Genomic DNA, 72,089 nt, shown 5'->3' with positions numbered 1-72,089 from the left:
ACCAAAGCTATTTCTAGGTGTTAGCAAAGCTGTCCTCTGTAATTAACTCTTATTTCTCAACAATTGAGGACAACTGCTTTACTGAGTGTCACTAGTTATGGAGGTGGCAATGGCCGCTTAAAAGAAAAAGGACAGCCCACAGAGTCAACTAAGCAGGGCCCATAAGGACTCACAGAGACTAAAGCAGCAATCATGGAGTCTGCATGGGTCTGAGCTAGTTCTTCTGCATACATGTTAGGGTTGTGTAGCTTGATGGTCTTGTGGGACTCCTAACAGTGGGAGCAGAGGCTGTCCCTTATTCTTCTGCTAGCTTTGGGATCCTTTTCCTCTTACTGTGTTGCCTTGTCCAGCCTTGATGTAAGGTATGTACCTTGTCTTATTATAACTTGTTATGCCATATCTGGTTAATACCCCTGGGAGGCTGCTCTTTGCTGAAGCGAAACAGAGGAGGAGTGAATCTGAGGGAGAGCAGAGATGGGGGTGTGACTGGGAGGACTGAGGGATGGGAAACTGTGGTCAAGATGTGTTGTATGAGAGGAGACTAAACAAAAAGAAAAAAGATAGAGTTAATAAATTAAGGCATTAAGCAATGGTCAAAAGTACACAATACACAGTTCTCTTCAGTTCTTACTTTTTTTTTTTTTTTTTTTTTTTTTTTGGTTTTTCAAGACAGGGTTTCTCCATGTAGTTTTGTTGCCTATCCTGGATCTCGCTGTGTAGACCAGGCTGGCCTCGAACTCACAGAGATCCACCCTGCCTCCAGAGTGCTGGGATTAAAGGCATGTGCCACTGCTGCCTGGCCAGTTCTTACTTTTAATTATGGTAAATTCTTCAACTGTAGCAAGCACTAGGTGACAAAGGTCAACTTGGGGATAATTTACATCATTGGAGAGTTCTCCCTATGTAAAAAGTAAAGAGGTGGGCAGCCTGGACTGAAAATTGAAAGACAGAGACCCACAACTAGTGTTTGTAAAGAAAATAAGGGACTGAGGAGCACTCAGCTCTAAACTACAGACCTATATCACACCCCTTCCCCCAAGGCTCAGGGATCATCACAGAATAGGGTTAGAAGTAGTGGATGTCTGAAGTGAAACAGCATTTGCTGATCATGGCAGGGCCACTGTACACATGAACTCCCAGTGGCTGTAATTTTGTGCATTAGATCTGCACAAGATCAAATCAGCTAAAATCCCAGCACAGAGTGGGAAAAGGCTCGGGAAGCCCCAGTCCTATGTGAGGAACTATTTAGTAATTGACGGCTGCTGCCCTGTAAGATTCAGGATTTGGGAGGGGAGGGATTGGGAGGTAGAGTCTATTGAAACACATTATATTTATGTTTGAAATTTTCAAACAATAAAAAATGTAGTTTGGCCGGGCGGTGGTGGCACACGCCTTTAATCCCAGCACTCGGGAGGCAGAGCCAGGCGGATCTCTGTGAGTTCGAGGCCAGCCTGGGCTACCAAGTGAGTTCCAGGAAAGGCGCAAAGCTACACAGAGAAACCCTGTCTCGAAAAACAAAAAAACAAAAAACAAAAAAAATGTAGTTTGAAAGAAATTAACAATAAATAAAATCATTACACCATCATTTTCCTTCTCTCCATCATGCAATGAAGGAATTTAGCCATACAGAGCTCAGGGTCACAGGTAGTAGGTGATGGAGGCCACTGAACATCTCACCTCATAGTCTTCTGCTGCCAGACAAAATCTGAAAGGTGAACACTGACTACTCAGACAAAGATGGAAAAAATAATGCATTTAGCTTATACCGCGGTTTGAATGAGAATGGCCCCCACAAGCTCATATGTTTGAATACTTGGCTCTCAGTTGGTAGAACTGTTTGGGAAGGATTAGGAGTGCCCTTGGGGGTGTCACTGGGTACGGGCTTTAAAATTCCAAAAGACTCACATCATTCCCAGTGTCTCTTACTCTTCATCATGGCAGTTTCCCAAGAAGTAAGCTGTCAGCCACTGCTCTAACACCATACCTGACAGCTTTCACCCTCCCCACTACAATGGTCATGGACTCTAATGCTCTGAAACTGTAAACCCCAAATAAACACTGTCTTTTAAAAAGTTGCATTGCTCATGTCTCATCACAGCAATAGAAAAATAACTAAGACGGTCCAATAGTTTCTTTCTTCTTTAAAAAAAAAAGAGTTTTGAATAAATTGAAATCAACATTTCAATTTCAAGTTTATAGAATTCTGAAAATATCCGAAAGAAATAGAAAATGACTGTTTTGTTACTCCCAGGAAGGAGTATTTTGTGATTTCCATCCTGGGAGATCAGAGGCCTCTGTGCTCTCACTCTGCACAATATCATGAGCCAATGCCCAGCATGAATCTCCTCGTATGCATCAGTACATGCTCTATTGCCTGTGCCTTTCTGGAGAACTCTAGCATGGAACTCTCAGGCATCCAGATGACCAGAGGAAACACTGACATGAAACCAGGGCGGGCAGTGGACTCTATCGTCACAGGACTTGAACCTCCTGGAGAAAGAGATGGGTCAGGCACTTTGGAACTCCCTCATCCCTTGTCTTAAAAACAAAATCCTGAAACAAACAAACAAACAGCCACCTTCTCAAAAGTGTAGACTATTGCATGAAAATGAAGAGCATAGTGAATATCTAAGAGATGGTAAACTCCAATTGTGGATGTACCTAAGGAGAAACACTGAAGCATTTTTTTAAATACAAAGATTTTCTGAAAGTCTACTAAATCTTTACCTAGAGGCACTAACGGATGAAAGGGCATGAGGTTGGAAAAATATAAAGGTGTTAAGAAATTATCTGAGTCTAGCAAAAGGAAAATTATATATATATAGATATAGATATAGATATAGATAAAGTATACATTGTATCTATTATATTTGAGATATAACCATTTGCTAGGGATGATGGCTCATGCTTGTAATATGAGAAGTCTAGGAGGCAGAGACACAAGAATTGCTGTGAGTTCAAGGAGAGCCTGAGTTATACAGTGAGATCGTGCATCCCAAAATAACAACTTTAATGCTTTTTTCTTCCAAATCTGTTCTTTGGCCTTCTATAAACTTAGTACTCTCAAGGCCAAGTATTTTTCTGTGCTTGTTACAGTGAAGTTGAGTGCTGGATGTCCTGGTCTCACTGAGCACAATGAATTCCTTACTAGAGCAAAACCACAATGACCTACTAATATAGTATAGAATACTTTTTCCTTTGAGTCCCTTCCATCTCCTGAAGGGGATCATAGGATATTCCCTTTGTTTCCCCAACCACTAAATTTCCATGATCTTCTCTGCACATAAATTCTGCAATGTGTTATTCTCTCCTTCATTTCTATAACATTGTTTCTTTTCAAAATTATTGAAAAAGAGTTTTCAATGTATGATCATCTTTTCCCCCTTTCCCAATTCCTCCCAAATCCTCCCCACCTCCCTACCTAACCTCATGTTCCTAGCTCAGGAATATACTATTAAGTTTGTCTTGCATTAGTCTACTATTCCTGGGCAAATGGCCTGCTCTGAAGAAGGGTTAGTATATTTAGCAAGACACCATCAGAGAAAACTGACTTTTTCCTTTGCAAGCAAACATCGGTCCCATATAAGCTTCTTGGTTAGGCACTGAACCATTTATTGGAGCACACCTAGGTTTCCTAGTGGCTTTACCCAGCAAGACTGCATAAGAGGATGACTAGACCACGGGCCTAAGTACCAGGTGTTTGAAAATCTACACTTGGCTGTACCTAGCAAGGGGGAGGTCCTTTGCCCCTTCACTTGGCATTGTTATAAAAAGCCCTTTGGAATAAAGTTCTTGGCTGGTGTGTTTGGAACCAGGCCATCTCCAGGCTATCCTGTGTTTCTGTCTTTCTTCTTGTTATCTAGGTATCTCTTTCTGTCTAATATTTCTCCATTCTCCCTACTCAAGAGTACCCTAGATCATAAAAGTGGGGCCTGGTCCACCACAACCATGTGTCTATTTCTCTCGCTTAGTGATGAGATCTCATCTGGTTTGAACCTATGCAAGTCTTGTGGGTGCTGCCTCAGTCTCTGGAGTTCACATGTGCTTCAGTCCTTTTGTGTCTGGAAGACACTGTTTCCATGGAGTCATCCATCTTTTCTTGATCTTGGAATCTTTTAACTTCCTCTTCCTCATAAATTCCTGAGCCTTGAGGGAAGAAGTTTCATGAAGACATCCCATTTAGTACTGAGTATTCCAAAGTTTCTCACTCTCTGCCCATTGTCCAGCTGTGGGTCTCTATGTTAGTCACTAATGCAAGAGGAACTTCTCTGATGTCGATTAAGTGAGGTATTCATCTATAGATACAGATTCCTGTACCAGCCTCTAGAAGCTCTCAGGTACCTTTTCTACAGAGTTTAACTTTTATTTCTTTAGCTTAAACATTTATTAGAGAGTTTGGCTTTAGATTAGATGCTATAGCTTCACAGCTAGAATTTTGGACCCCCAGTTATACTTGAAACTCATATTAACAATGGAAAATGTCTTTAGTATAAGTGGGTCCCAAATATTGCATGATCATGTTTTATATAAATCTATTTCATTTTAAAAATTCTTTTGAAAGTTCTTTTATATTTTGAGATTATAATACAATTGCATCATTTATCCCTTCCCTTTCCTCCTTCCAAACTCTTCCATATACCCTTCTTTTCTCTCTTTCAAATTCATGGCTCATTTTTCATTAATTGTTATTACATATACATGTACTCAGACATATATATATATATATATACATATATATATATATAACGTGTGTGTATGTGTGTGTGTGTGTGTGTGTGTGAGTGTGTAGACATATGTATTCTGAACACATCAATACAACCTGCTTAGTCTGTACATTATTACTTACTTGTGTGTTTTGGAGGATGAACACTTGATACTGGGGTACTTTTCTCTGAGGAAGACTATTTCTCTAGCTCTCAACATTCCTTAGTTGCCTGTAGTTCTTCGTGTAGGTTTGAGGCTTCCTGGACTTCTCTTGCCCACATTTTACCTATTGTCATTCTTGTTCAGCTCATATTTAGACAGCCATGTTGATAAGACTTTATGGCTGTAGCTTCTGACTCTCCTTGGAGTCACAATCTCATAATATTCTTTCTGCCCTTCTTCAGAAATGATCCATGAACCTTACGTGAGGGAGTTGTTTTTATGTATATCCATTAGGACTGGGCCCCCAAAATCTATATTTTTCATTGTTTATGGTTTTCAATAATGGTCTATGTCTGTTGCATAGAGATGCTTCCTTGATAAGGGGTGAGGAAATAGACTTCTCTGTGGGTATAAGGACAAGGATTTAGTAAGTTGTTAGGGATTATGCTGGTTTAGTGCAATGGTGGTTGTTGATTCTCCTCCAGTAACTGTGACATCACTAGCACTGTGTAGTTAGCTAGATTTCCATTATTGGACATGGTTTCCCTCTTGAGCAATAAGGGCTTACCTTATATCTCTGGAGGGCAAGCAAGGGCCATGGCAATAGCTTATAATGTTTTAGGAAACATATACATAGTTTAAATGAAAATTTCTCATCTGATTATATCACAAGAGCCAAAGACCAGCGCCAGTCATGAAAAGCCCTCAAAACATTACAGACTGTTGTTTTTGCCTTTGGTTGCCCCCTAGAGGTGTATGGTCAGTCTCTATCGTTGAAGACACTATGCACTTCATACACTGGGCTCAGAGGTCCTTGATCCAGAACTGACTTGCAAACCTCCTTAAGGACTAGCTTTCACAATACCAGAAGGCACCATGCAAGCTTCCAAAGGAAGGAAGCAATCAGTTCTACCCAGCCTACACCTATTTCTTATTTGTCTGAAATTACATTCTATCTTGAGCAGCTTGTATTTTAGCTGCCAACTCTAGACCAAAAACTGCATTTAAATGGCCTATGTTTTTGTCCTAAATTATTGTCTCTTAAGAAAGAACTTATCCCTCAAGTGCCATGTTCCTGCACATTCACTCTCAAGATATTTGTCTTTGCTAAGCAGCTTTCAGCCCCTGTCAATCAGTCATCCTGCATGGAAACAGAATCTCCAATTGCCCCTTCCTGTTGCCTTTTCAGATATATGCACCTGCATTTTAGTTTAATAAAACTAACGCTCTTAGTCTGGAATTACTGATAACTAAATAACCGTGACTTATAAATATAGTGACATTTTATCTAAATGCAGTAACATGAAGCAACGTAATTTATTTTAGGCCAGGTGTGTTGTATCCTAACCATCACATAATCCTAACACTCTGAAGACTGAAGTAGGGAGATTGCTAGATCAAGGCCAGCCTATAGTCTGTCTTGATAAAACAATAATCATCATTATCATAATTCTAAGAGAACTTTTTTTTATCAAATTCTTATTTTAATATACATTTTTATAGCCACACCTTGGTCATCTCTGCAGGGATTGAAATTATGAGTAGAGGGTTCCCAAAGCTTGTGCCTCAGAAATGACTCTCTATAAGGAAGTGAACAAGTGGTTAATGCACAAGTTTATGATGAATTTACACTGGCCAAATTAGCAAACAGAAAAATAATCCTTTCATACACTTCTACATATTTGGTTAACTTGATGAAAGTGATTATTTTATCAAATGTGTTAAAAATTAAGACAGTTTGTGGTAGGAATCTTGGAGTCAAGCTAATACACTAAGTACGTACATCACATCTACTATTACTCTCTCTAAATAGCTTCAGCAATAAAGTCAAGGGATTTTTTTCAAAAGACATAAATCTACAGGGTAACAGTGTGAAAAACCAGGAGAGACAAAAACAACTAAATATTGGAAAACAGAGACAGGTGGCAATGATCCTGCAGAGTTGCAAAAAATCCACAGCAGAGAAACTGAGCACTAACATGACTTATACTCAAGAGTTCTCAAATGGCTCTGGCATGTCTTATTTTATATGCCAATTAGATTAGACTAAAGGTTCCCAAATAGCTGGTAAAACAAAACAAAACAAACAAACAAACAAAAGCCCCACTCTAGATGAGTCTGAAGGAGACTAGAATTTGAATCAATACACTGAGTAAAGTAGATTTTTCCTCATCAGTGTGAGTAAGCCAAGATGGCACAAAAATGGTGGAAGAGATGATTCACTGGCTTCTGGAGTTGTGATTTCCATCTTTGTCTGCTGTTGAACACATGAGCTCTGGTTTTCACACCTTTTAAATTTAGGATTTGTATCAGTTGACTTCCACCAAATTCTGTGTCCCCACATCCTTGGATTAGATTCAAGCTTTCACACAGCAGATCACAACACTCAAGTCCCAGGCTCCATAGGTTTGTGAATTCATTTTGGAAAACTCCTCTTACGGATAAATCATACTGATTCCATTTCTCCAGAGAACTCTAACACTGACTTTGATTTTGTCAATTCCAGATAGACAGAAAAGATGAGAGGGAACATTTAAATAGGAAAGACTAGATTAAAGAATAATTACAGTCTTGAAATCCCATCATCAGGCCTTTGCATAGAGAAACTGTCCTCTGTCAGTAGAAGTATCCATGTGTGTGGAGACAGAACAGAGTGAAGGATATATATATATATATATATATATATATATATATATATATATATATATATACTTGAGACTCAAAGACTGAGTGCTTTACCCAAAATAAGGCAGTGATTCAATGTACATTGACTATGAATGTTGAAGACCCAAATCCCATCCTTTTGTTTCAATTATTTCCTAGAACACTCCAGCTTTTCATTTATGTACAGGATTAGAAAAAAAAAATCCCTCACTGGTACCAATAAAAGGAACAGGTCTAAAGATCCAGCATCACATGGTTTCACAGAAACAGCCCACACTGACAACAATGAGGCCATTCTCCCAGTCAGGAGGCCTTGTATTTTATAGTTACCTTTCTTATCCCCTACATCTATAGTAAACAGATCCAAAATGACAAAACATTTCTCTACATGAAAGACAAAGGACAAGACGGAACACACATCAGCAGATCTGTGAGATCCACAGTCAGGGGAAAATGTAATAGGACCAAAGCACAGGGGAATTTTGGAGGACTATGGGAACTCGCTATATCTTGATCATGATATGGGTAACATAAAACTATACATTTGTGAAAACTCATTTAAATTTAATAGTATACCTAAATCAGTGTATTTTATTACATATAAATTATGCTTCCATAAAGTTGATGTTTAATCCCTCTTATTAACACCTAATTGTTAAAAATCATTGCAATTATAAAACAGAAACAAATTACCGCATAGAACTGGAAAAATTCCGAAGTAAAACCTTCATGTAAAATTTAAAAAGTTGGAATGTCAAACATAAAGTTGAAGTCTTCCAAAAAGAAAGCAAGAAATCACAAAATAGGAAATGCCCAGAAAAGGCTCAAATTTTGCCATGGAAGAGAGGTAGAAAGATTGTAAGAGCCAGAGGCAGCAGGGGACTAAAATAAAACAGTATTTTCCAGTCATGATGGGTCGGTTATCCATAACAACTCACAGCAGGTGTGAGAGCATGCACGGGATTGTAGAAGCTCAAGACAGACAAAAATCTCAGAGTGGATGAATGAGGAGGGTACAAAGTCCTGCCCTTAGCTGAGGACATACTGGCAACTGGCTACTAGGAGGAGAGCATTTTTTTCAGGGTATAGTCCCAGTGGATAATTGCACACCCATGAGTATGTGGGCAGCATAAATTGTATGTTGGTCTTAAAAAAAGTTGACAACACAAAGTTGGGTAGGTAGAAAAAAGAGTGAATATGATCAAAATACATTGCATAAAATCCTCAAAAAATTATTAAAAGTGAATTTACACAAAAATAGGGCTGACTATTTGGTACTGGATAACAAACGTTATATAGACTAGGGGTATATTATGTATTTAAGAATATATATGTATATACATATGCATTATATGTGACAATAATTAATGAAAAGAGGCCTAAATTTGAAAGAGAGCAAGGAGTATATGGGAGGGTTTAGAGGGAAGAAAGGGGAGGCCCAAATGATATAATTATATTGATTATTAAGAGAGAATAAGAGGGAAAATACAGGGCTGGAGAGATGGCTCAGAGGTTAAGAGCACTGGCTCTTCTTCTGGAGGTCCTGAGTTCAATTCCCAGCATCCACATGATAGCTCACAACCACGTATAATCTGGTGCCCTCTTCTGGCCTGCATTTATACATGCAGGTGAAACACTATATATACATAACAAATAAATAAATCTTTTTTTAAAGGGATAATATGGGTTGGACCTTTTTATTTCAAAATAATAGCTAAAAAAGAAAGAGAAAATATGACAAATATCTTAGACCAGAAAGTTATATTAATAGTTTGAACGGGTCTACCATGTACTCTAAGCAATAGAATTTTATAAATCTGAATGAAACTTGATTCATATCAAAGACTACTAACTTTCAGAATGATGGGAGAAAAGAAAGAAAATTCTAGAAGCAGAAAAAGAAATCCATGTTCGCATGAAATTTTCAGGCAAGTGGATGGAACTAGAAAATATCATCCTGAGTGAGGTAACCCAGACAAATATGGTATGTACTCATTCATAAGTGGATACTAGATCTAAAGCAAAGGATAATCAGACTACAACCCACAGTTCCAGAGAAGCTAGGAAACAAGGAGGACCCTAAGAAGGACACACAGATCAACTTGGGAAGAGGAAACAGAGGAGATCTCTATGAGTAAACTGAAGATGAGGGGGAGGCAATAGAGGGGAGAAGATGGGGGATGGGAACATGAGGGAATGAAATGGTTGAGCTGGGTGAGGGAGGGACGGAGTGGGAGAGCAATGAAAGAGATATCTTGATAGAGGGAGACATGGGGTAAGGGAGAAACCTGGTGCAAGGGAAATTCCCAGGAATCCACAAGGACAACCTCAGATTAGACTCCTAGCAATAGTGGTGGGGGTGCCTGAACTCGCCTACTCTGGTAATCAGACTTTTGAATACCCTAACTGTCGTCAAAGAGCCTTCATTCAGTAATTGATGGAAGCTGATGCAGAGACTCACAACCAAGCACCAGGCCGATCCCTGGGAGTCTAGTCAAAGAGAGGGAAGAGGGGTTATATGAGCAAGAGGGGTCAAGATCACGATGGGGAAATATACAGAGACAACTGAACCAAGCTCATGGGAACATACAAACTTTAGACTGACAGCTGTGGAACCTGCATGGGACCAGACTAGACCCTCTACATATAGGAGACAGTTGTGTAGCTGTGTCTGTTTGAAGGGTCCCTGGCAGTGTGATCAGGATCTATCCCTGGTACGTGAGCTGGATTTCTGGATCCCATTACTTAGGGTCCAACACCTTGCTCACCCTTGAGGCAGGGGGGAGGGGTTGGTCCTGCCTCAACTGAACGTACCAGGTTTTGCTGTCCCTCCATGGGAGAAATTACTCTTTTGGAGGAGGGGATGAGATGGGGATTAGATAGGGTTGGGAGAGCAGGAGGAGGGATGAAAGGGGGATCTGTGGTTGGTATGAAAATGAATAAAAAAATTTAAGTAAAAAAAGAATTATTTTACTAATTGAAATTCTTATTAAAATCATCAGATAAATGCACCCAAAAAAAATCATGTTTTCAAACCTAAAGATCTGGAATAAAACTAACTTTAAATGAAGTCTTAGGATTTCCTTTGTGGTGATAAAACACCATGACCAAAAAGGAAGATGGGGAGAAAGTATCTATTTGGCTTACACTTCCATATTGCTTTTCATTATTGAAGGAAGTCAGGACAGGAACTCAAGCAGGGCAGGATCCTGGAGGCAGGAACCTGGAAGCAGGAACTAATGCAGAAGCCACAGAGGGGTGCTGCTTACTGGCTTGCTTCCTCTGGCTTGTTCAGCCTGCTTTCTTGTAGAACCCAGGACCAGCAGCTCAGGTATGACACCACCCACTATGGGCTGGGCCTTCTCCCATTGATCACTAGTTGAGAAAATGTCTTACAGCTGAATCTCATGGAGGCGTTTCCTCAACCGAGATTCCTTCTTCTCTGATGTCTCTAGCTTGTGTCAAGTTGACAAAAACAAAAAAACAAACCACCACCACCACCACCACCAACAACAACAACAACAACAACAGCCAGTACAGATGCCCCAGAAACACAAAAGGCAAAGAAATGGTGCAACAGACTACCTCTAAAATGTGCTAAGTAATGTATTCTAACCTAAGCTTTGCTCCAGCCAGATATAACATAAGAAGAGATGGCTAATATTTTCAAACACATAAGAACCAGTTGACCAGTTAAAGCTCTCACCAACAATTTCTCAAGAAACTGTTAGAGAACAACTGTTTCTAAATAAGGACAACAACAAACAATGGGAAAGCAAAGGAAACGGGATATTTAATACAATTTCAAGGAGATGCATTAGTGAAGGCCCAGAGTTCTCAGCAGACAACAGAGGTCCATAAGGGTCCGCTCAGGACCATTGTGAACACCCCAATCACAAAGCATCTCCTTTTTCTCCTACCCTGAGGACAGAATGCCAGGGACCCCTGACCACAGTGTCGTCTATACCTGCCTTCGTTTGAAGTGTTCACTGCTCCCTGATTGCCTTGCTGCCATGTGTACTGGACCTTCTCATCATGTCCAAGGACTTGGACTTGAAATTCTCCAGGGTGACATAGGTGTGCTCAAAAAAAAAAAAAAATGCAGCGTGGTTTGTGGTTTATGCTCTTTGACTTGACTCTGCTCTGTCCTGAAGCCTGGGTCACACCCCAGCCCTGCAAGGTACCCACTACAGGACCTCTGTGTTGCCTAGCACTCAGCTGAGACTTGGTCACTAGCTCACTCAGAAGAACGTTTTGTCAACTGTGAGAGAAATAGAAACCAGACTCCAAGAACTTCTCTTTTTCTAGAAGCTTTCTTCTGATAGGGTAATATTGTGATGTTTCCTATACAATACTAAACTAAATTTAAGTCTTCTACTCAGTGTCTCAAAACTAAACAGCTCAGTGGTTATGGATTATAAAAGTGATAGAATTACAAAAAAATAATAACTTGGAGTAGTGAATGACAGAACTGTTATGCTGGTGACAATGCATGCTGGGATGAGAACACCACGGCAAGAGAATACTTAGAAGCCTGTAAGACCAGTAATATTATTGCTTAATCTCTATGGAACATATATAATAGTTTTATAATATGTATTATTTAATCATCATACATTTTTTTTTGTCATATTATAACCTCTCCAGTTAAGCACATATCCTGTGACAAATATCTTATGTTCTGGGAACAGAGATAGTGTTCAACTCTACTTCTCATATTTTAGGTACACTATGGACTCCTAGAGGACTGAAATTCAGTTTCTTAGAATCTCCACTAACTATCTTTCAGACAAATACATTGAATTACAATATTTTAGAAGTCGCTGGAGGCTATGGCTGATTTCAAATGATACTCAATAAAACTTTTACTTCTTTTTCAAATGCTGTAAGACTTCTTGTGCCTATAAACAATGCAGTCATTTTATTTTAATTGATCAAGCTACCTTTTACTTCAGAAGACAAAGCCCCCACTGGTAACTTCCAACCACACTTTCTTCGAAAAGCATTAATTGCTTCCTTAGACTCAGACATATCTCAAATAAATTAATATTCCCATTTCCCAAAGCTGGGGGTCTGAAAGAGAGGGACCTTGAGACTGTGAGAGAACTTGGATTAAATTGGCAACTGATGAAATTGGAGGGACACATGAGAGGTTAGTAAATGATTAAGTCAAATATCAAAGGGCTACTGCAGCCAGTGAAACAGTTAGAAGATGGAATTCCAAATCCTGATGAGAAAAATCAGGACTTACTGGTCTGTTACTGAGTTCATTGAAGTTCCATAATTGGTAAATTTAGGGAAAAATTCTCATAAGGTTTCAAAAGTTCTCCAAGGTTAGCCACTATAAAAATTTTGCACATTTCTCTGTTGTTTAAGTTGTCATCCTGTGCTATATAGAGGAATACTCCCTTTGTAGAGAAAAGGCCTAACAATGGGCTGGTTTTTTCTATTTCACCAAGTGGGGCAAGGATAACTTAAGCAAAGTGTTATATGGGAAAAATTTATCCTAATATGAGTGTTCATTTTTGACTTCTTGCTTCAAAAGATATTGTTTAAATGATAGTAATAGTAAAATTATTTGAAAGCTCATCTCAATTCCTGCATAGAAATTATATAGTGAAATCTCATCAGGAAGGTGACGGCACTTCATCTAAATGAAGGTAATAGGTAATATGTCTTAGATTTCTACTAAGGTGTAAGTTCCTACTCCAGGCTGACTTGTACCAAAGAGGACCAAGAGCATAAGTAGCCTCCTCCCTACCTACATTTGAAAATATTTCTGCATATATCTTTGGATGGAATATTTATTTTGAAAAGAAATTAAAAATAGCACAACACACACACACACACACACACACACACACACACACACACACACACACACACAAATACTGTGGACTAATTTCCTCCCACAATGCCCATTCTTACTGAGCAGACAAAATGAGCTCCAGCTAATTATCAAGCCAAAAGAATACACTTTTATTACTTCTTCAGACAATTAGGCTTCATGCATCTACTATTCAGTTTGTTAGAATTTTTTGTGAGTCCTTTCCCAATTTTATGGTAGCATCATATCAAAAATTGTTGAGTCAAAGAAATAGAGCTTTCTCAACAGTTGCCTGAATAAGACCTTTGGTCTTCCTATAAGGTCAAGGGCATTCTCTGGATGAACCTAAGTTCAGCTTCTGCTTGACTATACTTGGATTTGAAGGGAAATAGGTCTGTTGGCAATACTTTCATATTCCATTATTGATGATTTTCTTCCTGCACATGATCTTTAATTCCCAGACTTACAACTGAGCACCATATGGACAAAAACATCTTTTGCCTATAGTGGTGTTCAGTTAAGCTGCCGAAAAGATAAAATAAAATGATAAACACTGCTGTAAATTTTACCTGGTTTAAATAAATATCTGAGTAATTTAAGTGTCTTTACCCTTTCTATATTACCTCCTTTCCTCCCCATCTTAAGAGACAACTACTCTCAATCATACCCTTGCAATTATTTATAGTCTTCTCATCAATGACCCAATACAAGTATTTCACAAAGATTAACCATTTGTATAATGCTCTATATACTTGAGCAGTTTGCATTTCATAAGGCATGATTTTGATGTTCATGTGTATCAATATGTGTGACATGCATTGTATTTTTTAGTATATGAGTATTTCACAAATTCCATTTCCTGTGATGATTCTGCTCTCTTGTGACTTTCTGCAGCACAAACAATACTGGGTAAACATTTTTGCATGTGTTTCTTGACTCGCCCATAAGACATTGGGACAGGTACCTAACACTAGCCACTGGAATGAGTATCTTCTCCACTATTAGAAAAAATGACCACGTTTTTCACAGCATTTGTGGCAACATATACTTTTAGGCCCATGAACTAAAAATTCTTTCTCAGCAACCATAACATGTTTACTGTAAATCTTTGTAAACCTCCCCAATCTGATAGTTAATCAACAGTATTTTGGGCTCTTACATTTTTCAAAGTATGTCTGTCTAGTGTGATATCCATTTAGTCATAATTTTAGCATGTTGGTAATCTATCATACATTGTTCTCTGACTATAATTTACCAGTATTCTTTGGCATAGTTAGGACTTTATCTCTCTAATCCCAGTGACAAGTAAGAATATGTCTATCATCTTTGCTACTGGCTGCATCCATATATTCTTAGCCTCAACCTTGGGAACAGTGGTAGACGTTTGGTGATATCATAGTGGAACTATTTATCTGTCCATTCCTACTATGTGTAGAAGGATGCAGACATATACTGGAGTATTAAATTAGATATTTTCTTTGGAAGACTGAGAGATGGGCTATAAATAGGATTTCCTACAATTGCTGTCACCATGGCAACCATAAATATGAGTGTAGTTTCTTTTTTAGATGGAATTAGACATGTTAAAATACCATCTTGTTAACTTGATCATTCACTCATTCTTTTCTAAAAAATACATCCAAACTACTGATGATGTTCCCAACCTAATAAGAGAAAGAAAGATACAAAAAGTACAACAAACCATTATAAAGAAGACAGATAATGTGCTTTTTTTGAAAGTACAAGAGAGACAAGGAAATGGAAAACCAAAACATTGACTGATTTATAAAACATTTCCTTTTCATACTCAAATAAAGGATGAAGAAAATAAAGACTGAATTTGTTTAGCAGGTACATCTTTTTGTTTGGTTTTGCTTTTGAGATTATGTCTCACTGTGTAGCTCTGGCTGGGCTGGAACTCACTGAGTAGACTAGATTGGCCTGGGACTCACAAAGATCCACCTGCCTCTGCCTTTCTAATGTTGGGCTTAAAGCTGTTCACCACTATGCCTTGTCTCAGCAGATATATATATTATATGTAACTCGGTGTCTGATTTTCTCAGTACCACTAGTTACTAGGTATATATCCTTAAATAAAATAAGTATATTCTAAGCCTTGGTTTTCTTACCAACTAAATAGGAAAACATTTCAAAGCGAGTATACTTCTTTTAAGATTGTTGCCTTGAGTAGTGAAATTAGTATATACAAAATGCTTATTGATTGTTGCTGGTATTTAAGAATCAGTACATGTTAGTCATTCGGGGGTCACTTGGGAACATGATGTGGGGCACAAAGGAGTTCCATTCACACTCAGTGTGATGACTTAGCTCTCTGTGTCTTAATGTCATCTGGATAATAGAGAAAGAAATTAACACATATAAAATCATAGGGTTTCATCACTTTCAGACCCCTTGCTTTGCTATATTTATTTAAGATTTCAACTTCAGCGGCATGTTTGAATCAGACCTCAAAGCCACATTAAACTTCGAATTGTGTTCCTTTTATAGGATGTCAGAAGATTTGTCCACTGTGCATCACCAGCCCTTTAATCGCTGTTCCACTTTCTCAGTCTTTTATATCTCGTTCGGCCTCTGGGAATGGCATTATCTCTCTCTTTGCCTTTAGATATCACCGTAGAAGCTTTGTGTCTAACTGTTCTAAAAACTTAATATGTTCACGCAGGCTCCTTTGGTTTTGAATGCTATTATTGGGGGTGGGGTGATAAATATAGAACCCCTATTTATTTTTCATATGGAAGTCTTGAGAGCCTCACCCTTGTCACACTTGCCAGCAGTAGGCTTTTTGCAAAGCTTGCTTTCTGCTTTTATCAAACTCAGCCCTGGCTGGCTTGGGAGCCTAATAGCCACAGGCTGAGCTTCAACGCCAGCTTTCTGTAATCCTGCCGGCTCTCCTCTTCCTCAGCATACACATAATCACCCCATCTCAGTGGGGTACTAGGCAAGATAAAAGAAAGGAGGAATAATCAGAACTGTGAAACGGGAAGACAGGAAGATGGCTACACAGGGGGGGGGTGGGAGAGGAAACAGGAGCGATGAGAATGAATCAAGAAATCAGCATTTATCCGGGATTCACTGTGTGCCTGGCACAGTGCTGCCTGCTTTTTGTGTATGATGAGTCTATGGCATCCTTACAGGCCAAATAAGGGTACCATTATTCCTCTTCAGTGAATGTTGACATCCAGTATTACAGGTATCCAGCCAACAACTTGATATCGTGCAGTTACCGAGTGATGGGAATCTAAGTTTATGTGCTCCTTGTTCTATTTATCTTCCACCTAAAGGAAGGGTTCATGGGTGTATTTGAATGTTGTAGGGAACTGAAATGGGAAAAAATCTTACTTTCTTTTTTCCTTCCTTCCTTTCTTTCTTTCCAGTAAGCTCTACCAATATATTTACAATTGTAACATGAACAGTGATACAAATGTCTTTACATTAATATTAGGAACACAAAGTCCCATAGTTGAGATGAACAAAAGTATGAATTTTTAGGACATTTCAAAGGGTTGAAAAATGTATCAAATGTTGCTGAGTTTTAGTGTGAGAATTCCTTTATCAAAAGCTTTATTGATTTATTCTGTAAAGCAAATGGACATTTTGTAGGTAGGGGAAAGTAACTCACATTCACAGATATTTTATAAAGTTATTTCTCATTTGTTGGCAGGGAATAGCTAATAAAATCTTTGAACCCCCAAGTGCTTGTTTTTACATAATTAATTGGTAATACCAAGTATTTACACTTATTTCTGTTCTAACCACAGTCAAATGAGAGGTTGAGAATTATCTGTTCCCACTAATTCTTTGTCAGTCTCTGCAATACTTCAGTGAGCACCCCTTGTGTGCTTACTACATAGACAATTTTATAAGTACACATGCTTACAATATACACAAGTTGCAAAATCCATTGTACCAGCCCTGAATTCTATACTTCTAACAATAAAATTTACTATGTAATCTAGAAAATGCAAAACTGAGTAAATGAAATTTGATCTGGGCATTGACAAAACACAATGGTAGATTATAGATAGTACTAAGAAGAAAAGAAATATGTTATAGGTAGAGGAAAATAAAACCCCAATAGCAGGATTACTGAAGCATGCTTTGAAGAGGCAAGTTTAAAAACATGTGAAAAGAGTGATTGTGTGTTGAAAGTGTACCAAATTGCTGGATATGGTGACTTGTAACTGTAATTACACTACTTGGGAGGGTGGTGCATGAGAACTGAGATTCTGAGAACTGGGATATATAGTTAGTTCATAGTGAGTCAAACTCCATAACAAAAATCTATCTTAAAAACACAAGAGTTGGAGGGTTATCTCAGTGCTAGAGTATTTTCCTTTTATTCCCAAGGCTCAGAGTTTAAAACCCATCACAGGACAAAAAAGTATCATTTCCCAGATACATCATTTTTTTTTCCAAATGTAAATAGGTGATAGCAAATCTAGTATATATGACAGCTTTCATTTGCTATTCATGGAAAAAATATTGCTCTGTATCAGCAGTTCTCCACCTTTCTAATGCTGCAACCCTTTAATACAGTTCCTCACGTTGTAATGACCACCAACCATAGAATAAGTTCATTGCTACTTTGTAACTGTAATTTTGCTATTTTTATGAATCTTAATGTAAATACATGATATGCAGAGTATCTGATATGAAACTCCATGGGGATCACGACCCATAGGTTGAGAAACATTGCTCCAAAGAGCAGCTGTGAGTGATGTCTCACACTGTGTGCTCCGTGTGAGGAAGGCTGATTGCTAACCTGTCAGTCACACGACCCAGGACGCACTATTGGAAGACAGAGGCTGAGGTGTTTCTGCTCCTGCCTGATGACTCTACAAGGAAATTAAACCAGGAGCCCCAGAGTTGCCTTCCTGGGTATTTTAGTTTCCTTTTCATTTCATTTCAATTTCTTGAATCTTCAAACTGATCCTTAAATGAGCAAAGGAACTCTGTGCCTATGGCTGAAAGGCATTCTTATGCTATTCATTAATATTCCTTTGAGACACATAGTCAGAGAGGCTTCTAAAACATAATTATACTCCAAGGAGACTCAATTATATTTTTGAAAAATTCTAATGGAGAGAGGTTACTTTTCATATCAAATACAGCAATCGGCACCTGTTCAGAATTAAGGGTGAGACCTTTCCTTTACGAATACAAATGTCACTGTGTAGGGACAATTCATTATAAACAGGCAACTTGGTTGGTATCTTAGCAAGTGGAGGTTTCTGTGTCATTTGTACACATACTAGCAAGAGACTCCACCTTAGCATGTGCAGAGGAGGAAAGACGACGAGATGAGAGTTCCAGCTGGACTCTGTTTTATGCTGTCCTCGGCCCTTTCGTCACTTCATTGAGCCACCATTTTCCATCTATCCTTGGGGAGAATGCTTCGTCACAGCATGAGGCTTGGAAGCGTCTTGTGTGAAAATGCTGAGAACTATTCATGGCAAGGAAACTGGAGTTTAATGTACTTGTGGTTATAAGAGATTCATATAAACTGTATGTGCATCAGCACTGAAGACAACTGAAAATGTAGAATTATAACATCTTTAGTCTCCATTTGATGGACAAACTGCTGAAGGCTGAATATTAAAAACAGAAGGTTTGAAAACTGTGAATGAATTTTACTGCCTTATAGAAGTTTTATAATATAATTGTTAGAGGAATTAATTGGTTTGAGAACCATTTCAGTTATTGGAATGAACTGTTTTCTATTGGTGGTTAATATCACTCATATATTATATATATTTATATTATATATACACCCTGGGCTATACCAAAGTGAAGTGTCACGCAAGCACCAATGTGAGTAGATACATGCAAAAATAAATAGCAGTTACATAAGAGTTTGTGCCATCTATCACTGCGTTAAACATGTAAATGATAAGAATCACATTCTATGGAATTCCCATTTCTTCATAGGAAAATGAATAACAGGAAAGATAATGAAAAGATTACAATATTTTGGGGTGTAGATTACTGTTTTCCTGCTGTTATGTGTGAGAGGAGCAGTAATCCTTCTCAAGAACCCTCACAGCCTTCAGTTCAGCTCTTACATGTTGCATTGACTCATTCTGAGGAATTGCTAAGAATTTTAAACATTTTAAATGCCCAGTTTCCATAGGAAATAACTGTATGTTAACCTCTTAGAACAGAGACTAAGACAACCTTCTCTTGACTCTAGGCGGACATTGTAAAAGTTTGTCATGTATATACATGCATTGCTTTATGTAGTACTTATACTGTTTTGTAATTAATTTTATATCAAGTGCTAAAGAATACATACCATTTCAACAAGATCCACTTCATCTTAAATCTGCTGATTATCATCTGATTTGTTAAGAATACATTCTTATTGAATTAAATAAATACATTGTTAAGAATGTTTCCACAGCAAGAGCAAAATTATTTCTTAAATTTCCTGTGTGTCAATTTAAATGAAGGCTAATGCATTTGGAGTTAGTGTTGTATTTCTTTCCCTTCTCAGACTTTGTGGGTGATAAGCCTTTTTGTCTGCCATCTAAACGCATTTCAGTTTTTCTGTTTTCTGACTGCAGCTTGGATGTCCTCACTGTCACTCTCGGCTGCAGTATTTGCCTAAGAGCAGCGTGCACTCAGTCATGTTGGAGAGGCAGCACAGGCCTAACTTCTGTGTCTGGTGGTGGCCTGGCTTGTCCAGAGAGCATCATGAAGTATGTGCTCTACTTCGGGGGCTATTATTCATTTTTCTGTCTAATAAATAAATGCACTATATGCCTAGCATGCATTTATTTATTTACTAATTATAGAGATCTCTATTGTTTATTCTTTTCCTCATATTTGCATGTCAGGGGTTATCAACTTTGTGATGAAGAATACTAAAGAACTGTGAGAATCTAGACACCCTTCAGGGATTTTTCCATCTTTCACCACAATCACAGATCTGGAGAGAGAATCACACCTTTGCTGTTTCTGAGAGTCCTTATAGTTGGCCACCACTGGTTGTCTTGGATTTTTTTCATACTTGCATAAAATCAGCCCCTTTCTTGGACTTAGATGAATGATAATGCAGGAGTGATATCCTTGGCAAGAGCTCTTTCCGAATTTTGTTTTGAATTAATTTTACTACATAGCTTTTGGGATGGTGAGATGGAATTTACTATGTAGGCTAGGCTTGTCTTGAATTTGGAATAATCCTCCTGCCTCTGGGTCCAAATTCCAGTATTATAGATGTGTATCACTGTGCCTGGTCCTTTAAAAACGTTTGAGACATAGAAAATGATTCTGCAGTGAAGTCATACAGTGGATAAAGGTTGAACCATTCATTTTAAGTCCCTTCCCTCTTAGATACTATCTTCTCTTATTTAACAGACATTTTTCTGACGTCTTAGCCTAGGTTTCCTGCAAGAAGCACTGACTAAGATAAGGGTTCTGATAGGCATGTAGCTTATTTGGGGAGTGATTCCAGAGAACTGGAATGTGGGTATGCATGGGTAGCATCCAAGAGGGAATTTGTTGATGCTGTGTTTTTTATCCTCTTAGAACCCTGTAAGGAGTTGGGGGAGAATATGTCTCAGAATCAAACATATAAAGGATGAATCTATAGCATATGTGTGCTGGCATGCTCTCCAAGATATCTCAAGAATACCGTGATTCTCAAAATAACTAGGAGCATCTTGAGAGAAACAATAAATCCTAGAATTCGGTCTTGAAACTGCAGTCTCAAGTTCCTTCATCAGAAGTAGAAATGAGTTTCCTTCCACAGTTTACTGCACGTACCACATCCTATTCTAGTCCTGTTGTTATTAATGTGACTGGTACTAGAATTCATTCCTTTCTAGAATATATCTTGGATATCTAATTCTGTTCTTCTAGTTTTCAACTGAGAAAACAGGGACTCAGAAAGGTCACTTGAGTTTTAAAATCACACAGAAATTCAGAGGAAGCCTATTTTTATCCTAAAGGGATTTCATGATCCTTTGTTTAAGCCCTGTCTGCCACAATTCACTGTCTTCAAAATATGCAAAAAGCATGTGAAATCAGGTTCTATTTCAGTCACATAAGAATCTTAAATCCCATCACCCTCTGAGGTGAGATAGTCAGCCTCAATATAATACAGTGAAGATGCTTGCAAGAAGTCTCCTTTTGGTAAAAATCACTCTTCATCAGCATCTGTCAACTTCCAGATCAACGTGGGATTCTGATTTATGGCAGTCCCATGTAACTAATTTTAATGAATACAGTCAGAAGGGAGGTAATGTCTATGTCTTCTGGGTCAAAGCATTTGCTTTCTTAGTTTCTAATTATAAGAGATCCCAAACTCATTTGGAGAGAAAAGCAAGTCATTCTATATTTCTTGAGTTTTCTATCTGTTTCATTGATTGGTGACCCCATTCATGTAAAATCTAGTTTTGTGATGATTGATGCATATTGGCAAAATTGTCTAGCAACTGACCCAGATATCAGGAATGGCTTTCCTCCCTGTGGTATCCTGTATGCTGTACATTGCATATGGACCTCCACCTTCAGGGAATCCAATTAACTATGCCACACCTACATTCCAAAATCTATCTTTGTGTTCATTCAGAGACCACAATTCCCACAAGCATTCCCCAAATCTGTGGTCAGCTATGGTAGGGGTAATAAAATACAATTCCCTCTAAATACTTTAGTCTTCCTTGACAGCTAACTTTGGCTCAAACACTTCTTAATGACCTTACCATAAGTGTTCTGGACGGTATATTTTTCTAAGACCCTTGCATGTATCTCTCCTTGCCTCTTTTTTATTAGAGCTTGGGATTATTGCACTTTGAGCACTCCCCCAGCTTTCTCATTCCTTCACTATTTTTCTCTTGCACAGACATTTTTGTCTAAAGCACTTTTAACCCCCAAGTTGCCATTTGCTTTGGAAAACTCAGATTGATGCACTCTTCATGTTAAGACTAAGACTTTCCCAAAATATACATTCTTTCAGGGTGTGTTTATTTAGTAATAAGAATGATTATCCTAGAATTATTCATTTCAGTTAGTTTAGAAAGCCAAAAAGGGTGCTTAGATACTGACCTGAAATTTCTCAAGATGTAGAGCAATAGCTTCAGAATCAGTTGTGCTTATTTTAAATGGTCTCAGAACTGCTAAATTGAGTTGCCAAGAATGCACCTCAAAATCCAAATTTTAAACTGGCTCTAATTTTTACTGTACATGCCACAGAGTGGGTAATCAAGTTCACAGAACTAAAATCCAGCAGAAAATTATTCAACTGATCAAAGTAATGGTTCAGTTTAAAATACAGAAGCCCTGATTCCAGAGTCAACACATTATTTACAAAGAGCACTATATTATATCACAAGTGTCTTGAAGCTGAAGAAGTTCTTATCCTCACAGTAATTGATGAGTTTAGTAACAATGAGGACTTATGGGAAACATGTTTTATCTCATTAATACACATGGTGCCTGCCATTGCCTTGAAAAATCTGACCGTGATCTCTGGTCATTTTCACAGGACTTGGTAAGATGGTGGCTAACAAACAATAATAGGAGAGAAATGAATGACCATGTTTACTGGAGCCTCTAAAAACTTCCTGGGTAGTGTGATCTTATTTAAACAGGTTAAAAATGACATCTGGAAGACTATTTTGGGATAGACTTCTGAGTGATTAGTTGATGTTTATTTTGAACATTGAAATAATGAAGTCATAGAAATGTTGATCTAGTTATGGGCAATTTAGTAACTACATTAGATTTTTTAACACATTTCTAGTTAATACAATAAAAGCAACTGATGTTTTAGTTGGTGTAATTTAGTTACATTTATGTGTACTGTCAAAAATAGAATGTAGTTTTGTATGAAAGGAAAGGAAAGAAAAGTTAGTACCCTCCTTGAACAGCATAGAAGAAGTACTTAGGTCTAACAACATGCACATGGTAAAGGTACTGTCACCTACTTTTTGGCATCTAACCACTGTTTTTTGTTTTAGCTTTATTATTATTATTAAAAGGTGAAAAATATGATGTAAAAATAAAGGTAATTTTGACAATTGATGAAACGGCTCATTAAAATAAAACACAGATGGAGGCCAGGGAGACTAGTGGGTAAAGTGTTTGCTTTGTAAAGACCTGAGTTTAGCTCTCCAGAACACACGTAAAAAGTTGGATATGGGTATATGCACTTATAATGCCAGCACTGGGAGGCAGAGACAGGAAAAACCTATGTTCAATGGCCAGCCATTCTACACAATCAGCGAGCTATGGTTCAGTGAGTGATCTTGACTGACAAAGTGAGATGGAGGACAATACAGGAAAGCATCTGACATGGACCTCGGGCATCCATACATACATGCACAGGTATACATACCTGTACACACATGCATGCACCACACATTCACACCAAAAATTAAATAAAAATAAAATGACTTGAAATAAGAGCAAAGAGCTGAATTTGGATTGACACTTGAGTGGGAACATTACCATGAAGGCAAAAATCTGCCTAAAAAGGAAAGCAAATGTGTACAGTGAATGAGTATAAAAGAAGTAAACATGGCTGTAAACCACAGTTGAGACAGAAGTTAATATTTCACAGTCAGCATCAGAGCATGCTGAATTCTATATTCCTCAGCTGTTTTCAGCTTGGAAAGGAATAGTGAAAGCATGGGGTGTTACGGAAGACACAAAGGAAGAAAAGAGGGATCCAAAGAAAATGTAGGTGCCCTGGTTTTGTTCTTTCCCCAAAGCATGATCTTTCCTTTCCATGAAAATATTCCTTCCAATGGATAATCTGGGGCACTTAAAGAGAAGGATTTAAATCAAAGAAACATTGGCTTGTTCAGGGGAGTGGAAGACAGAATGTTAAGAAAGCCTGTCAGCTCCACCACAAGAGAAATCATATCAGTTCTGTTTATTACAGAAGGTTCCACATCTGGAGTGGGACCTGCCACAAGCAAGTAAACATCCCATGAAGGAATGAACAGACCTATGTTTTATTTTTAGAAACCTTAGGTAAGTGTTAATACTGACAAGATGGAGACATTAAAATAAAACTAGGTTCAAGTTCTGTGGTATACAATTGGTCTTTATAGCTAGGACTGATAGATATGTTCAATGTTATTGTTAAAATCACTTACTTTACTAGGTATGGTTAGCAGGTGAGATAGGATGCAGAAGCAGGCTAGTGTAGAACAATTTCATTCATGTGAGAAAGGGCATTTGTAGATTTAGAAAATGTTAATTACTGCACAAAGGTATTGCAATAACAACAGCTGGAGTAGATGAATAGCCTATCATTTTACTAGACATTTTTAATGATACTTTATTAACAATCCTCTTGTCTCATTCAATTTTATCACATAGGCTATCTGATAAGATAACTGCAGAAGGGGTAGATTCAAAGTGCATCTAAAGATGAATCCTTTCTTTTTGTACAACCATGGTTTAAATGTTAACCTTCATCCATAGCATAGATAGTTCTATATGTACATACCACCATCTTCCTTCCCTTATCCACCCTAAACAACTTCCTGAGGCTTAGCAGACATTTATAAATACTTGTGTTTCCTGAATGGAAAATCTAGTATAAAATAACCTTTTTGTGGGTCTGGTGATATATAGCTCAGTGGCAGAACACTTGCTTGGCATGTACAAAAAGGTTCTACATTCAATCTTTGGAATCAATGAATAGATAAACAAACCAATAACCCTTTTGCAGAATAGAAATTCATATTATCTAAATATATTACCTTGTAAGAGTTGTATGTTTGAAGAATGTGTTCTTGGAGTTTCTGCACTTCACCCCTACCTTATACTATCAGGGGAATTAACACAGCAGATGTAACTTGGCCCTGAGAACAAGTGAGAATCACCACAGACCCAGGATGTCCAGGCATGAAGTTCTGACTCAACAAAAGAAGACACTGTGTAGCTTCTCTAAGAGGATACCTTTCTCCACTTTATGCTTTCCTGGCAGCATAAACTTCCTTTTAATTGACCTTGAGGTAGTCTTCTTCCATATCACTCTATCCTCCTCACACTAACACGGCATCCTGAGCTTCCAGGAAGCAAACATTGGGATTGACTTTAAGTGAATTGCATTTCTAAATACATTGTGACTCAGAACACGGAAAGCTGTAAGGAACAATTTAGCAAACTAAATTTCATTTTTAATTTGTCTCAGATTTTAAAATGTAAAGTCGGTGGTGGAAAGAAAATATTTTATTCAACATGCTATCATTCAACCAATTCTAAAATTCATATTATGTACAGAGTTACATTTAGAGTAATCTCTTTAGAACTAAATTGGGGTTGTCTAATAACCAGGAAATAAAGATATAAATTTGCCTTTCAAATTCATAGGAGCTGAATAATAAATAATTTGCTAACATGAGTCTCCAAATATATTCCCCAACTTTCTTTAAAGAAGATCAAAATTACAGTATGTTCAATAAATAAACACACTTTGTGTGTAATCTAGTCATCCTGAGGTTTTCTTGCATCCACATAGTGTCTTCTACTGATGTTTTAAAGCAACCGTACTGATTCTCATTGTACCTTGTTTTGCCTTTGTACTACTGTGTACTTGCCATGTGTGGGCTTTTCAACTTCTAATATTATTCTTCAATGTGAATATTTTCTCTGCAGTTTACTTAGAATCATGGACTTGATATTTTACATTAATAAATTTCAGCTTTATGTCCCCACGTTATTTTTTCTTTAAGCATTATGTTTTTGATTCCTATCCTGCATCAGAATTGTTACTTAACAGCAACTGATAGAAATAGCAGCAACAGCAGAGTTGGATATTGGATAAAAGATACAGTAGGTACTTATTAAATCTGCTTTCTTATCTGAAGCCCACAAACAGGGATGTGTGTGTCCCACAAGTATGAAAGTCTATGTCAATTTCAGCTATAAGATCACATAACTATTGCAATTAAATCAATAAATAGAGGCACTAGCAGTTTGTTGTTTGTGTCATATTTATGCTTCCCACAAATACACTATTTGGAAGAATCCTGTTTCTGTGGAAGTGCATGTTTCCATGGGTTCCAAATCTCCAAAGGAAAGTAAAGACGTTTTGGACACAATCCAAACATAATGGATGTACAAATATAAAAGAGAAATTAAAAAACCCATCTATACACATTTGAATGGTGAATACTGGTGTGTGCTATCGATTTGAGGAAAATCTATCATATTCAAAATTACTTAGAAGCAATTTTAGTTGTTTCTATTTTCTTTCTTTCCTTCTTTCTAGTAAATGATTTTTAAAAGAGCAAAAATATTTTATGTGTATTACACATTTTCTTTTATTAGAAGTTGCTTTTAAATCTAATAACTATTAAGAACATAGAAAAGTTATGATATGCTTATTGTTTCCTGGGTAAAATATGAATCTACTTAGAAAATAATTAAATTATGTAAAGTAAAATATTTCACATTTCCAAAGGAATGCTTAGAATTAAATTATAGAAATTATAACTTTTTTTTCTTGATTTGCTCTCCTATGAATTGGTAATTCTTGCTTCAGAGAACGAGCTTTCAGAAGACAGATGTACTTATGCTATATGGAATTTGACATACTTGGTTAAATATTTAAGTTGGTTTAACATTTAATCAAGACTTGTTACCCCCAAAACAAATTGTATCATCAGATTTTTTTATTTTAGCTTGATATTCTTATGAGCTTTCATTTAAAATCTAGTATTAAAATAAGAGATATTAAACAGCTATTTCATTCTGACATCATAAAATAAACTGAACTTTATTTTAGAAGATGTATTTAACAACCACATAATTAGAAGCATTTTATTATACCAGCACGATGTAGTGAGTAGCAGTTCTCGCAGCGAGGATGTGTCTGTCGCATAACAGGCTGGAATTTCTAATTCACAGTGATGAAACAATACAGTTATACATTATTTTGCTCAATATAAGCCCCATAAGAGGTGAAATCAAAAGTGGGTTTTAATTTTTTAAGAAGCCTCCATTTCATCTTATAATATATTGTTTCATACAGAAAAATACAAATAACATTTAGAGTTTTACACATGCTGCTTCCATTTCTGCATTCCTGATGATTTTACTCACAGTAGTCTACTTTCTGGGATCTTTGCCACCTGAGTACTGATATTAACTCAGTAGGAAGATTTCAGAGGTGAATTTTTGGATATATTAATTAATATGACTCAAAACTTTCAGCTTCTTCCTCAAACATAATTCACTTTCTTATTCAAAAGTGTAGTCTTTGAAAATTAGAGTAAAATTAACACAAATCAACACAATCATTCTTTATGTAAGGCTGTATTTTTGTTTTAACACCCTTTAAAATAAACACCCTGTTCCTGGTATCTTTATTCTAATTAAAATATTTCCTTTTATTAAATTTTAGTTATGGATAAAATAAATGAAAATTATTTGATATTCAGCTTCCTATGAGAATGATTTTTTCCTGAGATTTACAGTTTCATATTTTGCTATAAAACTGCAAAAAAAAAAAAAAAAACAAACAAAAAAAAGGACATAGAAAGCAACCAACAGAATCTCAGTCAACTTCAAACAATGACTCCTCGCTACCTCTAAGATAACCATCCCAGGAGCTCTCAAAATAAAAATCGAGTGGCCTTTCAGGCGGAGAATATGATGGGAGCCTTTAAATTCCACAGATTAAATGATCCTAAGAGCTTAATGTTTCCAGGGCTTACTGAAACTCCTTCCATCTGGCTTCTGTAACCAGTGCGCTGTTTCTTGGGTACCAGCAGAGGGCGCTCTGGCATTGTTGACATCAGATAACTCTGTTCGCTGGGCTAGCATCTTGTTCCCTGGAAGGAAAGAAGCTATTTCCCAAGAGGGTTGTCCCTGAGCATCTCAACGGGTCAAGCTGTTCCTAAATTATTCCGAGAAGCTCTAATTTCAGACCACTAGATGAAAGTTGTGATTGCTGAAGGACTCCCATGGTCCTCTGTACTAAAGCTCTCTAATTGTCCACCTGGGTTGTTTTGCTGGAAAACTGCTGAGCACAGAATTTCATAGCAGGAAAATTTTGTAATGGACATTAGGCTGGATGCCTATTTTTTTTTAAAAGAAATTGAAAATAAATAGTTTTAAAAGTATAGAAACACTATGAATCAGAAACCACGCTGGATTTAATCTTGGTGACCAGATGACTTAATCATGTATTTGTTCCCGTGCTTTTGTAGTTCTCTCGTATGACACATTTTGTTTCTATTTAGAAAATATATTTTTTAACTGATTAAACTTTCTGGAACCAGCGTTTAGGACGATTGTAAACAAATAGGATTAGGTTGGGGAGTATTAGTGTGTTCTTATTATGTAATATGAATTGCAACAATGCAAACAGGACTGTTTTGAAGCCTTAGACCCTTTTTACTTTGTGAAATACTCAAGGGACTATGGGTAGAGTTCATCAGTACAACTGGATGAATACTGGGAGGATATAGGATCCTCTGTGACAGCCTGCAAGGCTTCAGACCCGTTTCCAATTCTGGTGATTGTTTTTCACTGACACAAGAAGAACATCTTAAAGCCGTTTTCTTTGTATTTGAGATAGCTCTTTTCCCAACAGTTTTGCAAATTCCATTCCCCCTTCCCCGTATTGTGTGAAATCAATACAGAACTGAAATTTGTGCATATGAAAGTGGTAATTTACAGAGTTTTAAAATCAGAAGACAAATAAAATCCACCTTTCAGGACGGAGTGAGGAGGAATTAGACCACCAAGGATATTGTTTCTGAACTCTTTTATTTCCTAAGTCAGTGGATACATTTCCGTCATTCAGGTTTAAGAGAATAAATGTTATAAAAACATATCTTTTAGGCCATTGTCCATATATAGCCCATTTCTAGGCCTGCGTAAAAATTGCTATCACTGTCTCTCTTGTACAACCTGGTTCAGTTTATCTATGGCCGATGTTTGACAGCATTTATGATGTGAATCTATAAAGATACTCAAACATGGAATATTTTCTTTCTTGGGCCTAGGCGGGATGCAAATCAATTTATTGCCTATTTCTCTTTCCATTGCAAATATGATTAACTATAGAACTTAATATTTTATTGTTTATATATATTCTCGATGTTTAAGTTAAAATGTTGAAATATTTTAAATCAGCATTTTAAATATATATTGGATGCATTAATTCAGACCCATCTGACCCACAAGTCCTAAGGCAAATCTTAATTATATGTAATTTGGTAATCTGCCCTGCCTCTGGAGGTCCGGTCCAGAGTAGCTATGAGGAGGAGAGTTCTGCAGTCTGATTTCTCCCGCAATGCGGGATTCAGGCCTCTGGGCCTTCAGTTCCTCCTTGAGAAGTGGTGCTCAGTATCAGCTCCTGAACACCAGAGAGCCGGTTCTTCTGTGGGTCTTGGCTTCAGAACTCATTTAGGAAGACCGCCCTATTCGGATCCCCGCTGAGAGCCTAGACAGTGGTTTCAGGCTGCTTTACTCCTGCCTGCCCTGGTCAGCTAATCACTCCAGTATTATCCTCTTTAATATATCTTGAGGCACACTCTGGGGTCCTTTGAAAGGTACCTTTGGTGACCACATCTGCGCTAAGATCCTCAGCTGAGAACCTCGTGTCTCTGTTTTCAGGGTTGTGGTTTAAGAAAAACAAAACAAAATTTTCTTCTATTTCATGCCTTTCTTTCAGGTTTTGTCCACTACTCGGATTCGGGTTTCAACCCAAAGCAACTGATTGTTATAATAGAGTGGACGGTTTCAGTAAAATACTGTTTAGCTGTTTACAGTCTTCCCATTTCAAATTTTTATTTGTAAATTACTTAATATCCTGTATGTTTTATAGTAGGGAAGAAGCGATTTTATTGCCTTACTTGCGGGTTTATATGGAGGAGGAAGAAGAGGAGGAGGAGAAGGTGGAAGAGGGTCCTGTCAGCACCACGGACAGCGCAAGGCGCGGAGGGCGCGGCCACTTTGGTTCATCCTCGCCCAGCCTCCCCTTTGTTCCCAGGCCAGGCAGGCCACATCAGAACAAAGACTTGCGTCAAAGCTCATTCTCAGCCTTGGTTTTCTTAGGCTCCAAGGTTGTGGAGTGGACCTACCTTAACTAAGTCTACCTCATGGTCTTCCAAATAGAATAATTTACCAAGTCTCAGTTTCTGTCTTGGTCTTTCCCGTGATTCGACAACTTTGACTGATTTGGGTATTGCGACTTTGCCTTGGTCTTTTAAAGCTAGACAAGGCCGCCATGAGACTGGGTAGAGAATGGGAGAAGTCAAGGGCTATGGGGGACCGGATGTTCCTATTTCCACAGATGACTGAGTCATTTGAGTTTTCTTGTGCAATGAGGTCTGGGCGCTATTTAATGCTAGACTCCCTCTCCTATTTTGTTTTCCCAATTCAGGCCAGGATTGAGAACAACCTCATTCTGTTTTGAAAAGGCCAGCGCTTCCGAATGCGGACTCTCTAGACCATTTGCTCTCCTGACAGCTGTCAATGAAACCTCTAATATTCCCCTTGGGGATATGCATGCGGGGTTCCCGGACTCTGGCTGAAAAACATATGACTCTTGCATTCTAAAGATTCTGAATCAATGCAAGGAGTCCTTATGCTGCACAGGATGGGTTCATTCTAGCTCCCTTCCGTGACGCCTGCAATTGTTTCTCCCCACCCTTTCCGACCCTGAGTCTCTCTGATGTCCTTCAAGTGCAGTCGTAGGCTCCGCTCTTGGCATTCACCGCGTGCCTTAATTGTATGACATTAAATCAAGGTCCGCTGTGAACACGGAGGGCAGAGTCTCTGATCTTGATCCAGAAGCAACTGACTCACTGCAACTATCACACTTTCCTCTCTGCCCTTCAGCCTCCCCTGGAGTTCCGGCTTGGAGTCCCTACCCCCAGGGTCGTAACTCAGAGCAGTGCTCCATCTCAGCTCTCCTCCTGTCACATCTGCTAGAGTTGCCTTTAATTAGTCTGCGTGGTGGAAGAGAAGATGGGGCATGAGCTTGCGTATACTTATGCATACATCTGCATGCCATTTACAGCGCACCTAAAATCCATACATACGTCTATAAATCTAGTTTTCAAATGATGGCACGGATCGAAGTTAATTACCCCTCTGGTACAGATCTAATTTCGTAATCGTGTTATTTTACTGAAGGCAATTAACTGAGCTGGTTTGCCCTGAATCCCTTCCTAAGACATCTGTAAGGAAAGGCAAGTCTTTAAGGACCACACCATGCGTGTTCTGCTGAAGAAACCTTTGTCAGTCATCTCCTGCCATCGGAGAAGAAATCTAGCAGATAAAACGAACATAAACATGCATGTTTGTATGTCCGACAAATACACGGATATGCCTCTGATACCCCAATTTTGGTTGGGAAATTTGGGGGAAAGATCAGAATCCCAGGGCGGGCTGGGTCATCCTTCTTTGTATGGCGGAAAAATTAACTCAACAGCACCTGCCGAGTCCCTGGAGAGCTGGGGCGCATCTGGTCTGGCTATGGTTTTACTGCAGGGAGAAAAGGCTGCTTGTTCTGGCTTCCTCCGGCTCTGGAGAACAGAGATCTGGTCTGAGTCTGCTCCCGGCGCAGGTTAAGGGCAGCGCAGCAGATATGCACTCTCTGCGGCAAAAGTCGGGAGGAGACCCGAGTCAGGGGCTCGGCGGAGGGAGGGCGAACTGGAAAGAGGAAGAGTGAGGGGAGTTGACCTCTATGGGCGGAGCCCTCCGGACAGCGGGGCCGGAGGCGGTGGGCAGCGGCTCTTTTCACAGCGTCCCTTGCGGCTGGGTGGGCCAGGGGGAAGGACGGGCTCCAGCTCTCTCGGAGGAAGCCGAAGAGCTCAAAAGCAGGTTTTGTGCAGAGACCCCAGAACGCTCCCCTGAAAAAGAGAATCAAAGGGCAGAATTAGAGCAGGAGGCAGAGGGAGGAGGGGGAAGCTGGAGAGGAGGGACGGGAGGCGGGAGGAAGAACTCAAGGGAGCCGAGGTGACCCTGCTGACCGGACCTAGTGATTTGAGCCGGGGGGCTCTCCTCAATGGGCCGGGCGACAAGGGAGCTGCGAACTCAGCCCCGGCTTCGGAAGCTGAGAGGATGCAGTCAGGACCAAAGAAGTGGTTTCCGGAGATGGAGTCCTGAAAGCGAGTCCTCAGATTGTCCTCTGTGCAGTCCCAGCGATTCGCGCATCCCGCGCGCCCTTACCGGTCTAACCCCTCCCTCAGACCACACGCCAGAACCGCATTCTCCAATCTCCACCCCTTCTTGGTTTAAGATCCTGCAAACTGCAAGACTGAAGAGTCCCGACAAGAAAATCGAAACGATCGATGAAATAAAGAATTGCATATACATATAGCCCTAGAAATCCGAAGGAGAAAGAGCTGCTAGCTCTGCTCAAACCTTCAGAGGACCAAAGCGTTTTCAGGCGCTGCTCGACGTGTTCTAGGAGGAAAGAGGAGGCTGATCGGCTTCCACGGTATAAGGTGCTTTAGGGTGGGCGGTGGGGGCAGGGAGTGGGTGGATCGTAGCGGTCCGGTCTTTCCCCCTCGCTTGCTGATCCAGAATTAGGGATTAATGGCTCGCTCCAGCCAAACAAATAAGGCATCTGCCTTCAGCACAAGAGGATTACACGGGCTGCTGACGTCACCAGTCAGACAGATGTTGGCTCCCAAAGTCCTGAACAGCTCGCAGTGTCCTTGAAACCAAAGAGCCGCAGAAGGCGCGCAGCCCCCAGGAGCCGCGCCTGGGCAATGCAAAGGGCAACCGCCTTGCCCTTGCCTACACTCTCCTGGGCTCCAACACACTGGCCGCAAGACAACTCCCTAAAATGTAGCTGCTCACCCCCCCCCACCGCCCCCGTCCCCCGCTCCTCCCCATAGCACTCCCCAGACCCCTGTCAAGGTCCAGGCTGGCTCAAGGCAAATCCAAGTCAACACACTTAGTTTCCTTTCACTAAAATGTAGACAGTGAACTACTCTCTCCTTCCTCACCTAGGATCTGGCACCCCAGGGCTTAGGCATGAACAATAAGCACCTCCCTCCGGCTGCACACAGCCATACTTCAGATGAGGGACCACCTCTTAATTCTATGGCCAAGGCTTATCTGCACCTTCTCAACCCCACGATCGTCCTTTCCCCAGGCCAAGGTCTAAAATTATCCTTAATCTTATGAATGCAGCCCCGATGGAGTGCCTTCCTAAACAATGACTCCCTTCCAAACTATCTCTGCTTTCAGGGAGCCCTGGGCCACCATTACAAGAACCACAAAATCCCATCATGGAAAGGATCAGGATACCATCAAATGCCATTGAGTTTTCTCCTCAAATGCTTTGAAGATGTTGCTTTGTTTGTTTGTTTTTAAATACGGGTGTCTAAAATATCTCTATCATCTACTCTAAGAAACGAGGACATTTTAAAGAATTGCACTTTCATTCTTTGCTCAAGTGTGATGGCTAAAGATCAATAATTCATTTTCTTGCAATTAATTTAATTTTAAATTTAAATATAAATTGTTTTATTTTTCTAATTTGTGTATTATTTGTGATTTATATGAACTTCTAGGCCTTTACCGGTCACAAAGAAGACATCTTACAAAACAAGTCAGATGTCGCAGGGTTGAAGGTGGAAATTTAAATGAGCAGTTTTCAGTGTATTACATAATACAAAGCAAAATAATTTTGATGGAGCTCATTTCTGAAAAGGTTAAGGTAATGAAACCCATGGACAAAACAACGTGGATATTTGACACAGAGCCAAAGAGAGCCAATCCTGTGCTCTAAACTGGATCAGTATGTAGGAGAAAGTCTGTTACTTTCTTGAGAAAAAAATAAATGTTTGTCTAACTATTGTACTGTTAGTGTTGTGCTACCGTGCCTACCCAGGAGGAAATGGGGTAGCAGCATCATATCTCCATTCATACTATTCCTGTCGATCAAAGTGGCATTTAATTTTTCCAATTCTGTGCATTTAGAGTCCCAGTCACTGATAAAAATCTATTAATTTGCTACAATGTTGTCCAGCTAATCCCAGGCAAAACAGTAAATTTTCTCCTTCTCTACTCCCTTTGAATCATACAAGGAACAGCGCATAACAAAATTTGTGCGTTTAAAATTGTTATTTATGAGTAGCAGAAGATAGAAATGACCTTTAGTTGAGTAGAGAAGTTATAATACCTGTGAGAAAGGGCAAAAAAATGGACATATAAATTATCATTTCTTTAAAATTTGGCAGAAATGTGTATACAGTGTGACTTAAATTTAAAATCTAATTTTAGTTTAAATTCAAAATTTAATTCAAATTGTTATAAAATATAGTAAGAATTGTTTTTCCTCCAACAGATACTACAAAGGTAAACTTCCCTTCCACACTCAAACAATTTTGCTGGATTCTGTTTGCTAAATAATTAGTTCGCTGTCCATGGTTTTGATTCATATGAAAGAACAAGCTCTGGGCGTTTTGGGGAAATGTAAAGTCGAGGTGTTTCTGCAGTCATTTGACTTCCTAACGGATGGAGATTGTGTAAAAGGAGGAAAGGGGTATACAGGCCTTACATCCTCCTCTTCAGTCCAGTCATTTCATTTTTTCCCTGTATCTGTCACCAAAAAGAGTACCAGAAAAAGTGTGTGTGTGTGGGGGGGTACATTTCATTTTTCTTGAACTGACAAATGATTGCTCTATGTATGGACCCAAAGATCTGTAATAAGTAGGATATAAAATTTGTCTATCAGCCCTCCTCTTTCCCCCTCTTCCTCTTTGGTTAAGAAAAATAACACAGATATTCTTTAGTTTTGTAGAGTCCACTTTGTCTGCTTTTGAATATGGTTTAAACTAGAGCAAGAAATTTTTATAAAAATAATACACAAAGGGAGAGAGAGAGAGAGAGAGAGAGAGAGAGAGAGAGAGAGAGAGAGAATACTCGTCTGGGACATCTCACTGTCTTTATTTTATGTTCATACAGCGGTGGACAGTGTAGATAGCTATCGCACACCTGCGATGAGCCAATTAAAAAGAATCCCTCCTGTAAACCCATACTTTCTAAGGTAGTAAGGAAGGCACGATGATGTAGTGGCTAAGTAGTTTCTCTGTCCCAATAGCAAACAGCATTCTGTCTTACGTTTTCAAACAATCTAAAGACTGACAGAGTCGAGTAACAATAACTTTGTCCTGGGATTCCTCCAGGGTATGAAAAGAGAAAGGAAAAATAAAATCATACTCACCACCACTACCACCATCACCACCACCACTACCACCACCACCACCACCACCACCCCACCACCCCGCATCCAAATAGTTGGGTCCCCCCCCCATTCTGCCCTTTTCTCCTTCAAGATTACCAGGACGGGGTGTTATTTTCATATGTGTGTATAACACGGCACTTATTATCCAAAACCCCAAGAACTCCTATGGCCCCATATAGGGCACAGACCAGCACAAATTGTTCGAATACAAGCATCTGAGAAACAAGAAAACAGACTCTTGGTTTCAAAGCAAGGTCCATACCCACCAGGCCAAGGGGCCCAGCCTTAGCCTTAGCGCTTCTTCAGGTATGGGAGGGCTGCTCCTTGCTTTTACCCCTCAAAGTATTGAAAACTTGAGAAATCCTTATACCGGAAGAAAATGGCCTAAACACAATAGGACTCGCCATTTTCTACTTGCGCAACACAAAGAGCTTGGCGCTGCCCGCCACACAAAGAAAGCGTGGGCCGTAGAATTCTTGCACATTTTCAAGAGGCAAGAAAATGTCTTCCCCGAATGGCAGTTTATATTGTCTGGGCACTGTCAGACACACACACACACACACACACACACACACACACACACACACACACACACACACACACAGAGGCACCCTTCCTTAGCCATGCATGGTCTATAGAAGATCCTAGCTTTGAGATTTAGATAAAAGACGCACCAAAGGCTCAGTGCTAGCAGCGCGCTGGTCGCAGTCACTCTAAGTCTCCCCAGACAAGGGGTCCTAGCTGTGGGCTGCGGAGGGCTCCATGCTAGGTGTATTGCGGGGGTGGAAGCGCATCCTCCCCCGGTCTAAGATCCCTCCTGATTCCATCGCTCCTTGAGATAGCCCCGGAGCTCTGAAATCTCCCTGACCCATTTCCTTGGAGCGCTGGGAACCAACCTTGCAGCCTGGATGCTGAGAGGGCAGCAGCTCTTAAGGATGTTCAGTGCGCGGGAAGCCCTGATCTGTGCGCCTCCCCTGCCCCCAGCCCGGGGCTCCAAGCCACCACTTACTATCCAAACCCTAAGCGAAATGCTGCCGCTCAGGTGCAGAAAAAACAATCCGGGGAGTCCCTATTAATAAAAACATCCAGACACAGGCAGCAAGGCTGCTCACAAAGGGAACACTCTCAGTTCACAGCGCGACGCAGAGCTCAAAAACCCAGGAAAAGACAGTACTTACAGCAGGTGCGCGTTTGGGTAATCCGCGGTCAGCTCATTTGGTTTGCTAGTCTGTGCTTTAAAGAATGAATGCGCATCTCTGTATATTTGATTTTACATGGCTTCCATCGTTGAGAAGGAAAGAAACAAAAATCTTGTAGGCTAGAGCATGGGGGAGGGGGATGGAGATTTTCATTGTCTACGCTCTGCACACGCAGCCCAAGAAAAGACGAATATTGCTGTGTGGGGCTCCTTCTACTTTCTGCTTGAAATTCAGAAGCTTTCAACGCAGCAAAGAGGGGGTTTGGTCTCCCTCCCTCTGCGTGTTCCACTCCTCTCCTCTCCTCTCCTCTCCTCTCCTCTCCTCTCCTCTCCTCTCCTCTCCTCTCCTCTCCTCTCCTCTTCTTCCCTTCTCTGTCACTCACCCTCCTGCTCTTCTATAGCTAGTGTTCTCTCTCTCTCTCTCTCTCTCTCTCTCTCTCTCTCTCTCTCTCTCTCTCTCTCACTTTTTTTTTTCAAAAGAGGGCAGGTCGCTTCCTGCATCCCAATGAGTTAAATCAGTCCCTTCTTCTCATGCATCAGCAGCCTCTTTAACAATCCGAGGGCTGCAGGCACAAAAGAGCATTTAGCTGCCTCCAATTTGTGTAGAAGGCCTGCCCTTAATTTGTTTTAGGAGTATAATTAAATCATGAATTTCACGAAATATAAAAATACCAAATTCCCAACTTCAGCGAGTGAGCCGCTAATGGTAACCTTTGAAAATAAATCCCTCCTCTTCTTGGTGTTCTTAGCCAGGGCCTAGAAAGTCCCAGATACTTAGAGGACAAGGGTCTGGACCCAAACCTACATGCCCCTCCCCCATTCATATGTCAAGGTCACACAGATAACATCCCTCATTGCTCTAAATTAGAGCCTTTCTTTTTTTCCTTTTTAAATTTTTTTCTTTTAATTCCTTTTTAAAAATTAACCCTTCACTTGGGAAGGAAATTAAGCTGTTTGGGAAGATCTGAAGTATTAAATAAATAAATACATTCTTAATATGAAATAGAATCAGAATTTATTGTTATCAGATAGTAGGGTGGTGGTGGTGGGGAGACCCAATGGGCCTTGCTGGGGGCAGGGGAGGTGTCCAGCTCTTCCCCGCTCTGCCTCTAGTGAAGTCTGAGGTTGCTGGATTTTGATCAGGTTTCTTCCTGCCACAGAGTGGGCCTTTTGGAACATGGGGCAAGCGCCTATCTTGCTTGCAGAGTCTCAGAGGAATCCTCAAATGGTAGACACCGCCCAGTGCTGAGGGGTGCGGGTTTAGCTCCCACTCCTCGGAGCAGGTTGGGGCCCAGAGAGCAACTCTGCATTCCTGCAGTTTCTCTTTCCAAAGAACCCAGGCCAGCCATTGTTGTGCCTCAAAGAAGAAAGAAGGTGGCTGAGGGTGGTAAATCCACCACCCCTCTTCCTCTCTCTGTCTCTCTCTGTCTCTCTCTCTCTCTCTCTCTCTCTCTCTCTCTCTCTCTCTCTCTCTCTCACCTACTCACTCACCCCACACAAGGCCATGACTAGGGACTATTTAGACTCCTGTCTTCTGGGAAATTGTAGACTCTAATACCGCTAGATCTTTGTGTTTTTTTTTTTCCAGCAATTTGCTGTTAAGTCTACTGTCAGCCCCTACGCCATTTCCTAGTTTTAACAACGCTAGTGAAGAAGCATTGCATGAGAACGTCAGAGAAGTTAGGATAGCAGAGAACCACATCCCATTCCACCCAATGGGAACAAAACAGAACAATCACTCCTTCCTGACTGTGAATTTTCTCTTTGATACCCTAAGTCACCTCGGGCTTTTGAGTTAGGCCGCGTTTCACCTTGAACATAGGGCAAAGTGAACTGGGCTAAAACTGCAATGTTCGGAAGATGCACAGCCGGCTAGCCACCTGACATGTGCTTGAAATATTCCGCAAACCTTTCTATGGAGTCCTTTGGAAAAGTAAAAAACAAAATATGAGAGAAAAAAATTCTAAACAAATGATACACTCTTGTGTGTTTGTATAACATAGTTACAAAGTGCTTTGTTTGGGGGCTGGAATTGCCTGAAACAAAATACCGTTTCTGAGGCTGAGCCTGGACAAAACGCAGGCCTCGGGGTCGATGTTTTTATTGGAGCAAAGGACATTGTTTTGGGGAGGCACCAGGTACATCCTCCTCGTATCTTTTCACTGAGGATATTCATTCTATCCGTTTTCAGTTTATTGACCTGGGATGTGGGATTGTTAAAGATCCTTAAGGACTTGCGTAACCTGTGGAGGGGCAAGGTCACCGGAGTGTGCAGTGCATCCCGCTGCGGGGAAGACGCTGTGCTGAGGTCTGGTTAGCCACGAGGGTTGGCTTGGTGGGGTGGCGACTTCAGACCACCCAGGGTGGGCACTTTACCTAGCATTCTCTCTCTGTCGCGGGCTCCTGCAACTTTCAGGGTTTGGGGGAGACCTTAAGAGGGTAAGCAAGCTATCCTTGCGTTTCCTAGATATGGGCCTCTCCTGAATACTTCGTTGTCTTAAACTAAGCCCTCCAAGAAAAACCTCAAGAATCAAAGGCTAGCGCTGGAACATTCGCTCAAGGTTTTCACTTCCCATCCACCCAAGTAAGATGGACGGGCCAACTACAGCCATCGCCTCGGGAAAGCTCAGGGGATAGAAAACAGTCGAATCCAGCAAAATCATTCTTCCAACAGTATCTTTATTTTCTACAGACCCTTAACACTTGATCCGGGTCTCCCACCTAGTTCAGCCCAGCAAGCTGGGCTAGTGATCGCATTCTAGCCCCGGATTAGAGGCTTTCTCTGCACGCGAACCTCGTACTGCCCTGCACACCTCATAGCCAGAGCGAGTTTATGAAAACGTAACCCAACTCATTGCCAAAAGTTGTTGCTAATTAGTGGATAATAAACTTCTGTAGCCAGGGCACAAAAGTCTTTTAAAAGTGCAAAGGTGTTCTTTGTATCGCATCAGAAAAGAGATTAGCATATCAATTGGACTGAAGGGACCGGACAATGAGCCCTCCTCCCACTGTGCTGCCCTAGGTTCGCAGCCGTTCTTCTCCTTTGCTATTTTCTAACCTTCTTCCTCCTCCTCCTCCTCCTCCTCCTCTCCCAGCTGGGGCGAGGCACCCTTGGGGTGCACTGAGCCGCTGGCAGCGACCCAGACACCCGTATCAGTGCGCGCCCCAGGCCGGCCGCGGGGGTCGCGCAACGCCCAGGCTTTAGCTTCCAGCTCAGGGAAAAGGTGTAAGCGCTGGGGTTCTCGAAGTAGGAGCGGCCACAGAGGCGGCGAGCGCAACGGACCCGGCCTGGAAGGGGGGCGCCTCGCACAGTCCTCTCCGACACCCCTCTTGGGAGTTTTGGCCTGGTCTCCGCCCTGCGCGCTAGGCCTACCCAGGGCGGCCGAGCTCCCAGACAACGGGGGTCCCAAGTGTGGGCCTCAGATCGCCGCTAGCACCCCGATTCCCTGCGCCCTCCGCGTCCGGCCTGCCCAGCTGACCCGTCTCGCTTGCACGTGCGTGCGGGAAGGCGGGGAGCGTTTGGAAGAAGCCGAGGACACCGTGCTGGAGGCTACCACGTCCTCGCGGACCCCGGGTCCTCTCGGCTAGTCCCGGGCCGAGGTGGCTGCCTACTGCCCGGCCGGGGGCAGCGGACGCCAGGCGTCTGGAGATGCTGTGGCCGCAGCAGGCTTGGCCCCATCTCCACCATAATCTCGCCTGGCCCCGCTGCCCCCAGCTGGGTCTCCTGTCCCAACGGCTTGCCTGGGCCGGCTGCGAGAGAGCTCAGCACAAGGAAATCTCAGGCGGAGCCGCCCTGGCCTCCGGGCGTCAGCTCTCTGTCGCAACCCCCTCCTCCCCCTCTGCCCCCCAACTCCCATGCCTCGAGGCTGTGGCCGCCCCGGAGCGCACCCCGCCGGGGGTGGAGAGGCCGGAGGGACTAGGGGAGTGGTGGAGCTGGCCCCAGAGCTGGAGACCGAGCTGGAAAGACCGGCCGAGGAAAACGGGTAGAGACTCGGCAGTGCCTTCGGCTGCCGAGTGGGACCCAGCCACTTCACGGTCCGCGATGAGCGGCCGGCGCCCGGCCTCGGCCTCGGCCGCCAAGCCCCCGCCCTGCAACCGTGCCAAGAAAACGCTTTCTTCTCCCTTCCCCTCCCCCTTCTCCCCAGAGGCGGCTTCCGTTCTCTAAATGCATTAAGAACAAGAAGGGGGGACAAAAAAGGAAATCTCTGGGGCTCTTCTTTTCCACCGGTCTAGTCTCCGCTAGACTCTGGTGTTCCGCAAACAAGCGCCAAACTCAACCCAAGTTATCCCTGAAAACCCATCCACTTTAACTGCGGTGATAGAAAATGTCGAGAGAAAAAGTGAAGGTCGTTGTTTCCCTAAATGCAAAACATCAGAGAGGGTTTGAAAGGAGCTTTGCGTTCCTTGCGAAATCTCCATTGTTACTTGGCAAACAATGGGAGCCTGGGCGACTGCAGGGCTGTGAGAATGAATAGGCGATCCGCGGGATGTGTGCGGGTCAGTGCTTGCGGTCTTGGGCCTAAAGCCCCTTTCTCAGCTTGCCACAATAAACCAGCGCAAGGTTCAGTCTTTACTGGGTCACCGGCCATCCCCTATTATTCAACACTTCACAACAAAAAACACTTATTAATCAGCGCTGACCAGAGGCCCCTTTGAAACAAGAGAGGAGAGAGAGAGGGAGAGTGGGAGAGGTGAAAAGAAGATTGAGAAGCCTGGGACAGAGCTTTCTAAAGCCAGAGCAACCATAGAGTCCTTTCCTCCGGTGGCCAAAGTTTATTTGACACAACAAAGTTTTTAACCAGGCCACAGAGACTTGCATTTCTCATTTGCCTAGTTCCCAGTCTCTTCTTCTGAAGACTTTGTTGCAAGGAAGGATGGCTTTAGGTCAAATTGCTAAGGCCTGATCTTAAAGATCTAATTGCTATTGGAAGAGAAGGCTGTTCCCCAGCTGGGCCTCCACTCTGGAGATGGTGCAAGGAAGACTGTCCACTCTGCTGTGGGCACCCTGCTGATGGATGAGGTGTCAGGCCAGCCGTCCTGTGAGCACTGGTTTCCAAATGGTATGAGCAATCGTCGAATGTGCTGCTTATCGCTGATACTGAATGCAGTCTGTAGATTTTTCTACTTCATGATGTTTCATGATCGAGATAGAAGAAGACAGAACTCGCTTGTTAGAGTAGAGAGAACTATTATGTCTGTGCTTGAAGTGAGAGAAAGTGATGAATAGTTTCAGGGATAGAAACGGTTCAAAATGTTCCATACCACTAGAGCCAGTGGGTTCTTTGCTCAGAATTGGTATTTTTTTTTTTTAAACAGAGCTTATTTGATGATTGTGATCTGGTTGCGTGTCTTTCACTTATTCTGGTACGTGGTAATTACAAACACATGCTCAGATATTTATGGACAGTCATATACATCAAAGCAAAGTGGTGCATACGTCAGCTTTATGGGTAAATTTAATCGATCCAGAACTTACCCAGACATTTCTTGATGGTAAAAATTTGCCACTTTTTTGACTGGGAATGGAAGCTAGCCTGCTTGCTTGCCTTCCTTCCTTCCTTCCTTCCTTCCTTCCTTCCTTCCTTCCTTCCTTCCTTCCTTCCTTCCTTCCTTCCTTTCTGTCTTTCTCTCTTTCTGTTTTTGTTTTTGTTTTTCCTGTCTGTTTCCTGTTGCTCAGTTACTCAGGTTGTAATTTAGTCAGGTGAGCCAATCTCTTTTATATTGGCTGATGTTTACAAGGGAACAGAGGCAGTAGATATTGAGTCTTGGTTGTTAAAAGACATAAAACAATTATTTACTAAAGAAATAGCAGTTGATGTGAAATTCTTTGAAGCTTAAATTTTCGTTTATGTGCACTTTTTGATTATTGAGTAACATAACTAAGCATCTCACTTGTTATGATTCTAAAAAGGTTTGAAATCCAGAAAATACATGGATGAGAGATTGTAAATTGACCAAATTAAGCTGTAGTACTAGATGGCTTGGTAATGAAAGCATGCATGCAGGATTACGTGGTAGTAAAGCACATTGGTATTCGCCAGAGTTTATATATAGACATGTAAAAAATAGGCTGCATGGTACGATCTCAAGAAGTGTATTTTACTTAGACATCTACTATCTGAGGTCGGCTCTCTCATGTAGGAAATATTGTGTTACTCACATTTTGCAGAGCTCAACAGTTCTTGCAATGGAGTAATCAACTGTTATCTGAATTATTTAAAGGCTGGGATTAAATAAAGGCCTGAGAGCCTGGGAGTTGGATGCCGGCAAGCTCTCACATGTAGGTAGGAAAAAGTTTAGTGGTCTTTCCTCTCTGTATATGCTTTGAAAATAATTTTGGCCAAGTGTGGTGAATGATTTCTAAAATTTATGTGTAGAGAGGAGCAATGAATAATTCTTTTAGAAATTGTTTCTCAAATGAGCAAATAGGATATTCAGAAGATCAGTGGGCTACTGTTTAATACAGAGCAGTGTGTCACCTAAAATACATCAAAAGACTGTTCTTCACAAACACACACATACATACACTTGGTATAGAAAGCTACACTGGTTCAGAAAAAATATTTTAGGAGTAAAATACAATAATTCTAAACATTAATATGTAGGATATGACAATTTTACGTCATATTTTTAACTTTTGGTAATTGGTTTGACTTCCTAAGTCTCTTAGAGTAATTTATGTTCCATTTGTATAGATATTTCTATTTGTAGACTGTAGATACATACTAAATGCAGCTGATCTTTCACACATTATCTCGTGAGTTCCATTGAATAAGCAAATAGAGAAAGCTTTAATCTGAGCATATAATACATTGAATGTGTATGTATATCATCACATAGCATATCATTTTAACACATACTTACAGGTTTTTAATACCTTTTCTTCATTCCTTCATTCTTTCTCCTCCATCTCCTTTTTTTTAAACCAAGAAATTAAGTAAATGGCATTGTAATGACAGTCTCTTAAATATACCACTGAATTTGTATGGAAATTAGACTAGCTTCTACATTTGTCAAAGGAGAAAGAAATAATACATAAATACATTCCAAAAATGTTTAAAACAGAAAAATGTTATTTGTTGTTATTTACCATAAAAGCAATATTTATTAAATTTGGTACATCTTTATGATATCATTATTGTTATTTCCAGGTACATTAATTCTAGTACATACACATAGTTGAGTCTTTAAAATAAGAAAATGTATCTGGTGGAACTCTAAGAGTGATGTGACAGATATCGAACACACTGAAAATTACTTCATAGATATCTAAGTCATCTACTTACCATGAACTATATATTTGGCTTTTTAAAAGCCACCTGGACTCTTTTCTTTTTTAAAAAATGATATTTAAATAAATCTCAACTACAAAAGGAAACAACTGTCTTGATAGAACTTGAATATGTTTTTATCAGTAAAGAATGGCTAGATGGCCGAGGGGATGGCCAACACACAAACAAACAAACAAACAAACAAACCACTCAGTCTGTCAAATTTATTTGGGATCATATTTCATTTTTTCTTTGATTTTCATTCACAGCAATTACATATAATCCAATTCTTTTCTTTTTTTCATCTTAAACATACTTTGTCACATTCAGTTTAAATCTCTATCAACATGATCTGACAAACTAGTACCAATAGGTTATCATTAAGTAAAGTGTAAACTCCAGCCAAATGTTGCCTTTGTTCTTCTTATTCTTTTATCTAAAAACAAATCAATTTTGTTTTTTATGATAGAGAGGAGGTAGAAAGGAGCTAACAGAAATTTTAGTTGCCCCCTATGATTTGCCTCATTGCTAAAGAATTCTGGTTATCTACACTCATCTAAGGCTTCTGTGGAGATACTCAGCCTGCTATTCATTTATTCATGAGCTTGAGCTCACTAGAGGTTCAAAGTTATATTTAGGGGACTAGAATCCCACATGACATGTATTTATTTGATTTTTTTTTTTTTACTCTAAAGATGTCATGAGTATACCAACAGTTATTTTAAAGAGAAATTTTCATTAGGTTTACATGTTGTGCACTTAAACATCTGTGATGTGCTTCTGTGTATGCTGGGATACCATCCTTTTCTGAATAAAAGAAAATTAGTTTCTGACTAAACCTTCTCTATAAAACTGTTCCCTCCTTCTTAGCATAGTATCTTCCTCAGCTAATTGCATTTTGCTCAATATGCTGTGAAAGACATTTTGACTTTGACATCAATTTCTCACCCAAAAAACTATATGCTTATTTAATCATATAGGACAAAGTAAAATATTCTGGAGAATTTCACCAAGTGATCTAAAGATATACTTGTATATGTATAAGCTATTTTAAATTCCAGTGGTTTACTGCTGTTATATCTTTAAAGGTAAAAATTTACTATTTCTTTTAATTATAGTAGCTTTTTAAAAGGATAAAAGCCAAGCTTTAGAACTTCCTACAGAACAAAAAGTATACAATGTAACACTTCCCCTTTCTGCATTTATTTCTTTGACCTTCTCTTCTATTTTTCCCTTTCTTCCTCCTACTCTTCTTCCTCTTCTTGGTTTGACAGTGTTTCAGTCCCAAGGGGTAAGTTCATCAATCAGTGAACATCCATAAGGTTCAAACTGTTTGATCTTTAGGTTAAAGAATATATTTGGAGTCACCCCCAAGAAACTAAGCTATGTTGGTGGGATTTACTTTGTCCTTGGATTTTTGTGTAATAGAACATAGATTAATGTTCTTGGACTCTTATAATGCCCAATGTGTTTGATTTTTGGGGGGAAGAATATTAATAGCACAAAGGGGTGAAGGGGGATATTGGGTAGTAGCATCTATGAATCAAATCGGGCTTGGGTGGCACTGTTAATAGTATCAAACTAATCTCTTTGTGCCAGTAAAGAATCCTATTTTTAAGGTTTCCTTTCTCTGTCATTCTGTTTTCTGCTCAAAATGCCAGGAGATCCCTTGGAAATTAAGTTCTGGTAAGAATCCTTTGTTCTGTACCCGATGACAAAGGTACCAGGAGGAAGGAGGACAACTCCGGTCTCACATCATGACTGGCATTTCAGAGTTCATGCAAGTCTGCCACAGTCTAAGGTTATGTTTTATGGATTTGCACCATGTTTTATTTCCCAGTAGTTACATGTACATTGCAGATGCCTAAAGACCACATTTAAAATTAAAACCCTCAAAACAGGGAACATTTACTTTAACACATCTTATCAGAAAAAAAAAAAACCCTCAGAGAGGGGAGAAAGTCTTAGTTATGGGAAAAGAAAAAGAATCTTAGCTCTGAAGATGCTCAACTGCACATCACTGCTTTAGCTCTGCCCTGGTTTTCAGAAGGTGACAGTTAACATACTGAGTCTTTCTTGGAGGATCAGCTTCCTGTGAAAGACAGCTTTCAGAAAATCTGTCTCCTGAGGCTCCACTCCATCTCAACAGCTTTCCTTTCCAAGGTGGTTCACTGATCCTCTGAGACCGAATGATAAACAGCTTTGTTTGTACACACACATCACCAGAGATCTGGGATGACTAATTCCAAAGTCACCTTGAAGGATTTGAGATTGGGGATGTGGGCATGACTAGAAATGCTCTAAGTCCATGACAGTGGCATGCTGAACCCACCAGATCTCGTTCGATCTGGGAAGCTAAGTAGGCTTGAACCTTGCTTAGTACTTGGATGGATGAAAGACTGCAAACTTTGACAAGACAGCTTCCCCAGGTTTCTATGGTAGCTGTTGCCCCAGGAGCAGATTTACAATTTCTCCAAAGTCCTCAAAAAAGATAATTTCATGGTTTAGTGCAGACATACATACCTGTGTTTGCTTGCATCAATCCTGGTGACTCTTCAACTGTAAAGAGAAAGTGCTCCAAGATTTAGCTTCCCTTTCTGTTCTTCTGAGTTCTTCTTTTCTCCGGCTCCCTCTTCTTCCTCTTGCTCATCTTCCTCTTTTCTTCTTGTTTTGACAACGTATCCATCCCACTGGTGGATGTGAACTTTTTTTATGGTTGTCTTGCATTGTTGGTAATACTTTGGAATTAGTTGGGTAGGGCCCTTAAAAGAAGTGTCACCACTCAATTTTGTTTTCTTTTTTCTTTTCTGAATGTTTCACCCTTCAAAGAAACAACATCTTCCATGAACATCCTTGCTGAGTGTCTCACTTTGTAACATCCAGAGATCAGATTGGGAGCAGGCAAAAGGTCAAATTGCAAATGTGATTTTCATTTAGGATAGGCCTAGGACAGCCCAAAGTTTACTGAGTTGATTGTATTTCTGGGACTTCATGGGCATAATCTCAAAGCTACCTCTCTCCTGGATTTAGAAGTTCTGAATCTAGAAAGATAAGCGATAGGGGTTCTCTTCTTGGATAATTCCAGTTTGGTCATATCCTCACCCTGTGTGTGTGTGTGTGTGTGTGTGTGTGTGTGTGTGTGTGTGTGTGTGTGTGTGTAAAGAAAGGTAGGAGCTGGTGATAGCAAGAATAGTTGTAGCAAGAATAGTTGTTAAAATAAGAGAATGACTTGAAAATTGGAACATAGACATGCTTCTAAAAACAACTTTCAATGACTTAAAAATATATCAAAATAAGTCAAACAACCTATGACAAATCGTCATGCAGTTTTCTATCCTTCAGTTGTGAACATGTAATACACCTAGCTATACAGGTGGATCTAGGGATTATGTGAACTGAAAAAACACAGACTGCCGGGGATTCAGCATAGCTGCTGACAGCCTGAACAAATTTCAGGTGTGTCCTTTAAACTTCATGTCAGTCTCAGGAAACATGCAGGAGGAGATCTGCTATTCCGTCGAGTGCCACATGTCAAAGCTTTACCAGGCTCTTCTACAGACATGTTGTTTCATATATTTCCATGAGGACATGGCAAGGAACTAGTTCTTTCTTTCTTTTCTTTTCATTTTTTTGAGAAGAGAAAATGAATGCTGGGGTTGGGGTCAGGGCTTCTTACCTATACAGGCCAAGGTCACACAGCTAACAATTTTGGGAATCCAGATAAGAATTTAAACGAGTTTGTCTCCAGAATGTGTGTGCCCTCTCATCAACCAGAAACATCTCACATAATTTATTTTCCTCATAATCACTCATGAAAAAGTAAGTAGTTACCAGTCTGTTCCCAGACTCTCCTTCCTCCATCCTCTCCTCATGGCCTGTGGTTACGTCATACCTGTTCTTTGAGCAGGCACCCAGTATTTTCAGACATTCCTCCTCCAAACCTCTTCTGACTCTGGCTCCAACTTCAGGTTACTTGTGGGGCTTTCTCTATGACACAGGCTTGAGTTGCTTTTACTTTGCATGGCTATGTGAAGTGATGGGCTCCAGGCCAAACCTTTTTATAGCATGCCCATGAGTCAGAATGTTCTGTTGCTTTAAACTGTGAAACAAAGAAATTGAAAAAGGGCAGCAGCAATATTGCTTTTAGAAATTTAATTTTGGAATATGATGACTCTTTTTCTTTTTTTTCTAGTTCTTTAATATTTATATTAAGAACTTTTTTTACTATTCTATTTTACTCCCCGACTCACAATCTAGTCAAGTAAATCATGAATTCGAGCATTTGAGGGCTTTAGCTAGTTCTCTCATTATTTAGTCAGAAGAGTTAACACTTTCAAGTCTTTAGTTCACTATATTGCATTTAGTGTACATTTGATGCCCAGCACTTAATTCTCAAAGAGAGTAAAAGTACGAGCATCTTGGTGTTATGCAACCTTTGTTGCAGTTTCTTCCCAGGTATGAGTATATATGAGTCTATACCAATTGAATATAATTCTTTCTTTCTATCTCCTTGACTTGAAAGGAATAGCCACTTACCAAAAAAGAATTAACATCTACCAATATTGATAGATGACCTACTTAATACTAGGGAACGTCAAATAAAAAGTCAAATTATAAATAATAGAATAAAACATTTAAATTCAAACTTGTGTTTGCTATTTAGCTTTGAATGTTGAAAGAATATTTCTTTGTTATTACTTACAGTTACTCATTGGAACATTAATTTTTTTGAAGTCTCCTATATTAAAATTTTTAAATGTCTGTTACAGATTGTTACAGACCTTGATGCAGATAATCTAAGAACTGCCTTTCTTGAATTAGAATTCTCAGAGGTAAAATGGGGTTAAAACCACAGATCAGTAAGTTAATAGTATAATATTTGGGTGATTAAAATTTTGTAACTAATATGGAAATACGGAAGATCAAGTTTTAAATTTTAAGACTGTACTCCAGAAACGAGAATTGAGCCTCTGAAATTACATGAAGTGTTTACTTTTATGTCTAAAGCCAACTTCAGATGTGACACTTTGCTGGTTGAAGTTACTATTTGCAGCTGTGCTGCAGATCAAGGATTAAAGGCTTGAATGGAGAAAAGAAAAAAAAAGAGCAATAATCATTTGAATTCCTGAAGCAGAGTACTATACCATCAATGACCAAACTGCTACATCAAGAATCAGGTTTATGTGAAGTCAAATCCCAGGTACATGTTTGACTTTGTCTTGATTTCTTCATTCCTATATGGAAATACTACTTCTTACTTGCAATGAATACTCATTCATCAATAGGCTTGACAATGCTAATAATTTCCATTTCTGTAAAAATAAATCTATTTTCAAGTCCACAAAATCAGACATGATAAAAATATGGCTCACTGTTGATATGTATTGGATTTCAACATTTGGATTGTTTAAACATGCACTAAGCAGGTGTAAAGCATACATGAGTTTCTTGGACAGGCTACTACTGGTTCTAAATGCACCAGGTGATGATAGACTTTCGGTAGAGAACATTGAATTCTACTGGTTTTACCTCTAGATTTATATGTGTCTTAAGTATATGACTGTATCTCCATGTGTTTATGTTTGCCTTTTGCCTTTTTTTTTTTTTTTTTGGCATTTTTAGCAGCCATACATTTAGGCACTCATACCTTCAAATTAGAATGAATTTAACTTCGTGTTACTCTCCAGTCTCTAGAATGGATTCTTTGTCTAGAAGTATAGCAACTCCTGCCAGTGACTCAGCAGAATGGCTTGAATTGGAAATGATGTCTTTAAACTGTTAGTGTAGTTTTAAGTAATTGCTGCTTCAGTTTGAAGGAATTCACAGATTAGTATCATTTGTGCAGAAAGTTGTTTGGTCATTTTCCAAGGTGCTTCAGTCTCATGTATATGCGCTGTCCCAGAAACGGAACTAGGTGGGGAGTCAGGAACTTCCATGTCTAGGCCTTCCATCTCCACCAAAGTGAATTAGGTCCTAATCAATGCTGGTTTCCTCAACTACTAAAATAATAATAATAATAATAATAATAATAATAATAATAATTTTTTAAAAAGCCTGGATGAACACCATGTGTCCCCAGTGGAGGTCCAAATGTCTGGATTCCTAGGATGAAGTCCTCCCTAACTCTATCTCATCTTCCAAAAGAGTCCATCTGTAGGCCCAGAATCAACTGTGTGCAATTTACATAGCAGGCAGTATTGCCTGCAGAGAGCTTTGCACATATTCAATAGATACATGTTGTTTGAAATTCTTGATGATTAATTAACCATCTAGAGAAATCCTGTGATCAATGTTGATGACTAAGCCTTAATGACAAAATAGTTAAAATTTATTGAGTGCCTCTAATGTGCCAGGGACTCTATTTGCAGTTTGCATATGATATCTTATTTAAAAAAGCATACAGGAAACATACCTAAGTCCTCCTGGAAAATTTTGACATGCTGGTATCATAAGCCATTCTTCTTAGGAAAATCCTTTCTGCTAGGTTTGTATGGAGCCTCCCTCAAGACACAATTTGAAGAAATTCAATAAATGCAAATGGATTTGTATTGGAAAAAAGCAGGGCTAAATATCCAGAAAGAACTCTAAAGCACCAAATGTACAAATTATAGCTTGAAGAACTACAGTTAAGACGCTCAATTGAGAATCTTCTTCATCATTCGTGGAGTCCTCTATTTATCTGCATATTTGAATAGATACAAAGTAGTTTTTTTTAACCCTTTTAAAAATTCTTCCAAGAAGCCATCTTTTCCTCACTGTCCTTTTATAACTATTTCATTAGGATGTTCATCATATCTCATGTGAAATGTTCTAATAGCCTCCTCAGTGATCTCTTTCCATCCTTCCTATTCTGCTTTCTTACTGACAGAGTAAGTTTACTAACACTCAAGCCAATTGTGTCAACAACTCCCAAACAGCACTTCTTGACATCCTTCTTCTCTAGAGCCTTCCTATTAAGAAGGGGCTAGTCCACTATTCAGTTTACATGCACTGTGATCATATGTGTCCTTTAGCAAGTGTATTTCATGTATTTAGCTCATATTTGTTTTTGTGTTTACCATAATATATTTAAGTCATCAGTGATTGGTACTTTGCGAATAATTGTTGAAGGAATAAAAATTTCAGGGAGCCTAGGCTATAGCCTAGGGTCTGTAGAGAAAATAAAAGACCCCTTTTTCTTTTTGAGACTGACATCTTTGCCCATAACAAAATATTAGATACAATTTCATTGTTACCGTTTTAATTTCTCCTGTCTCAAGAATATCTGTTTTTAAGAAAGGACAAGGTCTATGCTGTAAAATCCGATTTCTAGTTACCTTAGAATTTGAGCAGCTCAGAACTTGGTGCTTTTGTTGATTTATGAAGCAAGGCTCTCCTCTTTCAGGTTTCCATTTTGAAGTAGGCTTGGGTATTCATTCAGCATCTCAGATTAGAGAGTCAGAAAGGTCTGGCCTCCAATGATTCCATCAACTATTCATTTTGTGAGCATGAGTAAATTTCATAGGCATTTTCCTTTTCTGTACAGTGATGGTAATGTCTATATTTTAAAGCTATGTGAGATCATGTGACCTGATGAGTAGAGCATCCAGAGCAGTACCTGGTATAAAATACCCTACAACAGTACCATCATCAGGTTCCTCACATCAACATTTAATGCTCTAGCATAGTGGAATACACCACAATTCATTAAAATAGCTCTCTTTCATTCTTAGAGCAAAAATCATAATGGCTTGTTTTGTTGCTTTACAACTTCTGATAGGCAACCTTTTTGGCCATGTGACATTAGAAAGAGGCCAAAGGTATCCATTTCAGCTTATTCTTCACAGGTCTTCACAGGTTTGTTTGCTTATCTTGAAAAAATTGGATGTTATCCTTTATTCCTTTCATTGTTTTAAAAAAAATATTTATTTTATGTATATGAGTGACCTGTCTTCATGCACACTAGAAGAGGGAATCAGATCTCATTACAGATGGCTATGAACCCCCATGAGGCTGCTGGGAATTGAACTCAGGACCTCTGTAAGTACAGCCAGTGCTCTTAACTGCTGAGCCATCTCTCCAGCCCCTTCCTTTCACTCTGACTTTCACTCTATAATCCATTCCTTGTTGTTTGTATTCTCCTTCCCTCTTGTTCTTGTTTTCTCTTTTCTTTTTCTGCAAACTTGAACAACTCCAGCTTCAAAAACATTCCCTTCTGATTATCTTCCTGTTATTTGGTGGCACTGTCTTGGCTTGAACTACCATCTCTCTCCTGATCTGCTGGAGTAGTCTTCAGATTGATCTAAGTGCTGTTTCTTCTTGTAGCCTGTCCTCCCCAGAGCTTCAGAAGGAGCTCTCAGGATATCTGCAACATCACACCATTCCACTGTGCAGAGAGACGCAAAGGTTTCTGCCACACTCCAAGTGCATTCCAGAACCTTTGCAGCCATCTGCAAAGCCTTATCTGTTCTGTCTTTCAAGATCCCTTCCTCCTTTTTATTCCCACTTACTACCATCCAGCTACTCTAGTCTTCTTATAATTCCTGTGTATGATGACACTGTGATTATCTGTTTTCAGTTGGTTTTTAATGAGTTTAGAGCTAAATTCACACCTATTTCTGATAAGACAATAACACTACGCATAAAAAATATCAGCTTTATTCTGTCTTAACTTTTTTATTGTTATTTTGTTTCCTTTACCCTCCTTAATTAAAAACTAATGCAATCATAGTTGTCATTCTTATTGGAGAACCAATATCTGTCTGTGATAGGAGAACTAGAAAGTGTAGACATTCAAAAGCAGACAACATTCTCACCTCATGCCCCCATCCTCTAGCTGTTGGAAAGTTTAAACATCTTGCCATCAACTGAAAATAGTTGTTTCTGCTTATGTCTTGCTTGCTTTTTATCCCATCCTCCTTACTTGGTTACCCAGTGACCTTTCTTCATTCAGTTAGCAATGGAAAACTAGGAGGTTTCCTTAGGTATCTCACCTGTGAGATTTCTGTCTTCACTGAATCCCATCTGCTTGGTCAGGTGGTATTTATATTCTCATTGGACAACAGGAATAGAACCTTTCTTATTTTTTGCATTGTTTCCATCACTCTAGCATAGCATCTGGATTATAAAATATTGTCATTAATACTGATGAGTCAAGGAATACTTGAATAGGTTAAAGGAAGTTACAAGGAGGTTTTTTTTAAAATAAATATCCACAAAGGTTATAGGTATATATATGAGAGAAGACAGCCAGTAGGTATCAACTATAAAGTTCAGTAGCAGGAACACATTATGCTACATAACTGTATGAAAACTCTGTTTCTTACTGTCTACCCAATACGTCTCATGCTTGTTAAAGCCCCCTTTTCAGTAGGGAATCTACTTACCAGTTTTCTCTTTAGTGCTACTCATGGAATAATTCAAGTTTGGGAGCTTGAACACACTAGAATAAAACAAAAAAAGTTAGAGAAATTGAATATGTTTGTCATCTTCTGATTTCATTGATTCATAGTATTCATTTTATTCATACTCGAAACCAATGACACTCTCTGTTAGCAAGTGCTGTAGCATGACGATATATTTGTAGCTATCTTTTTAAGCTCAGTGTCTCATCGGCATGGTGAGAATTTGGCTTAAAAGTAATCTATTTCTGAATTAATGAAATAGCTTCCATTTGGCCCTGGCATCTTTAGGGGGGTGCTAAATCTTTGCTCTAGGCAGAAGGATGGCAACACCACTGTTTACAGAGACAGAGCAATGTTTAAGGAGGGATATTAACATATAGATATTACCAGAGAGTAGCCCATTAAAGATTTCCGTATCTTTTAGAAAACAATTCTAATTGCCTGACCATGTACAGATGGGTTTTATGAGAGCGAGTAAGAAAGCAGATCACATTTTGAGCAAGGTGCTGGATCTCATGGATGAGATGATGAAACCGTTTTTAAATTCATGCTATTTTTTCCAGCTGGACTTCCTATGGATGCATATTGAATGCCTTTATCTAAGAAATAGTTTTTCTTTGACAGAAATAGCTATCATTTTTCTAGTGCCTATCACGTGTCATATAATCTTGAACAAACCCATGATGATTAGGGTATATAATTTAACCAAGATCATGAAACTAGCATCTAACCAAACTTTTAAAAATTGTTTTATTTTATATATTCCAAAGTCCTTGATGCTGAGAAGGACCTAGGAAGAATGACTGAAAGTTCAGTGTGCTATCTAAAAATACTATTAAATTCTTGAGGGGAAACAGTGGGGCAATGTTTCCTGTAGGTACAATTTACATTATAAATTCCAGAGTGGGGCTACTGTAAAAATAGAATGTTGTGGAAGATGCCTAGTGGAAAGGATACAGTTGGGGAAGAGGGCCAAGTGCTCTTTGACTTTTAGGTCTGAAGAAGGACATGTAAGACTAATAAATTCGAAGTTTAAAGAAAGGAAGTGAAGGTCAACCTACAGCTTAAGAGTACAAGTTGGAAAGTGAAAAACCTCAGAAGCAGTCTTCGAAGCAGATCCAAGTGATACAGCCAAGCAATTAAGGAAACAAGACAGAGAGGAAACAAAATACCTCTGGCGCTTTCATCAGGAGGGTGTAGCTCAAGCCAGAGAACACAGAACATGTGCCAAGTACAGATCTTTAGGAGCCCTGAAGGCTTGATAAGGAGCTTATAGATTGTTCTAAAGCCCCTGTTCCCTGAGCCCAGAGAATGATGATACAAAGGCCTGGACACTGAAGCTTGATCTAGGTCTTGCTAGCAGAAGGCAGGTGGACTAGACAGAGTTCAGAGCTTCACTGACAGGCTGAGTGACCTAAAGGTACTGGAAGTATTTAATCTTTTGGAAGGCTTGCTGACTAAGTGACACACTTGAAGATAAGTAGGCTACAATTGCTGTCTTGTTCTTAAAGAGAGAACCTTGAAGATGGAGCTGGGGGAGAGTGGGAAAGAGATGTGTCAGGCAGAAATAATCAGACAATACAACAACAATACGTAGACATAGAAGGCAGTTTAGACTCAGAGAAACAGTTGTGTGTAACTGAATAGAAACACTAAAACTCTATGTCAAGCCATAAATATCTTAGTATAGTGAGCAAACTCTATATAATTAGCAGCATGATAGAAGAACTAATTCTTTTTGGTGGCTTTAAAGAGATTCCATTGATCGCCACTTGAAACCTTGAGGGATGAGCTTTCTTAAGGACACAGCAGTGAAATTAGCTACAGAGAGCATGAAGGTTTTTTACTCTTGTTCCTCCTCAGAAAGGTTCTAAGGATATTGTCTATCCAATCAATCAGTATGAGGCACTCTGCCACCATGTTCTTCCGTTTCAAGTATTATTAAAATGACTTAGATGCTGGAAGCTGTCCAGCACCTGTGACACATAGACTTAAATCTTGGTTTCTTGGTCGTGCCATCTGTTGTCTGTTATAGAAAAAGCATGGAGGAAAGTCTTGAAGTTGTAACTTCTGTAGCGATTATTGTAGAGAATTTTGTGAAGGTCAGATGACAGTGTGTGATTGTGTGCCTGTAATGTTGAGCGGAACACTGTAGGTAGAGGCAGGCAATGCTTCTACTTATAAGTGCAGGCACTTCTATCCGCCTCTGGACTGCATTTGCTACCTCCTGCTTAGGCCGTTGTAGAAAGATTGCTGTTCCTGCATTTAGCAGATGGCCTTTGCAGGGATTTGGCCTTAGCTGTATCTACTACCCATCAGTAAGATAAATATAGCTTTTCCCTCTCATGCAGAAATCTAGATTTGAAAAAAAAAAGTATATCTATAACATGAAAATAGAAAGGAAATTAGATTGGAGTGTGTAGGGGAAGAAGAGGACTAAATAACAAGCAAAAGAGGAGGAGGAAGAGGAAAAAGATAGGACAATGGGGGCAAATAAGAGCGAAATGTGATGAGACACTTTTTAAAAAATTTAATAATAAAACCCATGACTTTGTATACTAACTAACCAAAAAAAGCAATAAGAATGAATTTTTGCCTTCTGTGTGACCATGCGTGGGTCCTGTGTAAGGAGAAGTGATACTTTTCAGAGATCAACTTGAAGTCTTAAACCAGTTCTTCCTGTTCTGGTGTCTAGTATAAAATATGTCAGGCCGTTTACCGTTTCTTTTCAACAGCTGCCCTACGGTGGAGAAAGTCAGGCACAGTATGTGCCTGAAACTATAGAAATGTCAGCATGTGCTCTGCCTAGATATTAATTCCAATAGTGGTGATTCAGAAACACGTATTGCATATACACCATATGGGCCTTAAATATTTATGAAACCTAAAAGTCTTAAAAAACAATTCTGTAATATAAAATTTAATATATTAATTATAATTTTTCTATAAATTAAGTTTTCAGCTTTTAATTTTTAGTTTCAGATTACTTTATTATTGAAAGTAAATTTATAATTAAGAAAATCAATTTTATTCCATACCTATTCTGCAAAAACAAACAAACAAAAAAACAATAATATGAACAATAAAAACATTACATTAGGATCAGCAGAGAAACTGAAGGAATGTCCAGAATTGGTCAGATTCCTAAATTGTTCTTTATATATACATTCATCATCCATTGAGTAGTAGTAATTTCTCATTAGAGGATAAGAATGGAATACGATAAAAAAGAAATGTGAAATCAGTCCATTCTTTGCCTAAGTGAAACAGCTTAGGGAAAAAGCAGAGCTTGGAAGGCAATTGTTTAGCAAGAGTTGTGAGGAAGATTTCCCAGAATTGGGAGGCACAACGCACCCACCCCCTCCCCCGCCCTCATCTTCCCCTCTAAGTTCAGTGTGGTGTTACAGTGACATGGCATAATTTAATCTAAAAGCTCTGGGCTAGTAGCCCAGAAACCTGGCCTCTAGCTGTGGCTTTGACTCTAATTAGTTATGTCTTTGTTTCCTAATTTATAATTGAGAGGCCGATTAGTTCATCTTTAAATGTGATGTTATAAAGATTATCTAGCCTTTTACACATTCACAAAAAAGACTTTGGGCGACTGGGAGCCATAGAACTGAATACAGTGTTTCTAATGTCCTCACACATGCTCCTGGCATAAGTGTCCAAAGGACGTTCAGAATGAATGAAAGAACAAGAAGACCCCAAAAGAACTCTAAAAGAACCATCTCTTGTTCCCTGGATGCCATGTATACATTGTGGACCTGGCAAGTGCCTGTATGGCCTCCACTGAAGGCCACCTCTCCCTCTTGCTAGATGTGAATCAAAATTTGGTATCTGCTGATACCTTCCTCTCATCTCTTCCTGGGAGATAGCATCCACCTCCCTCCTCCTGGCATAGGAAGAGGCACCACCAACAGGTCTGCTTGTCCCCTCAATGTTGATTTACACAGCTGTCTTCTGGGTGTGGAAAGCTCTCATCGGCTGTCTCTCTTCTTTCCCTCCTCAGTGTTATTCACAGACCCATTTCAATGCAACCATTTAATCCATCTCACTAATTTGGGACTTGGCTTATAATTTGCCTTTATATATCACTGCTTCCAAATATACTTAAGAATGTTGGCTTGAGTTTTGAATACTTGCTGTTTGCTTTAATGTCTCCATTTCCTCACCTTCAATTGGTCAGTAGGACTATTACTGTGGAATCTCATTGCTACCTACAGTGTTTTGTCCAGTGGCTTAAGACCGCTTGTATTAATAGTGCTAATAATAGTCAGCAGGACTTTCTCTTTTTTTCTCAGTGTCTTTGTTGTTATATTTTCACCTGCCCTTATCCCAGAGAAACTGAGCTTCAGTTTTTAGCTCTAAAACACTAAATCCCTATAGACATCTATTTTGCTTTTAAATAATTTTGGACTACTTTACCTATTCTGGGTCCCATGATCCGTATTTAAACAATGGCATTTTGAGAGGGTGGTAATAATAATCTTGCACCATTTTTTACTTATGAAGTTAGGTCTTACTGTTTAGCCCACACTGGCCTCAAAGTGTGAACTAGTCTGAGCTTCCCCAGTGCTGGGAATATAGGTATGTGGAACCATGACTGGCTCTGGAACCTTCCCGAGTTAGCAGAGACTCTAGAGTGCTGATTCTGGGATTTAGTGCTGCCCAGTGATCTGCCTTCCCTGCACTGGTCCTGCCAGTTTGTGGCAGTCATAAAAGCATGCTACTTGGGTCAAATGGACATTTGTGCTGCATCCCTTATATTGTCTTTCCTGTTCTTTGTGCTTTACATCACGTTTGGATGCAGGCATTCTGGCCAACTCTTATGGCTTCAGTTTTTTTCTTCGTGTATACTGCACAACAAGAAAGCTTTCCTGATATACCGAGGGTTTGGGGACAGTGGTGGCAATAGTCCCACCAACTTCTTTCTTCAGTTCATAAAATCTCTTGTGCTTCGATTCATCTAGTATGTTGCTATCCTTGTTTCCACAGCTAATTACAATAATTTGTGCTAATTTTATGGCCAGCCAACTCCTCTAAGAATTATTTCTTTTGACCTTTATTTCTCACATCTACTTTATTTGCTGTGTAAATTTTGAGTAAACCTTTGAGCTTTAGGGTTTCATTTCTTCATCTGTAAAGTGGAAACTTAACACCTATTCTCTCATTTGGGGTTTCTGCTGCTGCAATGAAACATCATGACCAAAAGGCAAGTTGGGGAGGAAGGGGTTTAGAACCCAAGACCACCAGCCCAATGATGGCACCACTCACAATGGGCTGGGTCCTCCCCATTGATCACTAATTGAGAAAATGCCTTACAGCTAGGATCTCATGGAGGCATTTCCTCAACTGAGGCTCCTCCCTCTGTGATGACGTTAGCTTGTGTCAAGTTGACATAAAACCAGCCAGTGCAACTGATCTGTTATCAACTTGACACACAAAAACATCACTAAGCCACAAACCTTCCTTTCTTATTCATCTCTAAGATCTCACATTAAAAACATAAATAACTTAAAAGCCCCATTGTCTTTACAAATTCAAGCACATTAAAATTTTAATCCCTTTAAAACAGCCAATTTCTTTTAAAACCTAAAGTTTTAAAATTCAAAGTCTCTCAATTATGGGCTTGAGTAAAATAGAAAAATATAAATAAAATGCATTCTTACTTTGAGAGTGAAAAATCAGGGCATAGTCACAGTCAAATCAGAGCCAAACCAACTCCAACCTTCTAACGCCTGGGATCCACTCATGATCTTCTGGACTCCTCCATAGGGCTTGGGTTACTTTTCCAGCTCTGTCCTCTACAGTACACAGTTTGTCTTCTAGGCTCCAGCTGGCTCCACTCCACTGCCGTTGCTATTCTTGGTGGTCTTCTCATGGTGCTAGCATCTCCAAAATGCTGGGGTCTTCTGCTACACCTGGGCTGTGCTTTCACCAATAGTCTCTCTTCCTGGTGCCAAGCCTCAATTTATTTGCATGACATCTTCAGTCCTGGACTTTCAACTGCTACTGAGGCTGTGCCTTCACCAATGGCCTCTCCTGACCTCTCACAGTGCCAAGCCTCAGCTGCTCTCCATGACCCCTTCATACCTTCAACACCAGTACCACCTGAATGACTCGTATGCTACCAAATTTGGCTGCCAACATGAGGTACAACTGTGGACCCCTCTGGAACACAGCTTCTCTGTGCTCCCAGGAAACACTTTCCTGAAGATTTCACCTCAGTGATGCTGGTCTCTTCTTAATTACTGCCAATTTCTTAGCTACAGCTGACCAGGACCAATTGTCCCAGTAACACCAAGGTGTCACTTCAGTTGTGCTGGTCTCTTGTCAATCATGGCTGGAGATGAAGATCTCCAACAGACCAGAATGACACAATCTCAATTCAAAATAACAAGTGGTCCTAACAAAGTCTTTAAACTTCCCTCTGAAATGTCACATGCCAGGCTTTCGTCTTATGCACTGCTCTCAACATTCTTATCTTTCAAACTCCTCAAGAACTTCCCACTGAGTTCTCAACACCCAGTGGGTTTTCTAAACCAAAGTTTCAAAGTCCTTCCACAATCCTCCCCCAAACATGGTCAGATCTGTCACAGCAAGACCACACTCCTGGTACTAACTTCTGTCTTAGGGTTTCTAGTGCTGTGAAGAGACACCATGATCATAGCAACTCTTTTTTTTTTTTTTAATCCCAGACCTTTAAAGGACCTTTATATATATATATATATATTATTTTACAATATCATTCAGTCTACATATCAGCCACGGGTTCCCCTATTCTCCCCCCTCCCACCCCCACCCCTTACCCCCAGCCTACCCCCCATTCCCACCTCCTCCAGGACAAGTCCTCCCCGAGGATTGCGATCAACCTGGTAGACTCAGTCCAGGCAGGTCCAGTCCCTTCCTCCCAGACTGAGCCAAGTGTCCCTGCATAAGCTCCAGGTTTCAAATAGCCAACTCATGCAATGAGCACAGGACTTGGTCCCACTGCCTAGTTACCTCCCAAACTGATCAAGCCAATCAACTGTCTCACCTATTCAGAGGGCCTGATCCAGCTGGGGCCCCTCAGCCTTTGGTTCATAGTTCATGTGTTTCCATTCATTTGGTTATTTTTTTTCAATAATTGAGTAAAACGGAAATTTATTATAAGCCACAGTCATCCTAGGGACCTCCATGCTATATATATAGCCTCCATGGTTCTATGGGTTGTGGTCTGATTGTTCTTTATTTTATATCTAGAATCCACCTATGAGTGAGTACATACCATGACTGTCTTTCTGGGTTTGGGTTACCTCACTCAGGATGATTTTTTCTAGTTCCATCCATTTGCCTTCAAATTTCATGCTTTCATTGTTTTTCTCTGCTGAGTAGTACTCCATTGTGTATATGTACCACATTTTTTTCATCCATTCTTTCGTTGATGGGCATCTAGGTTGTTTCCAGGTTCTGGCTATTACAAATAGTGCTGCTATGAACATAGCTGAGCATGTATCTTTATTGTATGAATCAGCATTCCTTAAGTATATGCCCAAGAGTGGGATGGCTGGGTCTTGAGGTAGTTCGATTCCTAATTTTCTGAGAAACTGCCATACTGATTTCCACAGTGGTTGTACAAGTTTTCATTCCCACCAACAGTGGAGGAGTGTTCCCTTTGCTCCACATCCTCTCCAACATTGGTTGTCATTGGTGTTTTTGATCGTAGCCATTCTGACAGGTATAAGGTGGTATCTCAAAGTCGTTTTGATTTGAATTTTTCTGATGATTAAGGATGTTGAGCATTTCTTTAAATGTCTTTCAGCCATTTGTAGTTATTGTTTTGTGAATTCTCTGTTTAGCTCTTTAGCCCATTTTTTAATTGGACTGTTCAGCATTTTGATGTCTAATTTCTTGAGTTCTTTATATATTGTGGAGATCAATCCTCTGTCAGATGTGGGGTTGGTGAAGATCTTTTCCCATTCTGTTGGCTGTCTTTTTGTCTTATTGACTGTGTCTTTTGCCCTGCAAAAGCTTCTCAGTTTTGAGAGGTCCCATTTATTAATTGTTGTGCTCAGGGTCTGTGCTGTTGGTGTTTTATTTAGGAAATGGTCTCCGGTGCCAATGCATTCAAGAGTGCTTCCTACTTTCTTTTCTATTAAGTTTAGTGTAACTGGATTTATGTTTAGGTCTTTGATCCACATGGACTTGAGTTTTGTGCATGGTGACAGATATGGATCTATTTGTAATCTTTTACATATTGACATCCAGTTATGCCAGCACCATTTGTTGAAGATACTTTCTTTTTTCCATTGTATAGTTTTGGCTCCTTTGTCAAAAACCAGGTGTTCATATGTGCATGGATTAATGTCAGGGTCTTCAATTCGATTCCATTGGTCTGTATGTCGGTTTTTATACCAGTACCAAGCTGTTTTTATTACTATAGCTCTATAGTAGAGTTTGAGGTCAGGGATGGTGATGCCTCCAAGGGTTGCTTTATCGTATAGGATTCTTTTAGCTATCCTGGGTCTTTTGTTTTTCTATATAAAGTTGAGTATTTTTCTTTCCAAGTCAGTGAAGAATTGTGTTGGGATTTTAATGGGGATTGCAATGAATCTGTAGATTGCTTTTGGTAAGATTGCCATTTTTACTATGTTAATCCTACCTATCCATGAGCATGGGAGATCCCTCCATTTTCTGATATCTTCTTCAATTTCTTTCTTTAGAGATTTAAAGTTCTTATCAAAAAGGTCCTTCACTTATTTAGTTAGTGTTATCCCAAGGTATTTTATATTATTTGTGGCTATTGTAAAGGGTGATGTTTCTCTGACTTCTTTCTTAGCCCTTTTATCATTTGTGTATAGGAGGGCTACTGATTTTTTTGAGTTGATCTTGTATCCTGCCACTTTACTGAAGGAGTTTATCAGCTGTAGGAGTTCCCTGGTAGAGTTTTTGGGGTCACTTATGTATACTATCATATCATCTGCAAATAGTGAAAGTTTGACTTCTTCCTTGCCAATTTGTATCCCTTTGATCTCCTTTTGTTGTCTTATTGCTCTAGCTAGAACTTCTAGTACTATATTGAATAAATATGGGGAGAGTGGACAGCCTTGTCTTGTTCCTGAATTTAGTGGTATCGCTTTGAGTTTCTCTCCATTTAATTTGGTGTTTGCTGTTGGCTTGCTATAAATTGCTTTTATTATGTTTAGAAATGTTCCTTGTATTCCTGATCTTTCTAAGACCTTTATCATGAAGGGGTGTTGGATTTTGTCAAAGGCTTTTTCAGCATCTAAGGAGATGATCATATGGTTTTTTTCTTTCGGTTTGTTTATATGGTGTATTATATTGACTGATTTTTGTATGTTGAACCATCCTTGCATCCCTGGGATGAATCCTACTTGGTCGTGATGGATGATTGTTTTGATGTGTTCTTGGATTCGGTTTGCCAATATTTTGTTTAGTATTTTTGCATCAATGTTCATGAGGGAGATTGGTCTGTAGTTCTCTTTCTTTGTTGCATCTTTGTGTGGTTTGGGTATCAGGGTAATTGTAGCCTCATAAAAAGAGTTTGGTAGTGTTCCTTCTGTTTCTATTGTGCGGAACACTTTGAAGAGGATTGGTATTAGTTCTTCTTTGAAAGTCTGGTAGAATTCTGCACTGAAACCATCTGGTCCTGGGCTTTTTTTAGTTGGGAGACTTTTGATGACTGTTTCTATTTCTTTAGGGGTTATTGGTCTATTTAAATGGTTTATCTGGTCTTGATTTAATTTTGGTATTTGGTATTTATCCAGAAAATTGTCCATTTCTTCCTGGTTTTCCATTTTTGTGGAGTACAGGTTTTTGAAGTATGATCTGATGATTCTCTGGATTTCCTTGTTGTCTGTTGTTATGTCTCCCTTTTCATTTCTGATTTTGTGAATTTGGGTGCTCTCTCTTTGCCTTTTGGTTAATTTGGCTAGGGGTTTGTCTATCTTGTTGATTTTTTCAAAGAACCAACTCTTTGTTTCATTGATTTTTTTGTATTGTTCTCTTCTTTTCTATTTCGTTGATTTCAGCCCTCAATTTGATTATTTCCTGGCATCTATTTCTCCTGGGTGAGTTTGTTTCTTTTTGTTCTAGAGCTTTCAGTTGTGCTGTTAATTCATTGGTATGGGATTGCTCCATCTTCTTTATGTGTGCATTTAGAGCTATGAATTTTCCTCTTAGCACTGCTTTCATAGTGTCGCATAAGTTTGGGTATGTTGTACTTTCATTTTCATTGAATTCTAGGAAGTCTTTAATTTCTTTCTTTATTTGTTCCTTGATCCATTGATGTTTCAAGTGGGCATTATTCAGTTTCCATGAGTTTGTGGGTTTTCTATAATTTTTGTTGTTGTTGAGGTCTAACTTTAAGGCATGGTGGTCTGATAAGATACAGGAGGTTATTCCAATTTTTTTGTATGTGTTGAGATTTGTTTTGTGGCCAATTTTTGAGAAGGTTCCATGGGGTGCTGAGAAGAAGGTATATTCTTTTGTGTTAGGATGGAATATTATGTAGATATCTATTAGGTTCATTTGAGTCATAACATCTGTTAGGTCCTTTATTTCTTTGTTAAGTTTCAGTCTGGTAGATCTGTCTTTTGGTGAGAGTGGTATGTTAAAATCTCCCACTACTAATGTGTGGGGTTTGATGTGCGATTTAAACTTTAGTAGTGTTTCTTTTATGAATGTGGGTGCTTTTGTATTTGGAGCATAAATGTTTAGAATCGAGACTTCATCTTGGTGGATTTTTCCCGTGATAAATATGTAATGTCCATCCTGATCTCTTTTGATTGATTTTAGTTTGAAGTCTATTTTATTAGATATTAGGATAGCTACACCAGCTTGTTTCTTAGGTCCATTTACTTGGAAAGCCTTTTCCCAGCCCTTTACTCGGAGGTAGTGTCTGTCTTTGAAGTTAAGGTGTGTTTCTTGTATGCAGCAATTGGATGGGTCCTGTTTTCTTATCCATTCTGTTAGCCTGTGTCTTTTTATAGGTGAGTTGAGACCATTGATATTGATGGATATTAATGACCAGTGATTGTTAATTCCTGTTATTTTTTGTGGTTGTGTTGTGTTGTCCTTCTGTGGTGTATGTTGGTGTGGGATTATCTATTGCTTGATTTTTCATGGATGTGTTTAGCTTCTTTGGGTTGGATTTTCCCTTCTAGTGCTTTCTTTAGGGCTGGGTTTGTGGACAGGTATTGATTAAATCTGGTTTTATCCTGGAATATTTTGTTTACTCCGCCTATGGTGATTGAGAGTTTTGCTGGGTATAATAGTCTGGGTTGGCATCCGTGGTCTCTTAGTGTCTGCATGAGTTTTGTCCATGATCTTCTAGCTTTCATAGTCTCTATTGAGTAGTCTGGTGTTATTCTGATGGGTTTGCCTTTATATGTTACTTGGTCTTTTTCCTTTGCGGCTCTTAATATTTTTTCTTTGTTCCGTGTGTTTAGTGTTTTGATTATTATGTGGCGAGGGGACTTTTTTTTTTTTTTTGGATCCAGCCTATTTGGTGTTCTGTAAGCTTCTTGTATCTTCATAGGTATTTCTTTCTTTAGGTTAGGAAAGTTTTCTTCTATGATTTTGTTGAATATATTTTCTGTGCCTTTGAGTTGGTATTCTTCTCCTTCTTCTATCCCTATTATTCTTAGGTTTGGTCTTTTCATGGTGTCCCAAATTTCCTGGACATTTTGTGTTACGACTTTTTTGTCTTTAGTGTTTTCTTTGACTGACAAATCTATTTTCTCTATCGTGTCTTCAGTGTCAGAGATTCTCTGTTCCATCTCTTGCAATCGGTTGGTTATGCTTGTTTCTGTAGTTCCTGTTCGTTTAGTCAGGATTTCTATTTCCAGCATTCCCTCAGCATGTGTTTTCTTTATTGTCTCAAATTCATTTTTCAGATCTTGGAATGTTTCTTTCATCTGTTTAATTGCTTTTTCTTGGCTTGATTTGATTTCTTCCCATTTTCTGTTCGTTTTTTCTTCCATTTCTTTAAGGGAGTTTTTCATTTCCTCTTTAAGGGAAATTTTTATTTCCTCTTTAAGGAAGTTTTTCATTTCCTCTTTAAAGAAAGTTTTTATTTCCTCTTTGAGGGAATGTTTTATTTCTTCTTTAAGGGCCTCTATCATCTTCTTAAAGTCATTTTTAGGGTTGATTTCTTCTGTTTCTTCTGTCTTGGTATGTTCAGGTCTTGCAGGTGTAGAATCACTAAGTTCTGATGTTGCCATGTAGGTCTTTATGTTGTTGCCTGTATTTTTGCACTGTCGTCTACTCATCTCTTCCTCTGTGCGGTGCAGGTGGTGTCTGTGTCTGAGAGTGCCTCTCTTGTTCTAATTTTTAGTCTTGGTTTAGTAGGGGTTCTTGGTTAAATTGGTGCTATTGGGCTATTTCTTCAGGGGCAGCTGATTTCAGTCGGTGAAGTATATACTTATGATTCTGGTGATCTGGTTTGGTGGCTGGGTAGCGCCTTCTTCTGTGTTTCCAGGTCATGTTTTGTTCATTCGTCAACTCCTCAGCTGATCTTGTTTCTTCTGTCTTCAAACTGTAGGCATCTGAATCCTCTCCCAGATGGGTTTCAGCTGAGCGGGGTAGTGTCACCAACACCTCCAAGTTGTTGGGTTTCACAGGATCAGCAGCTGGGCCCTGGGTTGTCCTCGGACGGAGTGTTCAGATTTGTTCTGGTTCTGTCCCACGGAGATAGCTTCTTCCCCCAGGTGTTGGGGTTAGAGGAGTCCCTGTTCCAAGCTGTGTCTGCGTCTGCTTGTCTCCATTGCCGGGCCTGTCTACCTCTGCGGTCTGCTGCCGGGCCTGTATGTTCCTGTCAGCTGCCCCTGGGTCTGTCTGCGTCTGCGGGGCTGCTGGGCCTGTATGTCTCTGCCAGCTGCTGCCGGGCCTGTATGTCCCTGTCGCCGCGGGCCTGCCTGCGTCTGCTTGTCTCCGCTGCGTGGCCTGTCTACGTCTGTGGGCCACTGGGCCTGAATGTCTCTGCTGGCTGCCGTTGGGCCTGAATTGAATGTCCCTGTCAACTGTCACTGCTGGGCACATCTACCTCTGCCGGCCGCCAACGCGGGCCTACCTGCGTCTGCTTGTCTCTGCCCCCGGGCCTGTCTTTAGCAACTCTTATAAATGAAAATGTAATTGGAGCTGGCTTACAGTTTCAGAAGTTTGGATTATCACCACGGCAGGATACATAGTATCACACAGGCAGCCATGGTGCTGGAGAAGGAGCTGAGATTTCTGTATCTAGATCAGTAGGTAGCAGAAAAGAATGCCACACTAGGTGTATATTGAGCTTCTGAGACCTCAAAGCCCACTCGATAGTGACACATCTCTTCCACCAAAGCCACAGATACTCCAACAAGGCTTCACCTCCTAATAAGTATTACTTCCCATGGCCAAGCATTCAAACACATGAGTCTATGGGGCCATTTCCTTTCAATCCTCCACACCCATCTTATGCATCTTATTGTTGGAAGGAGCATATGAGATTAGGGTTCTTGTGTGTGTATTTAACTGAGTTCTTTGTGGTGATACAGTTGTAACTATAGGATGCAGGATTGTGCATTTACTCCAACATCATTAATCTTTGCTTTCACAGGGACCAGAGTCACACCCAGCATCACATCCTAACTATAGAACATATAAGCACAGTTCTGATCTAAAAATCAGGCTAGAACTAAAGAGATACTGCTGCCAAGAATGATTCCTCCCCCTCTAAAACTGTGGAGTTTTGTTTGTTAAAAAAAAATAATCAGTCAGTTTTGGAAGGAAAGGTAATGGGAAGCTTGGGTATTAATGACTTTTAAGAGCTCAGCTGTTTTACCTACAAAATAATAGGATTTCACATAAAGCTCTGTAATATTGCTTACAGCTTCAAGACTTTGTGATGTTATTGTTTCAAGTCTGAGATCCGTTTCTGGCATTATTCTGTAGACTAAACTGAATTCCTCTGTCTCCTGAAATATAAGGCAGAAGCTCTGGGAGGACAGTATTTCATCAGATAAAGAAGAATTTCTTGTTGCAAATAATGGTACTATTAGTTTTTGAGAGAAAACTCAATGATCTGCTCAGTGTACAAGGAGCAGTATTGAGAGTTTCCTCGCAGATAGATAGCTGGCAGGCTTAAAATGAGTGTTGACGTGTTTATGTGGAGTTAAAGATACACCTTAGCTTTTCTCAGAATTCCATTTTCAATTACTCTTCAAGTACTTTGAAAATTCATCGTCTTCACACCAAATGTCTTTCAGTGTGCCACATCTGCTGAGTAGCAGACCCTGCCATCTCCCAAGGGTTTGTATAAGTACACTCAGGGAAATATCAAAAGGAATCAAGGAGTTCAAGTCTGTGGTAGTAATCCATCAGTCAGGGTAGAGTTCTTGTTGGGGGATGTACCCTAGGTATTTCTGTCTTTCTCTATTGTTTTGATTTTCATTTCTTCACTCCCTCTTCACCTTGTCTCCTTTACCTTCCTCTTTTTTTTTTTTTTTTTTTTTTTTTTGGTTTTTCGAGACAGGGTTTCTCTTTGTAGCTTTGTGTCTCTCCTGGAACTCACTCTGTAGCCCAAGCTGGCTTTGAACTCACAGAGATCCACCTGCCTCTGCCTCCTGAGTGCTGGGATTAAAGGCGTGTGCCACTACCGCCTGGCTCCTTTACCTTCCTTTACTTTTATGTAGCATTTTTTCCCTATTACAGGAATAATCAGCAAAGACAAGGCAAAGGCACTTCTGGCATAAACTTGGTAAAAGCTTAGAAAATCTTACAGAAACCCAGGACTGGACAATCTGCTTCAACTGCTCCTGTAGACATGAGTGACCATATATAGAGGAATACTTTGTAGTCAGATTTTTCTTTGGGCCACTAGCTCACAAATAAGGACATGGAGAGTTTTCATTTTTATGAAAGTTCAGCCTATAGCTTAGGATTGTCCCTAACTAGCTCTTATAACTTAAATTAACCCATTTATATTAATCTATGTCCTATCATGTGGTGTTGCCTGTCTTCTATCTTGCACTTCCTATTTCCTCTTGGTATCTCCTTGCTCTCTTGCACACCTACCTAGACTCCTCCTCCTACTTCCCCTCTCTGCCCAAAAGTCCCACCTATGCTTTCTGCCTAGCTATTGGCTGTTCAGTTTTTTTTTTCCCCCAGAGACAGAGTTTCTCTGTGTAGTTTTGGTGCCTGTCCTAGATCTCGCTCTGTAGACCAGACTGGCCTCAAACTCACAGAGATCTGCCTGGCTCTGAGATTAAAGGCATGTGCCACCGTGACCCGGCTGGCTGTTCAGTTTTTTTATTACACCAAACACAGCCATACACCTTCACACAGTGTACAAGTATCCTAAAACATTTCTCCCTTTTTGTCTAAATATTGTGTCTAAATAAAAAGGAAAGGTTTTAACACTCTCTATATTATATAGAGTATATGTAATATATATTACATATACAATAAGAATTAGGCCTCACATCATTAATGGCTTAACTAGATACATAAATTCTCACCTGAATGCCATTAAGCTGATTGCTATTAGATCCCAATATAAACAGGTATCCACCACAGAGTCAAAGGTTTGACTCAGGATGTAACTCAAGAGGGGAATGAGAAGGCTAAAGTTATATTTTGAACTTAAATTACTGTGCTTAAGAGATCTATAAAACAAAAATGCCTCTAACCTGTGAGCCCCACTGCCCAAGCACAGATAACTTCCTGGAATAGTGGGGCTGTTGTTGATGTATGATAACAAGCCATATGTCTTCCCTTCTGTAAACAAATTTGGTTGCCCCAACTGCACAAGATCACTCAAAGGCAAAGTGTTATGTGTACAGGAAGCACATCAGGATGTAATCTTGCTCCTGATTGGACAAAAGCAGGAAGTAAATAGCCTTGTGGGTTTTGCTTTTATAAGCCTCTGTGTGGTGGTAATCTAATTGTACTGAAATGTGCTTTTGATTGTATGTTAATAAATAAAGTTGCCTGGGGGTCAGAGCTATTAGAGCCATAGCAAGAGTATGGCGGTGGTGGTACACACCTTTAATCCCATAGATATCTGTGTGTTCAGGGATATAGCCAGCATTGGAGACATATGCCTTTAAGACCTAGGGGGCTGTACATTCAGACAGTGACGAGGCAGTCTCGTGTTTGTAATTCAGCCCCATATTCTGGTAATCTTAGGTATGGACCTGGCCAGTATTTAATAAAGCTTGCTTCAAATTTGGCTCTCACACACAAAAAGAACAATTATCAGGTCAGAATTACATTTACAGTCTATTTGTATTTGGCAAATTCAGAGAAAATATTTAATTATGTATCCTATCTTGGTGAGTTAGAAATTTTATACCTAAACCATTTTCTATCTTAATTTGTATTACCAACCCAAAACTATCTTTTTAGACCTTCAAAACATTTTCTTAGATAAACAATTTAAGCTTTTATGTCTCTCAATCTTATATACTTTACAACTCTTTTGTGAGTTTCTTTTCTGAATTTGGTGACAAAGAAAACTGTAACTATAACTATCTCATCTTCAACTCCATCAAAGACACAAGAAGGATATAATATTACCTGAGTAAACAGGAAGGGCAGAGCAAGCAACTTCTAAATCTATAGAAGTGACAAAAAGAGCTGGCTATTTGGATGGTCACCAAGAGTCCTCTGCAGTATTGGGGAATCCTTCTTTGACCTACAGGCCTAGAATATCTGACAGACTTGTCTGTGAAGCAGGAATTTCGAAGGATTGTCCTACCTTGTCTTGGCAAACTTAAGCAGTTGCTTTTTTTGTCTTTCCTTCTTGTCCAATTTGGGTAGCACAGTGTCAACAGTGAAGACAAGGGGAGTTTCTTGCCCAAGTGGCTAGCTTTGCCACAATAAAAGCAAACTCCAATATGGAGAATCTTTGATGCCCATCATCTTTTTTGAAGTAATTTGGTGCTGCTAGGAACAGATGTGTATCATTTAATGAAAAGCTTTATGTTATTAAAATATTTTTAAATGCCATATTCTGTAGGTCTCTGAAGCATTCAAAGACCATTTATCTATTTAAAATTTATCTTTATTTGACCTTGAAAATGTACCTAATATGACTATAAATTTTATTGCTATAGAAGACTAACAACTAACCTATATTTTTTATTGTCTTAAATAGCTTTTAAGGACTAAAACTTCACATTTTTAAATAAATTGCATAGGTACAGTACCTTAAACAAGAAGAGAAGCATATATACAGTATAACAAAATAACCTTAAATTTGTATCAATACAAAAATCCATACCAATGTAAAATATTTGAGACCAGTGGTTGTTCAAAGTAGGATCAACAATCTACCATTTTATCCCATCCTTTCTATATCCATCCCCCTTTATATCTTCAGAAAAAGATCCCTGAAGCTAATCTCCTTTGTTTAGCTTTTTTTCCTGACTGTGACTGATAACGAATTGTAACCAACCACCCTAAAAGATGATGAACATCCATAACTCACCGAATGACCAAATACCACCCATCCCACCTCTTGGGAATATGGGCATCATGTTCTCTAGATTGATTCCTGCTGCCTAGAGATGATGATCTCGGTAGGGGACCCTGAGAAAATTGGGATAATGGTCAAGTTCTGAGAGAGCTAGCTGTTGTCCAGTTTTGGTGTGGTGGGAATGTGCAAGACTTATAAGTTCTGATTGGCTAGTTTGTGAGTCTGGAATATTTTAGCTAGCTTTGAAATTGTTCTGGATGCAGAGTTTTGAGGAAACTGCAACAAAGTCATTCTGAGAGGCTGGATCACATGGGATACTTGTCTTTATTGATATCTAGTCCTTTTTTATGAAAACAAACTTTTAAAGGTAGCATATATATCTATATTAACATAAGTATGGAATGTATAGTATGTATAAGTCAGCTAAAGATGATTTTTTGCTTTATGTTTAGAATGTAAAAGGCATCTGTTAACTTTATAAGTCCATTTGGACTGTATAACCAAACTGTAATATAAGTCTCTATTCATCCATATGAAAGGATGGCATGTAACAATAAATCATGAGACTCTATAGCCAATAAGATTTATCATGTCTCATCCAGTCTCAGGGCTGTTCCCATGTCAGATCAGCTTATATATCACCTGTCTTGTAGTCTTTCTTGGCTTTTCCCATCATGTCTGTAGCCAATATGTTCAGAATGTCTCAGTCACAGCTGATCTCAATTAACTTTGAAGGAATCCATAGCTTTTTGTTTCCTGTGGAAACAATAGCATAACCTCTCCCCCAATGCAACATATTTTCTGACTTCCATTTTGAAGTTAAGATATTCTTTTTTTTTTTTTGGTTTTTCGAGACAGGGTTTCTCTGTGCAGTTTTGCGCCTTTCCTGGAACTCACTTGGTAGACCAGGCTGGCCTCGAACTCACAAGAGATCCGCCTGCCTCTGCTTCCCGAGTGCTGGGACTAAAGGCGTGAGCCACCACCGCCCGGCAAGATATTCTTAAAATATATAGGTTGGTTTAATTTAGCAATTTCTATAAATCCAATGTCTCTCAGCAGCTATTGTTTTTTTGTACATTAGCATTTAAAAAATTCAAAATCAACAAAGTACCATACAGGATCCAGCTGTCCTATGTCCACCTATCCAGGTATACACACACACACACACACACACACACACACACACACACACACATATATATATATATATATACACACACACAC

At 39.6% G+C, this 72,089-nt stretch overlaps 1 long non-coding RNA gene and 1 other non-coding gene across 2 annotated transcripts; one reads left to right on the top strand and one right to left on the bottom strand.

Annotated features, from left to right (window-relative positions):
- The first annotated feature begins 23,206 nt into the window (after window positions 1-23,206).
- LOC114690147 lies at window positions 23,207-23,333 on the top strand. Its single transcript, XR_003734034.1, has one exon. It is a non-coding gene; the product is annotated as a U6atac minor spliceosomal RNA (small nuclear RNA).
- Window positions 23,334-29,096: 5,763 nt separating this feature from the next.
- Window positions 29,097-37,085, bottom strand: LOC114690077. The gene is made up of 2 exons (XR_003734021.2): window positions 36,737-37,085; window positions 29,097-32,208 (listed from the first exon to the last, which is right to left on the bottom strand). It is a non-coding gene; the product is annotated as an uncharacterized LOC114690077 (long non-coding RNA).
- Between the last annotated feature and the right edge of the window lie 35,004 nt (window positions 37,086-72,089).

This window comes from Peromyscus leucopus, chromosome 5 (assembly GCF_004664715.2).
Source record: "Peromyscus leucopus breed LL Stock chromosome 5, UCI_PerLeu_2.1, whole genome shotgun sequence".
In the NCBI taxonomy this organism is placed as follows: Eukaryota; Metazoa; Chordata; class Mammalia; order Rodentia; family Cricetidae; genus Peromyscus; species Peromyscus leucopus.
The sequence above is the reverse complement of the archived record's forward strand: the minus strand, read 5'-3'. Positions and strand labels throughout refer to the sequence as shown.